At 36.6% G+C, this 60,948-nt stretch overlaps 3 protein-coding genes across 4 annotated transcripts in view; 1 reads left to right on the forward strand and 2 right to left on the reverse strand.

The window, feature by feature from the left end:
* The window catches only part of tnfaip2b (tumor necrosis factor, alpha-induced protein 2b), a 6,494-nt gene extending 4,985 nt beyond the window's left edge, over nt 1-1,509 (reverse strand). Inside the window, exons 1-3 of the mRNA XM_081350884.1 lie at nt 1,423-1,509; nt 1,245-1,313; nt 1-385 (exon numbers count right to left, since the gene is read on the reverse strand). The exon at nt 1-385 is cut by the window's left edge and continues 276 nt beyond it. Of these exons, the coding sequence (XP_081207010.1) occupies nt 1-385; nt 1,245-1,308 (449 nt within the window). The 5' untranslated portion in view covers nt 1,309-1,313; nt 1,423-1,509. The remainder of the gene's footprint in view (nt 386-1,244; nt 1,314-1,422) is intronic.
* Nucleotides 1,510-29,008: 27,499 nt separating this feature from the next.
* exoc3l4 (exocyst complex component 3-like 4) lies at nt 29,009-44,477 on the reverse strand. 2 transcript variants are annotated; one of them, XM_081350686.1, is made up of 14 exons: nt 44,180-44,477; nt 42,449-42,741; nt 42,092-42,172; nt 41,417-41,635; nt 38,554-39,172; nt 37,045-37,162; nt 36,835-36,960; nt 35,802-35,902; nt 33,823-33,921; nt 32,146-32,269; nt 31,709-31,831; nt 31,355-31,507; nt 30,427-30,545; nt 29,009-30,336 (listed from the first exon to the last, which is right to left on the reverse strand). In XM_081350686.1, the coding sequence occupies exons 2-14, from the start codon at nt 42,714-42,716 to the stop codon at nt 30,120-30,122; spliced, it is 2,367 nt and encodes a 788-aa protein (XP_081206812.1). In that variant the 5' UTR covers nt 42,717-42,741; nt 44,180-44,477; the 3' UTR covers nt 29,009-30,119. The 2 variants fall into 2 exon arrangements, with proteins under 2 accessions (XP_081206812.1, XP_081206811.1); XM_081350685.1 differs by having other exon boundaries at nt 43,990-44,287.
* A 365-nt stretch (nt 44,478-44,842) lies between these two features.
* Nucleotides 44,843-52,484, forward strand: LOC308682133 (exocyst complex component 3; the record flags this gene model as incomplete). The annotated part of the gene is made up of 13 exons (XM_081351623.1): nt 44,843-44,921; nt 46,456-46,551; nt 46,668-47,286; nt 47,380-47,464; nt 47,903-48,028; nt 48,150-48,250; nt 48,329-48,442; nt 50,495-50,618; nt 50,760-50,882; nt 50,962-51,114; nt 51,195-51,316; nt 51,438-51,579; nt 51,700-52,484. The coding sequence occupies 13 exons, from the start codon at nt 44,843-44,845 to the stop codon at nt 51,700-51,702; spliced, it is 1,887 nt and encodes a 628-aa protein (XP_081207749.1). The 3' UTR covers nt 51,703-52,484.
* Between the last annotated feature and the right edge of the window lie 8,464 nt (nt 52,485-60,948).

Genomic DNA, 60,948 nt, shown 5'->3' on the forward strand with positions numbered 1-60,948 from the left:
TGAACAAGTCGCTCAAGCAGAGCCTCGTGGTTCTGTTTACACTGCCTCGGCCTCCATGGTGGGCGTTCATTTTTTTGAAACCCTTCCCAGCGTGTGTCTTGCTCCTCCTCCTGCAGAACAGCTCGGACTGCATCTCTCAGTGCCTCCTGCTCCTCAGCACTCTGGAGGTCGAGGGAGTTTTCCAGTGTCCGCATCACCAACTCAAGCAGGTCCTCATAGTCTTTTGCTAGTCTAGCCTCTGAATCTTCCTCTTCCTCCACCAGCTTCCTCTTGGATCCGATCCCATCCTGCTTCAACGCAAACAGACGGTCTTCTCGGATGATCAGTTGTTTCCCTGCGTCCACAAAGCGACGTGCTTGTAGATTCTGCTTAAAAGTCGGGACCTCTGTAGAGCACAGAAAAAAGGATGCTTAAAAAGGACTGTTCTTTCAAGCAAGGTTGCGTTTTATCCTTTTAAAAAGCGTTCAAATGCATGATGCATAGAAAAAAATGCAAGATTTCTGTAAATATATTAAAGCAGAACACCATGTATAGCCTAGTACTGAGATATGATCTTATTTGTGATGCACATTAATACTGTAAAAAACTTAATTGTTATATATAATCTTTGTTTCCATCTTTTGAACTTCACACAATCATTTCATCACAATAAATGATATCACAAGTGTGATTTTCTTAATTAATAATTTAGGTAACACTTTATTTTGCAATGTCCTTGTTACATGTTACATGTACAGTAATTACTATAAATTGTGCTTTTCATGCAACTATCCTAAACCACACCCTAACCCTATAGTAAATATATTATTAATACTCATTATTACTCATTATCATTATTATTAAATGTATAATTACACTGTAACACGGACACCTCAAAATAAAGTGTAAACAATTTAATTAAACTAGTAACCTAACTATAACAGCACATTGATTTTACTTGAATATAAATATTTTTACCAATAACATACATTTAAAATATCCTATAATTACACTTAAGTTTTTCCTTTTAGTGGTTTTAAATGATTCCCTACTGCTGAATCCATAATAAAATATCGGAAAAAAATTCATAACAAAATCTTTAATGTTATTTTTATTTCTTTCTGTAAAATGTAGAATGTCAATGCAGATCTTTATAAACAAAATGACTCTGAGAATAGCTATATCCAATTACAAAATGCTAAAATATGATTGTTAACTGAACATAGTTTACAGGAGACCTAATGAGCATCTAGAACTCTTCCTACCTGGAGTATCTTTCTTTTTGTTATTCCGTTTAAAAAAAGGTAGCTTTACGAGACTTTTTGCCATCTCTTCTGATGAAGAAAAAACAAATATCGTGATATCAGTTGTGCAAGAAAAAAAAACTGAATTTCAATTCTATCTTTTTTCATTCATCTAGAACGGTTTGTGGATATAACGGACCCAGTTTTAGGCTATATAGTCTTCATCCGCGGGTGGGCGGAGCATCTTACAACATCACAGTTATTCCCAATGGAGCGCTTCACTGATCTGTAGCGGGCAAGACAAGCCTATTATAGTAGGCTACAGTGGGAAAAATAAACAGATACAATCAGCAAGATAGAAATAAACAAAGACATTAGGGAACTCGGTGGAAAAATCCCAATATTTGTATAGTCTACCTTAATTCCTGAGTGATGTCCGTTTTTCTTCTTGATTTAGGTTAAATCGTGATTTCAAATAGTTAATAATTATTTATAACTATAACATGGACATTCGGGACTAGCCTATACACGATATCACGCTGTAAAAATATAGGCTACTGTTGTATTTACGTCAAAAATCCATCAGTTTTTTTTTTTTTTTTCAGAGAATCACCGTAAAAATACTGTAACATTGTTTCAGGTTGGCAACGGAATGTTATATTGGTACCTGATTATTATACAACTTATAACTTTATATTTAATTTAACTGAAGTTAGGCTATAGGCTATCCCTGGCTACTCGAACTAAAATGTAGGCTACTGATAATCACCATAATAATATGATAAATCAGAGTTCACGCTAATAACAGCACGCGTGTATAAACGGTGAACAGGATCATCAACAGGGACAAAACATCATCATGTGAGATTTTAACCATAGAATGTTTCATATTTCACCAATTAGACTGTGTCAAAGTTTAAGTATGGAATGTTTCTTTACTGATATTTACTGAGATGAATGAATGAAAATAAAAAGTCTCTTGACACTCTTATTGATAAATAATTAAAATACTGGCACCTACAACCATTTTTTTTTTTTACAGTCTATGCCTCAACCACATTTCCATAGCTAAATTCAAATACTTCTTGTACTTTTCTCTTCTAATTTTAGTTTATGATATTGCAGTACTGAAAGTATTGTTGCTTCATTTGTAAGGATAAAAGTGCCTGCTAATGTAAATGTGAAACCCTTCTTCTTTTATAAATGTAACAGTGTTTTGATGGTGGGCAGGTTTCCTGTCATCTGTCTTATAGCCCAAAACATTATGATATTAGTATATTCTTGCAAGACCTTTTAGGATCAGCGAGCCTCATTACTGAACACATCCACACATTTCCCTTTCAATAACTAACCCTGCCCTTTCCTTTTGGTAATCGGGAATATCTGGAATTGGTAGGCTACTGGAAGTCTGGAGCACTGCTTTATAGGAAAATCCCAGTGAAGGGAAAGTACACTCCCCTTCTGACACTGTTCGCTTACCTAAGTCAAAACAATGAGTAATTTTTGACTGGAAAAAGTATTAATTAAATTCTTGACCCAGTGTTATCTCTTATGGCATGACTTTGACCCGGCTCGGACAGCTAAAAACAACAACAATTTATCAACCAGAATTGTGAAATGGTGTTAGGGAGGACATACTGTATAGTGGGCTGATATTGAGTAAAGAGATTTGCCATTATATTTCATTATTGACGTTTTTGTGCTAGGCTACTAGAGATGAGATTTTCATTCTCACATGCATCAGACAATATATGTGTCGCAAAACCCGTTAGTATGTTTTAGGAATGATTTTTATGCATTGCATGAAACATATCTTTTCTTAACTATTAGTGAAAGCTACGGTGGCCGAGAGTGCTCAATGCACTGCAACTGAAGAAAACACAGAAAAACAACAAACAGAAAAAAACACCTGCAAATTAAGAAAAAATCTTCATCAGTTTTACAACACACGTGTGCTCCAAATACTCACAACTCAACCAAATACAGAAAGGCGCTGCATAGCACAGACCACAACGGAAATGTTTCCAGGACACCCTAATAAGTGACGAACCCGGCTGTGACATGCTTATTGCTTAGTCTACTTTTTTTTTTTCTTACAAAATATACTGAGATGACATGTTTATGACATACAACGTTATATACAAAAATTATTCTTTTTTTTTTTTTAAGATACAGAAAAAGAACATGAGGGTAAATTTATCTATACATCAGTTACTGTATAATTTTTGTCATGTTATGTTTAAATAAGTTTCATAGGTAAGAAATGTTAAGTAATGCAGGGTCCAAAGATGAGACGGCAAGTTCTAAAGTTGAGACACTCACACATAGACATATAACGCATATTCAAAAATTTTTTTTTATAAAATGTATATTTATTTGCAACAGTTCTGTTAACAGCAATAATAAGACATTTCTGGTAATAACAGCTAGTCTGGCAGCATACCTGCCCTGGCAGCATACCTGTAACACACTAATGTGTTACGACTCAACGCCTGTGAAGAGACGACTCAACGCTGGCGATATGTTATGCCCTAAATTAATACATGATTAACTAACTGTATTTTTCTATGTACATTTCTAAAATGCACTTTCTGTAAAGCTGCTTTAAAAAAATATGTATTGTGAAAAGCGCTATACAAATTAATTTGAATTGAATTGAATTGAACTAATGTGAACTACTAAACCCACTAGCATTTACTTGAGGTTATGGTTGTCTTCAGAAGTGGGAAAGTCCTAATTCCTATATCAGTAGGAAATTTTAACTGGAATACCCCCTCAAGTCAGAGTTATGCAACACCCCACGACAGAATCCAATATGGCTGCTCAGTGCATTCCCTATAGTGAAACAGTAGTACTGGTAACATAATGTTTTTTATTACTTCTGTTAGTCTGTCTCTCAATAAACTCAGTGCTGCACTCAGAAGGCTACTATCCAACCTCTATTTGTGGACATGATACTTCGGCATTATCTGTGCAAAATACCGCTTTTAAATGTGTTTGTATTGTGAAAGAGAGAGCAAAACAAAGGTTTGCCTGGATGTTGTCATTTCTAGATATCAGTTTTCTAAATGTGTACTGGAATGTGGTCCCCAACCACAACTGACCAACTGACAATATTGATGAACACACAAAAAAAGCACTCATGTATGAATCATATGCAATCATAATAAAAACATAAACACTAATAGGGAATATACTTTATTTATTTGCACTTCATTATTTGCATTTTAATTTTTCCAGTGTCAATTTAGTGTAAATGTGTAATTTATTTTGCCACTATGGCCTATTTAATGTCCTATTTTCTTAATTATATTGTATTTTGCACTACACTTGCACTTTGTATATGGATTGGTTTATTGATTGTATGTTTATGTATTTCCATGTGTAACTCTGTGTTGTTGTTTTTGTCGCACTGTTTTGCTTTGTCTTGGCCAGGTCGCAGTTGTAAATGAGAACTTGTTCTCATCTGATTTACCTGGTTAAACAAAGGTGAAATAAATAAATAAACGTGTATATGTATGCCTTTTTTATGAAATATGAAAAATGTAGTTATTAATAGTGTATATACTTTTTACAAATAAATGTGTTGTTTGCATGCATTCAGTATTGCACATCTGGAGATGATGTAGAAAAAAGGGAAGTGAAATAAGGAACATGATATCTCAAAATTTAGTAAAGCCACAACATTTTAAGACAGACATGTGAAACATGTCTTGTGAAAGCTGTCGTTTGACATTAGTGTTACTTTAGCTGTTACTATAAACACAAACCTGACCAGAAACAATGACTTGTTAAAAGAAGAATTCATTTAAATTCATTCAATATTTTACCATTTACTCGCCTTTGTGTTGTTTCAAACCGATATTACATCCTTTCTTCTGTGGAGACATTTGACGATTCTCGAAGCTGTTTTTCTGTACAATGAAAGTGGATGGGGATCAGTTACAGATTTGGTCTTCATTCAATTTCACTGTACGAAAAAAAAAAATTTTGGTATTCTGTATGATTTATGACAGCTTGACGCATATTTCAAAACAAGTCAAGTAAAAGTCATCTTTATTTATACAGCGCTTTTAACAATGTAGATTGTTCCAAAGCGGCTTTACAGTGATAATAGGAAATTAAAGTAACAGAGATTGTTTTGGCTTTACAGCAGCTCTAGAATAAAGTAATTGTCCAGCTAAAGTTAGTTTTGATTGATTCACTTCCATCACAACGATCATTAGTTATTAACATAGACACGACACCGTTTTAACCGAAAACTCTGAAGTTCTCTCTGCGCAAACTAGTCCTTCCCTACAAACCAACCCTCAACAAACTACCTGTTTGGCCTTAAAAATTATAATACAGAATTTTTATCGCTTCCGAACCGGAATTATCCTGACAACGCTTTATCTGTAGAGAGGTAAAGGGAGGGGAGGAAGGCCTTCACAGGGGAGAGACTAGTTGACACTTCAGGACTGCGTTGTCGTCATGTCCAGGCGCAGGTCCTTCATCAGATCTGGATACGGCCTGGATCCGGCGGACTGTGGAAAAACTCGGGATAAACAGAGAGACTAATATTAGCATAGACACCATTCTTCTTATGATGTAACAAGTACATCAGGATCTATTGGGTGTGTTCCCGGTTCCGGCTGACTTAATCTATGGAGCAACATTGAATTATAGAAGTCTATAATGTGTTATGTGTATGCTAGGTCAAAGAGATGTGTTTTTAGTCTATTTTTGAACTGTCATGAACGCATGAACTAATTTTTCAACATTTGTCAAAGAGAGCATATTTTTAAGATGGAAAAATGTGGTTTTACAGATACTAGACACGTGACTGTCAAATGAAAGATTGGTATCAAAGAGCACACCCAGGTTCCTAACCAACGACGAGGACAGGACAGAGCAGCCATCAAGTGTTAGACAGTATTCTAGGTTATTACGTGAGGAAGTTTTTTGTCCAATAATTAGAATCTCTGTTTTTTCAGAATTTAGAAGTAGGAAATGACAAGTCATCCAATTTTTTAAATCAGCTATGCATTCCGTTCATTTTGTGAATTGGTAAGTTTCATCAGGACGTGAAGAAATATAGAGCTGAGTATCATCAGCATAACAGTGAAAACTAATGCCATGCTTCCTAATGATATCTCCTAAATGATACGGCCTGTATAAAAACACTCTCTCTCTTTTTCTTTGGGGGTGGAAAAAATACAATGTCATGGTCTATTAAAATCGGATGGTTATGAAACTGCCTGGAAAAAATTTATGAGTCAAGCTTCAATATTCAAATGTTTGTAGTTGTCATGGTTTCACCATGCTCTTCCTCACCATCTTCTTTCTACTCGCTCTTCCTGGATTCAAATCACCAGCACCTACTCCCACTTACATGCCAATCTTATCTGGACTGTGTAAAAACCCACCACACTCACTCGAGGTCTTATATATTGCGTACGAGTGGCAACCTCCCTGTCTTTCTCTTGAAACTAACACGGACAGGCCGCTTGAGGCTGGATGCAAAAGGGAGTCAAATCTGAATCTCCCCTATGTTAAAATGTCCAACTTTACAGCAGAAAAAAATATGTTTACAGCCTGGTGCAAAAAGTGGTTTTGGTCTATATAGCTAATTTTGCCCTTCATGACAACTGTGAGGGGGATGGATTTTTATAACTCATCCGTTTAAATTATATTAAGCCTTAAAGTTCTGCATAATTAAGGGCATGGCCATTTGAGTGACAGGTGGATGACTGCTGCTGTCAGCTGTTTGCTGTCTGTTAGTCACCTGAAGGCTAATTCCAGCTGCTGAACTTGCCACCTCTGCCATGTTTGTGTTTTTTTTGGGGATTATTTCACACAATTTAATACACGCATCGGCATTATACCTTCACCCACACCACTGGATTCTGTTGTTGTCGAAGAGAACAACCAGCACTGTTTTTCAGTTGTTTTCCTCTGTGAACATGCACTCATGGGTGTCTGAAAATTTTGTTAGTTTTAAATCTGAGCTTCAAAAAGTATCTATAGATACAGAGGCTACACTCGTTCTGCGGTACCGTTGCTCTCACGGAACAGATAGACTATATATGTTTATTAAACTTTTTAGTGTTAAATCAAAAGTAGGCTACCATCAGATGAATTCCTGCAGGTGTCAATGCTTTCTCTCCGTCCATGCAATAAATGAATGAGCGTGGATTTCTAGCGCATTTACTTGAACTCCTGAGGTAATATCTTTGGTTTGACCCATTAGAGAGGCGGCCAAAATCAGGGGCGCACTGTCTGACATGTATGCACATGAATCACTGTCACAAGCACACGGTCGGAGCAATATTACGGCATAATACATTTTTAACTAGCAGAATAGTACAACATCACGATACTCACTTTTAGCTATTTCTTTTAACTTATTATAGTATTTCGAAGGGCAAAAACATGCCCTTCGGCTATTGGCTTTACATCATCAAGTCAGCTGTCACTTTAGCGCAAGGCCCTGTTCGGTCGCACACTTGGCACAGCCCTTGAGACGGTACTGAGTAGTATATAGCATTAGCTCCTTAGCCTCAGCTAACTTGATCACGTCAAGCTAGGCAGGCATGGTTTCAGCAACCAGAAACCATGCCTGAATCTACTTCAATCTACTTACCTGTTTACTGTCACCTTTTGCTTGCTTAGTTGGGGTTTAAAGGACACTTAATCTGCTGTAATATTATTAATTTGACTGGATTGACACCACTGAATGAGAACAAAACTGGAATGAATTGAGCTAGATCAGGAATGTGTAACTTTGGTCCTGTAGGGCCACTGTCCTGCAAAGTTTAGCTCCATCCCTAATTTAACACATCATTCTGAACAAGCTAAATTAGGTCTTCAGGATCACTAGAAAGCTACAGGGCAGGTGAGTTTTTATCAGGGTTGAGGCTAAACTCTCCAGGACAGCGGCTTTCCAGGACCGAAGTTGCCTGTCACTGAGCTAGATGATGATTCTCTGTTTTCTGCAGAGCTGTTTTATAGTATCATTTAATAATTGATTAATTTAGCAAAATCAACAATGTTATTGAACTGAACTGAATCAACATTGAATTGACTTATTATTGACTTACAGGTATGTGTGTTGGAGCAGGGTTGAAACTTAACTCTGCAGGGTTGTGGCCCTACAGGAACTGATTTTTGCACCCCTGCCATCAGGTGTCCCAGAATAGACACGTTTAGTGAATGATTCTCTGTACCTTTTCCTAGCTGCAAGAAGGGACAGCACCACATTAGCCCAATACATCAACAATATTCTCTGGCTGGGTGGTTCCATTTTCTTTCTGGAGATGGAAGGGAACCACTCCACAGCTCCAAGATGGGCTCCACCATGGCTTGTTGTTCTCTATGCTCCACCGTGGGTTTGTCATCCCTCAAGCTCCACTTTGGTCTGTCGTCATCTTGGGTCCACCACAGACTTCTAGGCCTTTGGTAGCGCCTGGTCTCTCCACTCCATCAGCTCTCTATAGGCTTCCACATCCCTCAGGCTCCACCACTGTCCTCGCTCTTACTGGCTCCGGATCAGAGGATCAGCTCCACCTCGGATCGTTCGGATCAACCTTGGTCCTTTGGTCCAGTGTTGCACCGTTTCTTCATCCCTCCTGCTTTGCCTTGGTCTCCACCTTTCCAAGCTCCACCTAGGTCTGCAGCGATCCTCCAGCTTCACCATAGTCCACCATCTGGGACTGTATAAAAACCCAGCATACTCACTCACTCATGATTTGATCTCGTCTATGTTGCCTTGTTGTTTTCCTTCAGTGTTTTCCATGGCTCTCCTTAATCTCCTCGTTATTCTCCTTGATGCATATTCCTGGTTACCTCCTTTGTACTTCTGAAAGAACAAAGAACTTTTAAGTATCTTCAATTAGGGTCTGAATTAGTGATGGGTCTGTCATGAATGATTTGTTCATTTTGAACAAATCTTATATATGACTCAGGAATACCGAGTTGTCTCAGAGAGGGATTCGTTCATTTTGTGTTGACCGCACATGTGCAACATCCTATAGATTATGTACAGGAAACAGAAATGATTAGTTCACCTCTCGAGTCTTCGGGCTCAGGTCCGAGTCGTTCGTTCATCCCGAGGCTATGCTGTCTGTACCGGAAAGAGAAATTATTAGTACACCTCTCGAGTCTTCGGGTCTGACTCTTCTGAGTCTTTCGTTCTTTTGTCACGTTACATTACAGCGTATTGGACAATAATTTCCAAACTTTCTTACAAACAAGCACATAGTCCGTTTTTAACTCTTACACAATTTATCATTTTTTGAATGATGGTTCTTTTCCATAACATTGAATGTGGTAATAGAGAGTTGGTAATGCTCTAAACTTTATATCACTTTGATAAAGCAAAGATACCTACATATAACAACAACATACAGTTACGTGACAAAAGACCGAACAGCTCGAACCCGAAGACTCGAGAGGTGAACTAATCAATTCTGTATCCGGTACAAACTGCATAGCCTTATAGCCTATGGTGCTGTCGCGTGAAGAACGAACGACTTGAACCCCGAAGACTCCAGAGATGAACTAATCAATTCTGTATCCGGTACCGACTGCATACAGTAGGTTCAGCTTATGTGGCTGTCACGTGATGAATAAACGACTCAAACCCCAAGACTCGAGACGTGAACTAATCAAAACTAAACTTCTGTTTCCGGTAGGCTACTACAGACTGCAAAGCTCAGTTTATGAGAATGTCACAGGGTGAACTAACAGCTTAGATCGGGAGGTGAGGTAAACTAACAAAGTGTATAGCCTGAAGACCCAGATAAGCAACAAATTAATCGTTTCTGTATCTCATAATTTGGCCTTGTCCTTGCAATTATTTTCTTATTCTAAATGTGATCAACATTTGATGTGTTAATTTGGCTATTAACATGTAACATTTTAATTACATTCTGCTGAAATGAACGAAATACCCAAGGCGTCACTTTCAACCATGCTTCAATATCTGACGCTCAAAGCACCCTTTAGCGTCCATATGAGACGCATAACCCTACCACAGACCTAAACCTACCCAACCGAAGCGTCACATATTGACGCTAAAGGGTGCTTTGAGCGTCAGATATTGACGCTTCCGAAAGCGTCAGTTACATGACGCCTAAACCTACCCATAACCGAAGCGTCACATATGGACGCTAAAGGGTGCTTTGAGCGTCAGATATTGAAGCATGGTTGAAAGTGACAAAAAGTGACGCCTTAGGTATGAGAATGTGTTGCGAAATGACTTGAAAAAGATTAGTTAATTTTGATGAACGAGATTCAAAGATCGAGTCAGTAAAATGATCCGAACTTCCCATTACTAGTCTGTCTCTCTCACATTGTTGTTCACTTAGCTGCATTATCTGTGATTCACCCATTACCTCAACTATGAGGTCATCCCTATCTGCATCTGCTTTCTCCATCGACCAATTTTGTTTTGTTACATGCTTTTACATGATTTTTCATTTGGTTTCTCTAACAAACCAAAGCTTTTACTGATGAAACCCACATGTGGTTTACTTCTTCATTTGTTGGTATACTGCCACAAGAAGTGCATGCCAAGCTCTCTGGATCTGTGTTGCTCAAGAGATGCTACATCAAATCACAGTTCCATTTAGATTCCTCTCATGTGACCTATTCAGGGGCTTTCCATGTCATACATGGTAGTCCTTATGGTATTCCTTTAAATCACATGATTTTTTCTGTTGTAGTGTCCATAGAGAGAATTAAATACAATTAAACTTTAAGCTAAATAATCTTAAAATCCATCAAATAATTTTAGTCCATGCATCTGTGAGCTGCTGGGTTTAATTTGCACATCAATGGGCACATGAGTGCACTGTCAATTATTGTACTCACTCCAAACTCACATAAAACAGCACTAAGGAGAGCATGGTGTTACACAATGACTGGTGTTTTATGTTAATGGGTGTTAATAAATCGGAGAGCACTTCTCTATTGGAAAAAACTAAGGAAGAGAAAGTTAAAAATGAATAATTCCTCAAATATGACTTCTGTTGGTTAGGTTTTGGTATATATTAAAAAGCATAAGCATTTCGAAATTTCAGTGAAATTAAAATAAAACTTGGTCATTGAATTGAAAGGCCTCTTGATTCATTAGCCATTCTGCAAGACTTTGCCAAGGGCAAGTAAAGTTTCTAAACAGATTTTTTTTTTTTTTTTTTTTAAATGTCTGTGAAACTTATCTACAGATAAGTAGACAATAAACAGAAAGCTAATTTGCTGAAAATAGAACTACTCAGAAGTGCCTCATTATCTTCTGTCCATTATATTTATGGGACTCAGTTGGCAGACAGAAGCCTTTAGAGACCGAAGCCACAAGAAAAAGGGAGACTTCCCTTTTCAAATAAAAAGGGTTTAGAATATTACTGCCTGGAGAAACTGATATCTCTGTCCAGTGGTTTATGTCCGTATGTGAACTCTAGATTCCCTGACGTCTGGTTATTTTCCTTTCTATTAACATTTCCTCATTTTTTTATTTTTTTTTTAACTGTCATGATTCATACATTAACCGACGTTGTTAGATTACTGGTTTAAAGCCATAGTCCATCTCATCTGGATAGCTTACACTCTAAGAACACTCTCACATCACATCTCATATCACATTAAATTGAGCATACAGTTTCAGAACGGGCTGTCCATAATGGTAGATACCTCATAGTTTCTAGGTTATTGTTTAACACCCCAGTGGTATTGGTCAATATCTATGCATCAAAGAAATTTGATGACGATAAAGTTTCTCTGCTTTACCAAACCTCCATTCTAGCTATTGAATTATCGAAGGGGATTTGAACCTCTGCCAAAAGGGGCCTCGCACTACACTTTTTGTTCCAATGACTTCCATTCATACGCATGCGAATACATCAGACTGGAAACGCAATCTCATGCAAAGAGTTCCGTATTTCGCGGTGTTCCAAGTTTGGTGATCTCTGACCTGCGAATTCGCATCACGTGAAGACGTGTGACCTGTACAAGATCGATACGTGCACGGCATGACCTCTTGGCTGAATTAACATTTACATTTGTTATATGTTGAACTCATGTTTATAAAAGTAAACCCCGTAGAGTGTGACATCATATCATGATCAAATTAAATGAATCATATCGAAGTTTTGTGAGCTCAAAGTCTAGTGTAAACATGGCATGTTTCAGAGAAAAAAGTATGAGAGACTGCTCATTGCAAAGCCAATGGGTGGAGCTTGATGTCTAAAATAACGTCCCCTTCCTCTTGCAGCTGATGGCATGTTTACTGGCACGAGGGCGGGGCAACCTGTCACTCACATAACATCACAGCAATATCAACAACCATCCAGTCAATTCCGATGGACAAAATCAAGTTCCGCACTACATTTTTTCTTGTTTGAGAAGCTGCAAATGCTGCAATAAAAGTGATGCATTTAAAAATACTACTGTAAAAATCACATATCTTTTTTAAAAAACGTATCTTTTTAATCCTTCAGAAGAACGATTAGGTCCAAGTAATTTACAAATAATCTCTTCAAACACTAGATACAATCAATTTCAAAACACTTGAAATCTATCCAGGCCAGATTCTCTGTAAAGATCCAGCCCTAGAATACATTCCAGGAAAATATCTATGGATTACAGGAAAACCTTGCCTCAGTCACCAAATCATGCAGTCAGCTATCTAGGAAAAAAGGCAGTATGTCAAAGACAGGAAGGAAGATCAAGCCCATGCGGTGTTTCAGTGAATGTGTTTAGACTGTATGGATATTTTTTGCCCAAAAAACCTTGTATTGGTCACTTGCTTCTGGGTAAACTCTGATCTCTGTTCTTCTGCCAGTAAGTGACTCCAGGATGTGCTCTGATTGTAATATGATATAGGAAATCCTCTTCAGGAGGAAGAGCTCTCTGATCTTATCTTCATCGAGAGGTTTCCTGCTATCTTTCTATCTTTTAAATATAAATGTCTCAAGAGTTATCATAACCCTAATTTCAACTACGGTCATACAAAACGTTTCAACAATATATATATATATATATATATATAAAAACTTTTTTCAAAAAAGGATTAATTTCATTTTTCAAGCTTTCATTTTTTACATTTTCTCAGTAAGCAAAAACCATAGCAAAACTCTGTAGCTCCCATTGCATAAGACTTACGGGAAACTGAAATAATGTTAATAACTCCAGAGAGCCACAATGAAACAGTATTTCTAATGTACAGTATTCCCAAGGCATTTATAATGTTCTAATTACCAGGTGCCTCAGGCTCTTGATTATTGTGCATTTTTTTCAATTCTGAAACCTCAAACAGTAAAAAAAAAAAAACTTGTGAAATGAACAACTCAATAAGAGAGCTATGTATTTTACCTGAAGTTTTTGGAAAATTCAACCAGAATCTTTCTGACACGTAGTTTTGAAAGCAGAAGTATATACACACACACATATGTTGTTTGTTAAATCATAAGCACATTTTACAATGAAAAAAATGTCATGATCCATTAATAACCTAATTTAGGATTTCCTATAAGCAAAGCTCTCAAAAATGAATTCATTTAAAGAAAATAAAGCAGAAAAGTAGTGAAGGTATAGTGAAGCTCTTACCTGAAATATATTCTGAGTCTCTTCAAAGCCTTGATCAATCATCCTGCTTCTTTCACCCAAGCCAGGTACAAGTTTCACTTTCATTTGCTTTGTAGTGTAGGCTATTTCAATTTTCTACCATAAACCACCTATACTTTCAGCAAAAAGTAAATATTAAAAAACACAAAACCCTTCAAAATTAAAATTAAAATTAGAAATTAAAACCGGTAGTCTGTGATATAACCACACAGGTTTCTTTTTCTCAAGGTCATGCTTGTGAGACAAACGTCTCAAGTTACGACGGTAACCATAGTTCCCTAAGATCAATGACGCTTTGGGAACGCCCCTGCGTGATTGCGAATAGCACGAGCGGTCTCTTTAGTGGCCTGGAGAGACAAATCTGTTGCCCGACACAGTTCTCGAACCGCATCAGGCCCCACCTCCTCACTATCATCCAGGTGCCTCAGCAGGTCGGCTTGGTAAGCCTGTAATATAGACATGGCTGACCTGCTGCCATTCCCACTAACACAGATGATGCCTTTAGGGGTAACATCGGGGCCTTCAGGGACGATGCCAAGGATGGATGAATAACTCGCAAGCGTCGGTTCCACCTTCGCCATCGCCCCATAACCATACTCTTTTAATCCTTTTATATCAGCGTAGACATGAACTTGAGAACTAAACACACGTGATGAGTGTGGTTTATTCCACGACCTAGATAATACTTTGTGGAGGTCGGGAAAAAACGGAAGGCCCCGGGGTGGAGGTACTGTGTTTGGTGTCAGAAAGCGCTCATCCAGTTTGCTTTTAGGATGAGCGCCTTGTTTCTTGGCTGGCCACTTGATGTTCAACTTTGACACAGCCCGAGAAACTACCTCCACCAGTTCTTCATATGCAGGGGAAAGAGATGACGAATCCTCTTCCCGTCTCATTGCTCAGCACATCCACTTCCTCAGAACTACATAGCTGAAGCACCGGGCTCTTCTCCGGGGCGGAAGAAGCTGCAACGGCTTCTGATCCTGGAGAGAGAGCGCTGGATCCCCTGGGTAAAGGCTGAGAAAGGGCGGGAAACTCACTCATCAGTTGTGTTAAACAGAAGCTCAAGCATGTTCGCTTGACGTACAAGAACCAATGAGGTTAATTCTCACGCATCAAGCAGGTTTGGTTGAGCTTCTGTTTATGTTCTCTGATCAATGTTTAAGTGTGAATAAAAGCCTAAACTCAATCTGTTCATCATATAAAGCAATCGTGTCTCTTCAGAAAAATTGACTAAACCGCTCAATTTTTTGAAGCATCAAAGTGGTAGTTGCGTAGCTGTCAATGGAGGGACAGAAATCTCTCAGATTTCATCAGAAAGATCTTCATGTTCTGAAGATGAACAAAAGTCCTATGGGTTTTGTACAACATGAGGGTGAGTAATTAATTAATGGATTTTCTTTTTTGGGTGAACTATCCCTTTAAGAAAGAACCGTGTAATATAAGGTAACTACATTTAGGTTTAGGGGTAGGTTCAGGATTAGAACCAAATTGGGCTAGTTTTGATTGGCCATTGGGCTAGAGTTGCTGCACAGACCTGGCAAGTGGCAACCCTGGTAATGACAGTCAAACTGGTGTGGCATCGAAAAGGTGAGTTTCGTTATTCTGGACTCAATTATAATTACAACACCGACTACGCCACCCTGGGAATTTCACCCAGGGAAATTATGGTCCAATAAGGACACACAGGTTCGTTCCCACAAAGACACAGCAGAGACGTGAATACAGAAAATAACAATAATACTTTATTATAATAACTAGACTAAAAGCTCGACACACACACACTTCCATACACCAGGGGTTAATGTGGCTTCAGAATCAAAACTAAAGAAAAATAACAAATCAAAAATAACATGTCGGATGGCAAGGAGAAATAACAAACCTACCCAATTCCATTTCACTACAAGCACTTCACACGTACAGTAATGTACTCACTTCACCACAAGCACACGTGCATTCAAGTGACAGGGAATTCAAAAGACTCAAATCACTCAGTGAACAAGGGTACCCATTAACTTGGACCTAGAGTGGTCAGCACTCCTTCTCAGCCGATCCAACAAAGTTAACAAAATCAATGTCAAATTGTCACAAATCAATAAACAAGAAAAAAAGTACAATAATCAAAATGATCAAATCAACAAACAAGAAAAGAAAAATACAAGTTGATCAACAAAATACAAAACAAAAACAACAAAATAACAGATGCAAATCACATTACAACTTGTCCATTAACAACACACACACACACACACACACACAGGATGCATTTAAAATCACGCAAACTCACAACCATTAATACTTATTTCTCACGCTCGCACACTCGTACATATACACGCTCACACACACTTCCAACAATAAACAGCACACTCAAACACTCACATCAACTTTGAATTCATCCACACAACCATACAAACCCCACAGACACAATATTCCAGTTGAAACAGTGCGGAGGTGGCCAAACGGCCACACGGATTAATACTCGGGTCTCACAATCTCCCGATGTCAAGTTCACTTGATGTGGACAGGTCAAGCAGGCGCAGTTGAGTTGAGGCAAGACGGAACGTCACGGCAACGCACAACGACAGTAGTCTATTCAAGACAACGAAGGCAAAGACCAAACAGGAAGGAAGGGGAAGCCCGGTCACAGTCCCAATCAGCTGTCATCACACGGACATATTACCGGCTCTTGGCCCCTTTAGCTACAACAGAGGGGAACACGATATAACAAATCCTTTCGCGGATATCCACCCATTAAATCAAATCATTTACCCACCTGATTATTAACAAATCAGCCCTTCCAACGTCAGACCACGATAGATAAACAGCCCAGGATGCATACTAAAACAACAGAATGCATATAGCCAACAGCTCGCCCAACACAAAAATATTTATTTCTTCATGGTAACATACCCAAATACTGCGTGGCACAGCTCGAAGATCCCCATAAAGGAATAACTCGAAAGAACAGCGTCCAAGTTTGCAGCAGTCAACGCACGCCAACAACGCAATAGCTTCCTTTAATACACACTCACGCACCTAAAGCGCACCTGTATCTAATTAGGTGATTACCATTCATTTGTACTAGGGTTGTACCAAAATTAACGAGGCAGCTATGACTACTACACTGGCATAGATTGTAGGTGGATAAAGACAACAGCCCTGCTGCTGCACATTAAAAAAGGAGACATAACCAGACATCATTTGAAGCACTAGAGGTTATGGCTTTTCCAGCAAAGAAGATACAGTATTAGATTGCAGTCAGGGTGTTGGATGTCAAGTACCCTGCCAGAGATTCCTTCAGTGTTTTTGTTGGGTTAGAGAGGATAAGCTACTCACCTAAATGCCATGTGGAAAATCCCTTCATTCAAGGTGACAGACGGGGAAAAACATTTCCTTTTCATTGTAAGCCTTCAAAAACAATTAGGCATGAGTAAAAAAAAGTTAACTATAATATAATGCAATAATACCAATACATACGTATATAACAACATATAACGTGTACAATACATAAGTGTACAATATGTACAATACATATAACTTTTCTTTTGATAGGCTGTAATGGAGAAAGATGTTTTGTAGATCCAGATTGTGTAGATACCAGCAGGGTACGGTGGCCCAGTAGTGCAAAACACAACGAGTTTTAAAAAGCAAACAAAAGTTCACAACACAACGGAAATGAATACGGTGGCCGAGAGTGCTCAACGCGCTGCAACTGAAGAAAACACATGAAAATAGAAAAAAAACACCTGCAAAATATGAAAACATCTTCATCGGTTTTACAACACACGTGTGCTCCAAATACTCACAACACAAGCAAATACAGAAACGCGCTGCAAAAGGTCACAACAAAACCAAATACAGAGAAACGCGCTGCATATAGAACAGAACACAACGGAAATGTTTCTAGGGGACCCCAATAAGTGACGAACCCGGCTGTGACATGTTTACAGCTCAAAGTCTACTCTTTTTATTTTATTTTTTTTTTTTACTTTTTTGTGTGCAAAATGTACAGAGATGGCATGTTTATGACATATAACTTTGTACAAAATGTATTAACAGTAATATTGTCAATACATTTTGTACAAAGTTATATGTCATAAACATGCCATCTCTGTACATTTTGCACACAAAAACATATGTTCAATGTTGTCAGAATACAAATGAGAAAATAAGAGTTAACAATGAGCTGAAAACTACAAAAAAAAAAAAAAACTTGAGAGTGAGATATTAATCTATACATCAGTTACATTGTACACATTGTCATGCTATGTTTAAATAAGTTTCATAAGAAATGTTAGGTAATGCAGGGTCCAAAGATGAAAAGGCCAGTTTTAAAGTTGAGACACTCACACAGATATATAACGCAACTTTTAACAACTTTTTCGTATAAAATGTATATTTGCAACAGTTATATTAACAGCAATAATAAGACATTTCTGGTAATAACAGCTATTCAGCTGATGAACACTGTGCTGTTTTGTCATGGGAACATCCCAGGTGAAAATAATGAGGAAATTACCTTTTCTCTCTCCCTTTAGCAAGTGTTGGGATGCAAACAAACCGTTTGGAATGCACTTGCTGAAGGGAGAAAGAAAACATTCTCCCTTCCGATAAGCTTCAAGGGCTCTGCTGTCTGCCCTTCGAAGGGAGTAGGGCATAGGGATGCGGGATGCTCACATTCACAAGCAATAAGCATGTCCCAGCCGGGTTCGTCACTTATTGGGGTCCCCTGGAAACATTTCCGTTGCGGTCTGTGTTATTTGCGGTGCGTTTCTGTATTTGGTTGTGTTGTGAGTATTTGGAGCGCACATGTGTTGTGAAACTGATGACGTTTTCTTAATTTGCTGGTGTTTTTCTATTTGCATGTGTTTTCTTCAGTTGCTGCGTGTTGAGCTCTCTCGGCCACCATAAATGAGCCACAACACCATAGACATCATGATGTCTATGCACAACACAATGGAAAATGTACAACAACGAAATAAAGCCGCAGCACAACGGAAATATAAAAAATATAGCAACACCACGATCAGTTTTAACAGTATGTAGCTAACCACTGTATATCGACATTTATTAATTCAAAATCAAAATCGCATCCCGGACGATCACTAAGGGAATGTCTGCCAATTCCTCCAAGTTATTAAAACGTATAATTTGTATTAATTCAAATTACTTTTAACATTCAAAAACAGATAAGTTCAAAATCCAAAGCTTGATTGTATTGGTAGTAGACTGGCTTACTACAGGTGACTTTTTTCCAAAACCTCCCCTCATGCATTTACAGTGAACAATTACGTTTTAGGAAATTTCGGTAATATAAAAGTTCTTTTTTATTTTTTATCATGTTTCAAAGGTTGAAATTCCTATTAACCAGACTGACTTACAACAGGTGAAATTTTGCCAATAGCCCCCTGTATGCACAGTACACAATTTATTTTTTATAAAAACATTAGGCCTGCTGTAATTCACCTAAAGGTTTTTTTTTTATGTCCCAAAGCTTGTGGTAGGTTCTCTAAGACTTGAGAAATTAGAAAATGCCAGACAGTCTGGTTAAAAAGCGACCAGACCCTGAAAAAACAGGATCTTGCTGGAAATTACCATTTGAACTCACCATGTGAGACAAAAGTCTCACCTCCGAGTCATCCAAATCTAAATTTCATTCCCTCATCCCTCACCCCCTGTCTCTCATACTCAGATCACCTGAATTCACCCAAGAAAATACATAGTTTTAATGTGAATGATTATCATCGAGTATTGTACATTTTTGGTATCATTTGTCTCAGTACGACTGGTACAACCGTACAAATGTCTCATTTCCAAATAAGTAAAACATAAGGTAATTAGGTTTTTAGGAGTTTAGAGATAGCTGGCACACAAAGGAAGGTGATCTCTAGACAAATCTCCTATCCCCAAAAGGTGTCAGCTCTGAATGTAAATTCCCATTGTTAGCAGATGTTTCCATGTGAAAGAAGTTTCTGTCTATATAAGGAAATGCGACGAGAAGATCGGGGCCTTTCAGTATTTCAGATTAGCCCGTGAGGCTGAGAGTAAGACTATCTTTGAATTGATTATGAAATTGGCATGATCCATTTACCTGACATAATAAATTGTTACATTTGATTATTCTAACTGACATTGACATTATTTTTTATTAAAGAGTTAAAAAGAATAGTCAAACATTCGCTCACATTTAATGATGCACAGATATCATTAAAACCTTTTCATTTATGGAGTCATATGAAATAACGAGAGAATACCGGTACATATGAAAAAATGTATTGCATTTAATTAAAAAATACTTTGCCACGAGAAAAGACAGTAACACGTAAAGACCTTCCGCGCTGGTCGGATGCCAGACTTTGGGCCAATCAAGCGCAAGCTTACAGTTCTGACCAGACTGACTTATTACGGGTGAAATTGTGCCAATACCTTCCTGTAATTCTGCAGTTCACCAAATGGTTTTTATTTTTATTTATCAAATTATATTATAATAAATGATACATTTTAACCTCTTGTTGGAATTGCCAGATGTTCCCTTAGGGATCATGCACTGCGGTAGCCATAGGTGGTAGCGCATCAAAGCATTCTAGAGTTTAAATACGCAGCTATAATTCATGTAGGTGATTTGGAAGTAATATTTGATGTCGATATACAGTGGTTACAGTCTGTTAAAACTAATCGTGGTATTGATATATTAAGACTGCCGACTGTCAAACTCAGTTCCTGTAGGGCCACAGCCCTGCAGAGTTTAGCTTCAACCGTAATTAAACACACCTGATCAGCTAATCAAGTCCTTCAGGCTTATTTGAAAACTGCAGGTGTGTGTCGTGTTTTGAACCAGGGTTGGAACTAGGGCTGTGGCCCTCTAGTGCTGCGTTCCAGTCCACTTTTAGACACGCACTTGCGAACTTCCCTAAGCACTTCCCCTCGGGGGAATCCCTGCCGCCATTTTGAAGTGCGTTCCACTTCCTGAAGTGGACGAGGGAAGTTTATATGGACAGACCCTCGTTCCCTCGATTTTGACCGAGGTACACTTCAGGCACCTGTATGTCCCACAATGCAACACGATTGTGACGTCACCGCATATCTCGTCTAATCACACAGCTTATTCCAAGTGACCAAGGGCTTAGGACGTTCCAATTCAGCCCATTGCAGTTTCCGCCAGTAGTGGGCACTCGCAATGACGTACATCCGAGTGAATGAGACGAAGATAAGTTAGCGAGTGAAGGGCATAACAATTTTGGACTGGTGCTGCGTTCCAGTCCACTTTTAGACACGCACTTGCGAACTTCCCTAAGCACTTCCCCTCGGGGGAATCCCTGCCGCCATTTTGAAGTGCGTTCCACTTCGTGAAGTGGACGAGGGAAGTTTATATGGACAGACCCTCGTTCCCTCGATTTTGACCGAGGGAGCGAGTCTGCTTCAAATGTACACTTCAGGCACCTATATGTCCCACAATGCAACACGATTGTGACGTCACCGCATATCTCGTCTAATCACCACCACACAGACAACTATATGATATATTAATTATAATTTTTTTTAAATTTAAAACAACCCAAACACACCTATAAACATTTGGATGCTGCATTAAACAAATTCTTAAAGGGAAAAAAATGTAAATAATAAATCAACTCCACAGCTGATTCCAAGTGATCAAGTGCTTTAGGACGTTCCAGTTCAGCCCATTGCAGTTTCCGCCAGTAGTGGGCACTCGCAATGACGTACATCCGAGTGAACGAGACGAAGGGAAGTTAGCAAGTGAAGGGCATGACAATTTTGGACTGGAACGCAGCCTGGAACGCAGCACAGGAACTGAGTTTGTGCAATGGCAAGGAAAACTAACTTTACCGCGCTCCAAGAGCCCTCTAGTGGTCGGGAGCATTTCCATTGTGTTGCGGCTTTATTTCGTTGTGTTGTACATTGTCCGTTGTGTTGTACATTTTCTGTTGTGTTGTGCATTTCCTGTTGTGTTGTGAACACAACAGGAAATGCACAACGGTTTTGGTTGTTAAAGGTTGATGTTTGTTTGCTGGTATCCTATAGCGTAATCGGGATTTATCTGTGTTTATCTTGAAGGTTATATAATATGTTAATGACTTAAAGAAAAAAAAATATATATAGTATACTGTATATATGTATTTTATTTATTTTTTATTCCTTTTTTTTTTCAGGACCAGAACATTGAGATTTTTTTTTTCTCTTTGACGCTACAAAACGAAACCCAGAATCTAAAAATATTAGGCCTAACGTTACTTGTTTCTTGTCTATGCATTTTCATTTATTTTTATTTTTTTAGGCCTATTATGAGCTTTCTTTTTTATTTTTCTATGGATATTTAATTTCATAATGAGGTCTATACACTGGGAAATGTGTGTATAAAGCATTCACATCTAATAATTTGCGGTCTTAGCCTGCACTCTTTTTCAATCTTTTTTATTTCCTATTTCTTTTTTTCTTTCTTTTTTCTTCTCCTGTTTTTGTGTGTTTATGGAGGTATGCGTGTGTAGGCCTATATGTTTGTGTATGTGGGTAAATGTTTGTAAATATTTGTGTGATAAGCTCTCTCATGAACATCGCCCTTTTCTCCCCGTTCTCCGCCTATTTATTTTGAAGGCTAGGTAAAGGTTTATTTGTTATTCATTTAAATATTAGGAGTTTGGTACATAAAATTGATTTGTTAAGAGCTTGGCTTTCCTACAATAAGTCATCACACTTTCTGAAACATGGCTGAATAGTGATATATCCGATGCAGATGTTAAACTTGATGGGTATACGTTGTATAGAGCAGACAGGACTAGCCTACTCGTGGTGGGGGAGTGGCCACGTAGGATATCTCGTCACATCTATTTTCAAAACTCATTATGCCAAATGAGAGAGCTGTACACTTTGAATGCTTATTTGTTAATATTGCTTTTCATGAAAACAAGCAGATAACTATAGGTAACATTTATAGACCTCCGAATTCTCCTGTTGACTCTACTAATTGTATTCTTGCTACTATTAATTCTTTAGACCATGCAAATGAGCTGATTTTACTTGGTGATTTCAATCGCAATTGGCTGGATCGTTCATCCACTCACGAGAAAAATGTATTTAATGGTTTAAATCTTACTCAATTGATTACTGATCCGACTAGTGTAGTTAATAAATCCAAGTCTCTTCTGGACTGGATTTTGGTTACTCATCCTAATAGAATCTCTAAATCTGGTGTATTGTCGGATTGTTTTAGTGATCACTCAATTGTTTTTTGTGTATGGAAAATAAAATTGCCCAGTCTTCCGCCAAAAGTAATTAGAATAAGGCAATGTAAAAAACTGAATACAGAGGCTTTTATTCAAGACTTATTAAGCATTAACTGGTCCAGATTTCAAATGATCCCTAATGTTGAAGACGCCTGGAACTTCTTTCTCTCCGAGGTACTTATAGTCATTGATAAATATGCACCCTGGACATCTATAAAGGTAAAAGGTAATCATTTACCTTGGATTGATGGTGAATACATCTATTTAAACAGCGTGATAAAGCCTGCAGATATCGCAAGACAAAGGAAGCTGCTGATTGGTCTGAATATAAGAAATTAAGAAATGCTTGTACAACTAAAACAAGAAATGCTAAATCAAATTATTATAAGCACTCTTTATCATATGACATCAAAAACCCTAAGCAGTTTTGGAAGAGACTTAACTCTTTAATCAACAAAACCAATACAAGTTCTCCTAAACTTAGAGTGAATAATAACATTATCACTGACCCTATTTCAATTGCTAATGCCCTCAACGAACACTTTGCTTCTATTGGTTGTTCACAACCTTCTGAGTTCTTTTATTCTATAACAAATCCTGTGAACAATATATCTTTCTCATTTTCTACAATTTATCCCTCTGAAGTCCAACAGGCCATCTCAGAAATAAAGTCTTCTAATGGTGTTGGTCCTGATGGTCTGGACATGAAGTTTATTAAGCTTTCTTCTCATGTCTTATTTCCACTTTGTGATTTATTTAATTTATCACTTTCCACCTGTGTAATTCCATTAATGTGGAAATTTGCGAAAGTAATACCACTACACAAAGGGGGTGATTCACTTGATGTCAATAATTATAGGCCAATTTCTATAATCAATAATGTAGCTAAGATATTTGAAAAGCTGATTTTTAGGCAATTGTTTAAATATATTAATGACTTTTCTCTATTAACACCAAATCAATCTGGATTTAGACCTCACCACTCTACAACAACAGCCCTTACATTATTTACCAATGATATTTTTTCGGCACAAGATAATAATAGGTCCACTGGTGCAATCTTTATTGACCTCACTAAGGCATTTGACTTGGTCAATCATTATATTCTTCTCGACAAACTATATGCTATTGGTCTTTCCAAATCAGCTGTTCTCTGGTTTAATTCTTATCTGCATTACAGACGTCAAAGTGTGTCTTTTAATGATGCTCTCTCCCAGGCTAGAATAATGGAAACAGGTGTCCCTCAGGGTTCTTCCCTAGGGCCTCTCTTATTTTCCATTTTTATAAATGATCTTCCACAAATATGCTTAGACTGTCAGATTCATCTATATGCAGATGATACAGTTATGTATACATCTAACAACGATATATCTAAGATTCAAACCTCACTTCAATCTGACTTTAATTTAATTCAAACATGGTTCTCTTCTAATTTACTTTTGTTGAATAAAAATAAGTCTTATAGCATGCTTCTTATAGCATGCAACCAGATCTGCATTTCATAAGCAAAAAAAATCTCTTCAGGTTAAATTCCTGGATGGTTCACCTTTGAAGAATGTTGAGGAGATTAAATATCTGGGTCTTTGGCTCGACTCCCGACTTACTTTTAAAACTCATATTGATTCTATTGTAAAAAACATAAATTGTAGCTTAAGAATGTAATATCGTTCAATTAATTGTTTTACAAAACATATTAGATTAAAAATTATTACTCAACTATTATTGCCCATAATTGATTATGCGGATGTTGTTTATCAGAATACAGCTGATACTAATCTTAGGCCTTTGAATGTGATTTATAATAGTATCTGCAGATTTGTTCTGAAATGTCCATTTGGAACACATCACTGCCAAATATATCAGTCATTGAATCTTCTTTCACTAAATTCAAGACGGCAGTTTCACTGGCTGCAGTTTGTACACAAATGCATTTTTTTAAACTATCCATCTTACTTGAAACAATACTTGATTCCATACCAAACATCTTATAGCCTAAGAGACACAGGCCATTTTTTCTTTTTTGTACCAAAGATATCCAAAGAAAGTGGGAGGAGAGCCTTTAAATTTAAAGCTCCTTCTGAATGGAATGCTTTACCTAGATCTTTTAGATCTATATCCTCCTTTTACCAGTTTAAGATGTCTCTCCTTAATCATTTGCATAGCAGTTGTAACTGTTTTTCTCAAGTTTGACATTTATATCATTGTTTATATGAATGACTCTAATAGTTTGTCTAATTTCTAATGGTTGGACTGGGGAAGACATGGGTGGTTTTGTTGTGATGGAGAGCTTTTGTCTTTGTTTTGTTAGTATGTAGGCTATGTATGTATGTGAATGTTTTTCTTGTTGAGGTCCCCTCGAAAACGAGATGTCACATCTCAAGGGGTTTTCCTCTTTACAATAAATTTCAAATAAAATAAACTTATGTTTGCTTTTTAAATTTCGTTGTGCACTAGTAGTATGGGGAACCATGTTACCATAAAGCCACATCCTGACCTCCTGGTGTTTTTATATGTTTCATAATTTGGTTATTTCCATTATTTCAGCCTAGCAGAATAGTTACACATATTTTATGCTGTATACTGTTCTTGGAGTCATGTCTCTCTTGAGTTTAAAAAGTTGATCATGTTATTATTATTTTTTTGTACTCAAAAAAATTATTTTAGCTCTTTGTCAATTTCATTAATTAAAATGAGCATATACAACACAACCCTTCATAGAAATGATTCCAGCTTAATTTCATTAAACGTAATCAATGTAATTTGTAAAAAATGTGGTTTACCAAATTTTTTTTAATTGAGTCAACATGAATATTTTTCGTTCGTCTTAACCGGGTGTCACTCAAAAAAAGAATTTTGGCCTCTTGTTAAAATAATTAATTACAATAAGCAAAAGTAACACGATTGTTTAATATTGTCACAACTTAATTTAATTGTGTTCAATCAACCTAATTCATTTGTGTGAAAACTACATGAATCATTGTTGCTGACAACTGACTGGGCAGTGGATCTGTAGTTCCCAGCATGCTTTGCAAGGGACTGCATTAAGAGGGTCAATTTAGGGAAAAAGTGTTATTTTATGTGTTTTTCAGTAAATGGAAAGATGTTGTTAGTTAATGTTAGTGTTTAATGTTCAGTTATGTTAGAAACTTAGAGGACTTTCTGTAATGTTTTTGAATTTTGTGGTTACCATTATGCAGAAGAGTGGCGACTGTGTTTAGGCTGTGGGCTCAGTATTATATGAAGGTAAAACAGTAGCAAAACTCGAGAGCTTGCTAATTTGAATGTGAGAACTTGTAAAATTAATATTTGTATTTGTAAGTTGAAATTTATACTTGCAGCTCTGATGTGAAAAGCTGCATCTGTCGATTAGCACACACAGACAATACTCAGAACACCTGTGTTTTGAATTCGAAGTTGCAGATTAATAGTTACAAATGTGTAAAGTGTCATTTACATAAACAAAATGACAGGCACAATTGTGTACTACACATTTATCTTTGTGCTTTAGTTCAGTTTCGTTGTACAACCACAAGTCGGCACTCACAACCTCTCATATCTGGCAGTACAACTTCAAATCCTAGCGCTTTGACTTTTGCTACTCTTTTTGCGATATGCCTGTAGCAAAACTCACTCGTGCACTTGTAAATGCAGACTTGAGAGAGCAGAGTCGGGGGCGGGGCTGGGGTCGGAATGAAGTCATTTTATTGGTCGATGCCTCACCAATGAACAACGCCAGCCACAATGAAAACATTTATGCTTATGTATCAGCTATTTTTTAAAACGCTTGGAAAATATTTTTATGAAATATCATTAGTTTTACTGGAATAGTTTTACAGAATATAAACGCAACGCGTTTAATTGAGACAGTGGTATTAAAAGACCAAACTCAGGAAACACCATAAAGCATACAGAAAAAAAAAATGAGCACGGAATATGAACGCAACGCGTTTAATTGTAGCCTACGTTTTCCTCGAACCCAATAAAACACTTAATGAGGCTTAATGGACCAACAGTTATAAAATAAAAATTAAAAACAATAAAAAACACATAATTTGTTACTTTATTAATAAAACACAGGCAGCGAGTTTATTTGCACTGAACACACATTTGCTTATATATATATGCCAATTCCATTGCAATATGAAAATGCTCCTAAATTATCTGATAAGAATGTAAAATGTATACCTTGAAATGCAATGTAAGTCGCTTTGGAAAAATGTAAATGTTTTAAATATTCACCCTAGCCTAACTGTTGGACACACAAAAACAAACAAAACATAAATAAATTATATATATACGTGTGTGTGTGTGTTTGTCTTTTACAGTCTATGGTGGTATATATATACCAGATATGGCATATATGGCATACGTCATATGTTTTACATAATATTCTGTGCTCATCTGCTTTTCTGTAGTATGCATTAGCATTGTGTCGACTGAGTTTGATAATATCGTTTATTTATTTTAATATCAGTCTAATGCATTAAGCCATGTTAGTGTTTCAGTGCACGCGGGTTTCGTGACATCATCGAACTCCCATTTCATTGGCTAGGTACCAACCAATAAAACGGCTCCTTTGACCCCCCCCCCCCCCCTCCTCCTCCCGCCCCCCTTTCTCTCTCACCGCTTCTGAGTTTCAAGTGCACAAGTTAGTTTTGCACCTGATATATCGCGAAAAGAGTAGCAAAAGTCAAGGCGCGAAATTTGAAATTGCAGTGACAGATTTGAGAAGCTGCAAGTGCCTAATTGAGGAAGTACTGGAATGTGAACGTAAGATTAAACGCAAAATATATATTACAAGTTTGTGTCTGTCGTTGTATTTCTGTGAATGGCATTTTACACATTTGTGTCTACTTGTCTGCAGCTTCAGATTCAGAATACAGGTTTGTGACTATTATCTGCGAGTGCAAATTTCAACATTCAACTTCAGATTTTTATTTTACAGGTTTTCACATTGGAGCTGTGAGTGTAAATGTTCATGTACAAGTACGAATATTTATTGTACAAGTTCTCAAATTCACATTTACATGCTCTCGAGTTTTGCTACTGTTTTACCTTCATAGTATTATGCTATATGTGCATTAAACCTCGTGTTCAGACTGTGGGCACTCAGTATACACTGTGTAAACCTCGCTTACAGACCTGCACAAGTAATAATTCAATTGAATACTAGTAGTGTCTATCATTAGAAGTGACCATAGAGTCAAATTAACAAAAATTATAATGTTGGTTATTTAAGGCAGGACAAAAACTAAATGTAGTTAACCTGACAAAACTTTATCTAGCAGGAATGACTAAATTAATTTAAATTCATACAACAAGATTACAACAAATTATTTCAAACTATTTCGATTTTGTTGGAAAAATGTAATTCAATTTCGTGGAAAACCTTTCCTTAATTTAATTAAGTTCGTTCAACAGATTATTTTTTTGAGTGCAGCATTAGCATGTGGGTTACCATTATTTTCTTTGAGTTGACATGATATCCGACTTTGGTCTGGTTATTCTAAGTGCAGACTGCAGAGAGTGCAGAGAGACTGTGGGTGAGCAGCTGAAGAAACAGCTGAAACAGATGATAAAACTGAAATAATATGCCCTGCTAGATTTCAGTCACCAATGGATGGGGTGTGGAGCTGCTTTAATAAATGAGAAAAACATATCAATCAACAGATAATTTAAAAGGAAATTGTCTTCAATATTTGATGGTGTAAACACATGACCGTCTACTTGTGAGGATTCGATAAACAACCTTCAGTTTGCCAGCCATGAGCATACATCATAGCATAGGGGAATTTATGCTTTAGCAGCCTAGTGACATTTTAGATAGACGTTACCAATTAAGGAGCGAGTGATCTTCCAAAACTTTTTTTTTCCTTACCCTTAATCACTACGGTAATCAGTGCAGTTAGGCAAATTTATATTCTAGAGCTGTCTGGATTTAGTAGCTTTTCATAAATACGTTTATTTAGCACAACATCACATTTACTGCACATTGATTCGTTTCACAAAATAATGTTTATATTGGTAACAATACCAATCGCTGTAAACCAGTCACCACTTTGCTATATTTGCCATAAAGGCCTAAATAGCCCACTAACCAAGTTATAATAGTGTTCTGTTTGTTTACCTTATCTTATACAAAGAGCAATCGTTGTCAGTATTGCCACACTTTTGTAATGTTATTTAAAGCGACTTTTCAACAAATCAACAAAAGTGATATTAGAGATTTGGGAGTTTGATGTCGTTAGTGTCATTCCAATTCACACTGAAATGATGATCATCATCATCATCACCTGTGCTCTTCAAGACATCAGATTCATCCGCGCAGAACAACGGAGTCGAAGCACCACTCACTACATAATAACAAAACAATTTTCCTTCGCTTGAGTGCAAAGTCAGTAGACGAGGCGAGAGGCTCGGGATCGCGCATGCAGGTCTCAGTCACGTCACTGGATTTCGCGGTAAATCCGACCTGGAGCCTTCACATAGAAATAGGAATACTTGCTTTCAGAGGTAATAGCAAAACCCACCAAGTGGATAATTTTAATGTGAGATTACAACCCCTTCCCACACAGACAATAAAAAAAGGATTCATTTTAGTAGAAAAACTACACATAGCCCCTTTAAAAATGGAGATGCGTGTTTAAGAAGAAATACAAAAAAACAGTTTAACCTGATCTGAGTTTGAGCTTTTAATTGTTTGTGTAGGACTATTAAAAACACTACCGCCATGCACTTATGAGAAAGTTTCTCAACTAAGATGTGGAATATACAAATATCACATTATCATCGCCAATGCCTTTTTTTTTTTTTTTTACAATGCATATAATATGGTCTGATTAGATTTAAAGCGTCAACCACAATAATTCCACAAAATTCTACATAATAATAGTGAAACACATTTACCAAATCATCTTGTTAGAATACAAGACTATAAATTATTCACAAAGGCAGGAAAACATTCCTTATCGCTCATATTTTAAGGCATACTGTCGCTATCAAACAGTGCAATCATCATTCCCACTTCAAATCAAATGAAGTGTGTTTCTTTGGATTAGCTGTTTGGCATGATGAAGGACAGACAGGAGAAGGTTGTACCAGGCAGGCAGTTTGTGTTAACTGCTGCTTCAATCTGATTAAAGAGAGCATGCTCTTTATTCCCAGCATTCCCAATGCTCTCTTTCAGCTCTGCCAGTCGCTGTAGTATAATATGCCTTTCCCTGCCTCTTATAATTCCTCGGAAGTACAGCACAGCTGAGAGATGGCTTCTTCTGGAATGGGCGAAACATTCGTTGAATCAAAGAAAAATTATTGTTTGTTAAATTGCAAACGTTATCAGCAGCACATAATATGACTCGCACCTAATGTCTGGATAGTTTTCAACCAGTGGCTGTAGGTTATGTTTTACATCACTTTTTCTGCACCCAATGATCTTGCTCAGCTGGTCCCCGACTGGATGGAGCCATTCTGAGGTCGAATTCTATACAGAGAATGATGCAGGAAGGAATATGTTAGCATGTTTTAAAAACCCTTTGTAGAGAAAACCAAGTTTTTAATGTTGTTTTTATATGTCTATGTGGTGTTTTTATTTATTTTTTAAGACAAACCATGTGCAAATTTATCAGTCAAAACCATTGCTGAGTATATTTTTCAGATGATATGAAAAATCGGGTACATTTATAGCGGGTGAATTATGTATATGATGTATATTACGATGTTATGATGAACTATATGCCTTTTCCCACTGACGTTCTGAGTTATTCAAAGCGTTTCTAATGATACTGATGTTTAGAAGCCAGCTGTCTGAAACATGGTTTGTGTAACATTAGCAACACATTATTAGCTGTCTGAAAACGTAGTCAAGCCAAAAGCTAATCATATCAATTACCGTTATGTCCGACGAAGAGAGGAATACATAAAATGCATTACCATTCTGATACATCGACTTTAGACAACCCTGTATAATTCACCCTTCCACTTCTTCTGAATCAGTTTCTGGTTCAAACATACAGTATATGGCTGAATTAAACCAGTATTTACACTTGCCACCATAAAGCGTTTACTACAGTAAAGTTGACTGAGTGGTTCAGGTAGTCAACGAGCTGGGATTGAGTGGAGGCGGGTATAATTAGCATATTCATGGGTCCGCATACATTAAATGAAGCAAGGGTGTAGTTATATTCTAGCTATTTTAAAGCATGAAGAAATTATTTTAAGGGATACAATTATTGAATGTATATCGGACATTAAAAAGCACTGGTTTTTCAAGTTGCATTATGGGGATTGTACCATTTCTTGGAAAATCTCCTTCAGTTCCTCCCACTGATTTGCGATCTTAATGGCAGCCGTCTCATTCTTCCTGTTTTTGCACGAGTAGTTATTCTTCATCAGCTGAGAAACATATTCTTTCACCACAAAAATGTGAGCTTCATTCACAAAGACCTTAAGTTGTATAAAAAGATGCAGGAGAAAGCCCAGAAAAGAGAGATTTTACAATAAATACAAATGGACGGGCAGTGTAAACAGTTCACTAATGTGACATGAGAGCTGTGCCACAGTGGTTAGGATACTTGCACGCTGCTCTACGCGGTCAAGTGTGTATTGTTTGTGTATATACTTGAACAAAACTGGTCGAAGTCTCACCTGTTTAGGGTTTGGGCTCATGTATTTGGTCTGTTCAGAAAGATTCTTGGTTCTTTCGATCAGCTGTGAAAAGTCTTCATCAAATGAAAACCATTTTCCTGTCATTTGTCTCCTGAGGAAAGGCTACAAACAGAAGCTCTTAATATTCACTCACTCAACTATCAAAAATAGACATTCAACTAATATTAAATTCCAGATGCATATTCACAGACACTATGACTGAATTCAGGGATTTATTTACCTACTTTTAGAATTCTGCACAATATAGTGTTTTATATTATTTTTTGTATTAAAATAAACAAGTAGTTCATAGAAGGTCAACATCAAGTCAGTTTGCCTGTTGTCTGAATGGTTCTTAAATTTATCTGGTGTGTATCTCAAACTATTGCCATTGTTTAACAAGTATTGTTAACGATGTGTGGTTCAGAAGCTCACACCTTGACATCCGTTTTGAAGCGCTCCAGCACAGATTGACTCAATTTGGTGGTCAGTCCATCTATTTCCCTTCGAACCAGCTCTAGCGGAATCGGGCAGCTGTCCTTAAAGCTCTCCATGTGCTCTCTGGAGAAAAAATATTGAAATTATAATTGCTTTTCAGCACTTGTAATGTCAGCTGTCCAAAAGAGAACAATCTAAAAAGTTTATAAAAACACCCACATAAGAACATTTATCTATCTTGCTACATTAGCTATGTTTCCATCCAAAGTTGTGAATTTATCTTGTGCAATTTATCCTGAGGAATTGGCGCAAAACATCTGTAATAAAAATAGAAGCTGCTGAAATCGGGGAAGCCACTGTGGCTCTTTTATCCTGCGTAAACCAAATCATTCTGATGGCAGACTTTGGCTCAGGCATTTATTTATTCACTTCTTGGAGTTTACATGTTGTGTGTTTACATGATATCCCATAATGCGCAACCTTTTTAGTGCATAAAAAGAGATAATTTAATTCACATACACTAAAAACATACAAATACATCTGATCAGAAATAAATTATTGACAACTCATTGGTGTATGCTGACTATTGCTCAAAGTTTGGGGTCTGAGATTTTGTAGTTTTTGAAGTCTCTTATGCTCATAAAGGCTACATTTAAAATACAGTAATATTGTGATTTTTTATTAGAACTTCAAATAATAACTGTTTTCTATATTAATATATTTTAAATTTTAATTTATTCCAGTGATGGCAATGCTGAATTTTCAGCATCATTACTCCAGTTACATGATGTCACATGACCCTTCAGAAATCATTCTATTATGCTTTTTTTTCAGGATTCTCTGCTGGATACAAAGTTCAATAGAACAACATGTATTTTTTGGTAATAATTTTAAAAAGTGGTCAAATACATTTAAAGTCTTTACTGTCACTTTTGATCAACTTCATGCATCCTTGCTAAATACAAGTATCTATTTATAAAAAAAAAAAACTTACTGACCCCAAACTTTTGAACATTTGACAAACGGATTGGGTTACAGCTTATAAACTTAAGGGATTCTGGTTGCCTTTTCAGCTAACAACAAAGCACACAAGAGGATGAATTTAGGTCATAATAATGAACACCTCGATACAGTATTTTCTGCTTTATAATATTTAAGAAATCATCAATAACTCATTTCTATCTAAAATCTCTTAATTTTATATATTTTTTAGTTAGAACTAAAATGACTTTTAGTGGTTTAAGTTTTAGCCACACACATCTAGGGGTTTCCAGTGCAATTTAACATTCCCCAGTGACAGGGACTTCCCCTGCCAGCTCCCTGACTGGCTCTATGCAACATGAATTCCTGGAAATCACGTGATTCTGTTATGTGTTATTATTATTTTTTTGCATGGCTTAATGGCATTTAAGGCTTCTTCTTTGGCTTAAAATGATGACAGGATCAAAAAGCTGGAATGAACATTCTGCCATTGAGATGAATGTGAAAGTAAACGAATAGCTTTCTCCAACCCTTGGCTTTGTATTCACATAATCTTTCTGAAGAGATAATATTAAATTTGAAACTAGACTTATAAAGTCATATATTATTTCTACTCCTCTCAAACACGTGTGTAAAAATTGATTCAATGAAAATTACAATTTACTTTTGGGTTGAATGTTGTGTAAATGACCTACTTTAGGGCACTAAAACTGTTGATGTAGCTGATGTGATACTCTGCCCAGAGAGATGAGTTAGACAGAGGACTGCTCCACTCAACAAACGCTGACTCAAACCTTCAGAGACAAATAACGAAAGTCAGTGATCCCGAGAAATAAAAATAAAAATGTTTATCAAAGATAACATGATTTGTCAGATATCATTGAGGGAATGTGTTAAATATGGGAATGCATTAAATGGGATGTGGTTTTAATCAAGTCTATGAGAAAGCCACATGAATAGAAAGTGAATCTGGAGATTTGGAGCCAGATTACAGGGGGGTAAAAATGACTATGCAATGGTGACAGCATCATTATTTTTATTTTTACACAGAGATTGGTAGGTTTATTAGTTAAATATGTTGACTTTAGCAATCTTTGTTTCTTTATATGCCAGACAGTTCAAAAATAGGAAAAAGCACTTTCTGTGATTTTTGCCCAAAGTTGTATTTTTTGTATTATAAAAAATACAACACAACACAAAAAGTGCTGTTTCCCACTTTACCTAAATAGACCTACTGATGCTGCCATCTTTCTATTGTCATTTTAACCCCCTGCATTCTGGCTCAATTTTTTTTTAAATCTACATTTCAGTCAGGGACTTCTGGATGAGTTGACACAGAATGACACTATGGTAACATTTTTTAATCCAATAATAACTGATATAAGATATAACAATATTAAGTGAAATTTTTGAAAAATCAGTTTCTCAGCACATAAAATATATACAACAGAGGCTTTAAAGGTCCCATTCCATGGATTATTTTATTATTTTATGTTTCCTGGGGTGCCCTTATAATGTTAGTATGTTTTTTAGATCAAATTTTTTTATAATTTAGAAATAAAAGGCATTTTTCCTAGCCTGATTTCATCCCCTGATTTGAACGCTCTGTTTGAAGGGGCGTGTCTGCTGAGAGACTTCAATGTAAACGCCCTCTGCTGTGATTGGCTGACATGCTTGCATATGAAATATCTGGCATTACATGTGGAACTATCTGGAAAACTTTTACTATTGCAGCTATTATATGTTTTTACTATTACAGCTATCGGGATTAACGAATCGTGAGAAGTTTTTTAAGTATTTAGATCTATTTCAATCACATAAAAGGTTGCAGTGATGAGCATTGAGCAGATGACAGCCTGTTGATCGTGTGAATGAAGATCTTATCATTGCAACGCAGTTTCTGCACTCACTAATGATTTCACCAATGCAAACATGAGGTATATAAATACAGTAAGAGATTCGTTGTGCAGTGTAACAGCGTCATTGATTTCATAACGAGTTTTGGCAAGTGTCCAGATAAACTCGCGCTGTGTGATTGACAGCTTGGGCGATTGGAAAGGGATTGTTCTTTGATCGCTTTCTGTATATTAATCAGTTTAAGTAAGATTATTTTCATCCTACTAAGAGAAACGATGTGAAGTTGATCGCTACTTCCATAGTAAATCACTACTTACCGCTTGCTGGAATATAGTTGAAATTGTCCCCTTCGTCAGTATGAAACGCTGAGAGAAGCCTGCTTAATATTATCCCAGGTTAGAAAAACAGTCCGTGGTGAAATGGACAGAGCAAACTAACAACTTCGAATTAAGCTTTTGCGGTATCCGTTTATAGATAAACATCAAACACGTCTGTTGACATTTCGCCATCAATACGCCTGTATTCCTGTGGGCGGAGGTTAGTCAAAACACGGTTTTAATGACGTCAATTTTTAATGAGAAGGAAGTCGAGGGGTGTAGTCCAATCCAGCCGTTTTTTGTAGGCGACTTCTGTTAAATAAAATATCTCGCTTGGCATTGAACTTTGAGCTTTATAATTTTACAGATATTATTTATACTCTAACAACAACATTACACACTAACTAAAGTTTGAAACATGGGATCACGAAGAACGGGACCTTTAAGAGCTTACTTTCAAAACATACTTTCAGTTAGCATGTTAGTTCTTTATCACAAACCTTTTCGGAAAGGTCTTCAGTTCCTCCAAACAGGATCGGACAACCTTCTGCTCAAGGTTCACATCAATTCTTCTGGATCCTTGTACATGCCCTTTAATATTCTGGGAAAGAAAACATAAATGTGTTTTTTTTTTTCCTTGTGTTGTTTTATAATTACAGTGAGCCCAAAAACATTTGGACACTTAAACCACTTAAAATGTCTGAATGTCACCGAACTAGGAAAAGTTTTTTTAAACCAAGTGGCATTTGCAAACAAATGATACTAGAATGTATAATTATATAATTATAGAACAATATATATTATAACATATAATATGTAGCATAGTTTAGCACATTACTCAAAATGCAAAATGCTGACATTATTGACTCACCCTCATGTTGTTCAAAACATACAAGACATTATAAGTTTAATGTTTTTCTGTCCCTCCACTGAAAGTACAGTTAACCAAAACTTAGAAGATCCAAAAAGGTTAAAAAGGCACCGTAAAACGAACCCATATGAATTGAGCAGTTTAATCCAAGACATGTAAAGAGATTTGCTTGCTCAATACAGTAACAGATTTTATTTAAATTAACAGAATTTTCATTTTTGGATGAAAATTTGGATTTATCCCTTTAACTATGAACTTGTTTCACTAACTTTTAATATGTAAGTGTCAAAATGTTTTTTTTTTTTGTTTTTTTTCATAACTATACCTATTTTTTATCACTTAAAACTGAACAAAGTTCTTTGTGTGAAATGATTTACTAGCAAAGTGTGATTGTGTTATCTTTCTTTAAAATAAATGTCACTTGGTGTGTAATATCGCTAATACATTTTTAAGCGTAGCTCAACTGTTTGAATTAGTTTTGGGGCCACTATAAGTTAAGAAAAAGGCCCTATACTGCCCTCTTTTGGTAAACACATTCCACTGTGACTGTGGCCATTTAAATGGGAAATCAAAGGACTTCCTATTAATAAATATTACTGCCATAATTTGACTTCCATTTAAATCTGAGGGAAGGCGAGCTACTTATGAAAGTGCAGGCTCACCGTCCAGATGTCCATGTCAATGTGTGAGCTGTAGATTCCCTCTTCAATGTTTGGTTTCCTCTTTTCTGTCCACATTTCCTCATTCTCCAACTGAATAATTCTGTCAAGTGATGTTCTTAAGTCAGCCTGTTAAAAGCACAGAAGTGGACACTGAATTCAGACTGTTAGCTACTAGCGTTATCTCAGATGACAGATGTGCTTGTATGCTACCTGTAAGCGACTGCAGTATTTAACTTTAATCAGGTTAAGGGAGTCTTTGTCCAGCGGAAGCACTCTCTGATCTTCCTTCAGCTCTGGCTGCAGAGAGCAGCTTCCCATTATCTTCTCACTATGGAAAAATCAGTTAAATACAGTTTTAGTTACAGTTATATCATAACCCTTGAAGTAACAGAACAGTCACATCTATAATCACAACTCTCATAATCTATCATAGTACACGTGACTCAACTCTTAACGGCGCATCCTTTAAATGTATGGTTGTGAAACCAACTTTACAATGAATCTCAGCAACTGGTACACACATAAGTATCCATATAAGGTCTGAAGAGGACTGGAATAAATCACGATGTGCTATTTATCAAACTGAAGTTTTGGGTCATTAAAATCACATTGAGACCACTAGACCTTTAGCGATTTGAGAAGTGGATGTTTGGAACATTGAAAGATCATATGAAGAGCCTCTGGTTGACGCAGTACATCAGTCTTTTACATTTACATTTACATTTAGTCATTTAGCAGACGCTTTTATCCAAAGCAACTTACAGATTAGGACTAAGTTAAGCGAGTCATCATGAAGAGGCAAAAACAACGCAAGAAGTGCTCAAAATACGAAGTTCAGGCATTATTCAGAGTAGCATAAGCCCGGTAAGCGAGGTTTTTAAAGGGAAAGGGAAGGGGTTTTTTTTATTATTATTTTTTTTTTTATTGGCTTATGTGAATCCACATCAGGTTTGACATCAATGACATCATGATTCTTTGATTAAATACCACTGATGCCAATTCAGATATGGTGTTCCAGTGAACAATGACTAAAGATTGTCATAAAAAATGTATTGCAAAGCTTCAGAATTTGAATATACACTACTGTTCAAAGGTTTTATTATCAGTAAGAATTTTTTTTTTTTGTGAAAGAAATTAATCTTCAGCAAGGTCCCATCAGCAATGTGACAGTAAAGGCATTTATAATGTTACAAAAGATATCCATTTCAAATAAATGCCATTCTTTTGAACAGCACATCATTCATGATAATAAGAAATGTTTTTAAGCAGCAAATCAGCATGACACTGTGACACTGAAGACTGGAGTAAGGATGATTAAAAATCATCTTTTTCATCACAAGGAAAAATTACATTTTAAAATATATTAGAATAAAAAAACAGTTCTTTTAAATTGTAATATTTCAAAATATTACATAAATGCAGCCTTGTTGAGCTTAAGAGACTTCTTTCAAAAACATAAATAAATGCTACTGAACCCAAAGTTTTGAATGGTAGTGTACTTTTATGATACATTGTATGATAATGTATGATACATTATGGTGCATTTTTGTTCTTTCCAGACTTGAGTTCCCCATTCACTTTCATTATATGGAACAAACGGCCAGGATATTCTTTAAAAAAAAATTAACTTTTGTGTATCAAAAGAGTAATTAATACAGGATTGGAACAGCATGACTTAAATAACAATAACAACAGCAAGAAAATGGTAGAAATACCTACCTTGGGTAGCGATGAATAATGAAATCTAGAAGAGCATAGTAATCTTTCAGCTCTGTCACCTTTTCCAGAAGTCTCTTTAAATGCTCTCCTACAGCCTCATGATGGCAGGACACATAGGTTTCAAACACTTTAAATTCTGCTGGATATGAACACAGAAGTTCAGTCTTCACTCTCTCCAAATCCTCCACCACAGCTTTACCCAGAAGCCCCAGATGCACTGCCAACCAGGAAGCGTTCTGCTCGCGGCTGTCCAGGTGAACTTTCTTCAGAGCGTCTCGAACCCCGTCTCGTACCGCATCCCTCCATGCTTCCCTCCATCCCGGCATCGCTCCTGGTTCTCCCTGTCTCTTCTCTTCCTCCAGGATAATTTGTGCAACATACACCAGCTGCTCTTTATCGCGCAAGGGCAGAGTACTGGAGTTGCGTACAATGATTGACATTTTTTTTCTTAGTGTGCCATAGAGCAAACTGAGGTCTTTCTCTTTATGGACTAGTTCGATGGGACAGTCTTCTTGATCTAGAGCTTGATGCTCGCGCTGTAGCTCCAAACTTAGAGACAGTAGATTCACATAGGCATCCTCTAAAGCTTCCGTCTCTATCAGTTTGTTAATCTCCATTACTGCAGCAAATAACACAGTACAGAGGGAGAATAGAGGAGGGAAAAAGCAAAACATTAGTAAACGGACGACTGCATGAGTTGTGTCATAATACAGGAGCTAACACACTTGAATGAACAGCTATTATATTTCAATCAGGAATGATCCTCTGTCTAGATCTAAACATGATTAGCTCATGCTTTCCAAAATGTCCCAATCATGTTCTGTTTACCATAGATTAGCAATTGAAGGGATTCTGATTATAATCTTATGATGTGGTCAGGGGAATGTTGCCATATGTGAAGTACTTTACAGATAAATATATATATATATATACACACTACCGTTCAAAAGTTTGGGGTCAGTAAGATTTTTATGTTTTTAAAAGAAGTATCTTCTGCTCACCAAGACTGCATTTATTTGATTAAAAATACAAACAAAAACAGTAATATTGTGAAATATTATTCCAATTTAAAACAACTGTTTTCTATGTGAATATTCCTGTGATCAAAGCTGAATGTTCAGCATCATTACTCCAGTCTTCAGCGTCACATGATCCTTCAGAAATCATTCTAATATGATGATTTGATGCTGAACATTTATGATTATTATCAATGTTGAAAACAGTTATTTACATTTTTATTTCATGATGCTATGATGAATAGAAAGTTCAAAAGAACAGCATTTATCTGAAATCTAAAGCTTTTGTAACATTAAACACTACCGTTCAAAAGTTTGGGGTCAGTAAGAATTTTAATTGTATTTTTGGGGGAAATAAATAAAATAAATCAATACTTTTATTCATCAAGGATGAGTTAAACTGATCAAAAGTTACAGTAAAGACATTTATAATGTTGGAAAATATTCTATTTTAAATAAATGCTGTTCTTTTGAACTTTCTATTCATCAAAGAATTTTGAAAGAAATTTGTACACAACTGTTTTCAACATTGATAATAATAATGAATGTTTCTTGAGCATCATATTAGAATGATTTCTGAAGGATCATGTGACACTGAAGACTGGAGTAATGATGCTGAAAATGTAGCTTTGATCACAGGAGTAAATGATAGTTTAAAATATATTAAAAATAGAAAACAGTCCTTTTAAATTGTCATAATATTTCACAATATTACTGTTTTTTTATAGTTTTTTTATCAAATAAATGCAGCCTTGGTGAGCAGAAGATACTTCTTTTAAAAACATTAAAAAATCTTACTGACCCCAAACTTTTGAACGGTAGTGTATATATATATGTATATATATATATATATATATATATATATATATATATATATATATATATATATATATATATATATATATAATAACATTCATTGAGTCCTCTTTAAGCCAGGTTTACAAAAGAACAGATGTGCTAAAAACCAGGAATAAAACATCTAGTCACAGTACTCACCTGTGCCATATATTATTGTTTTTCTTTTCCATTAAAATGACAAACAAGTATACACTACAATTCGAAAGTCTGTGGTGAGTAAGATTTTTTAATGTCTTTGAAATAAGTCTCTTATGCTTAGGCTGCATTTATTTGAACAAAAATACATAAAAAAATGTAATTTATTCCTATGAAGATCCTGACTCCAGTCTTCAGTGTCACATGATCCTTCAGAAAGCATTCTAATATGCTGATTTGCTGCTCAAGAAACATTTTTTATTGTTATCAATGTTGAAAACAGTTGTGCTGCTTTATATGTTTGTGGAAACCATGATAAAAAAAATTTGTTTAAAAGAACAGCTTTTATTTTAAATAAAAAACTTATGTAACATTATAAATGTCGTTATGGTCACTTTTGATCAATTTAATGTGTCCATATTGAGTATTTTTTCAAAAAAGTATCTCAAACTTTTCAGCAGTAGTGTACAGTGTGGGTAGGTGTTGTGCAGTGTGACAGGCTAGTATTCACCATATAAGATATGGTGAATATCTTTTTTGTTGTTGTTTTTGACCTCTTATCAGTTCAAGACTCATGACTGAACATGAACCGAACTCTTATCAATGAAGATTCATTGCTTGAATTCACAGGAACCCAGACAACATAAGGGTAGCCCCCAGCCCCCATACAGTGCAAATAACAACTTGTTTTGACCTACTATATTTTAGCAAATGAAATATACATTTAGTAAAACAAGACCTAAAAGTAAATGGTATAAAAAACATGCTAACCAGTCACAATGTCATGATATTGAAAAATTCTTTGTCAACTACCTAGAGATGGTACACACAATACTTGTGTGATAAACACTCACCTGACAGAGGCACATGTGGTATCTCAGGCAGAGTATAGGTGTCTCTGAGCTCCAACACTCTGTCTATGCTCTTCACACTATCCGACCTCTGCTCTTCAGATAAAATGGCCTCTGTGACAGGTTGAAGTGGTTCCTGTTTCTGTTTTTTAGAACTCAGACCCAAACTCTGCCTGATCGATGCGCCCCTCTTTGCCAATGTACCCATTCCAACTGCAGAATCTGAGAATAAAATGAACAGTTACTGGAGATGATTCATGTTATTATGTGTAACATTCAATTGAGCAAATGTTCTCAAACAAACAAAAAAAACATGACCATGTAATATGAAAGATGATTTTACCCTAAATTTGCCCCTTTTAATGAATAAAAATGTATAGTTCAAAGAAAACATCTGATCATCGAACATCTCAAATGTACACTTACAATGTCTTTGTGTACCTTATGTATCTTAAAAAAACGTAATGATAGAACAAACAGGATATAAAGATCAGGAGGACATATTTTTTGTTCTTGTGACTGTTCTATTAATTGTAGGAATAAGGAAGGCTAGATCTCCCAAAAGGTATAACGTAATAATCTTTCTGCATTGTTTGCTACATTTACTATCAACACATCCTGTAATGACATATTTAACTTGTCTAGAGGTGAATCTAGTGACATGCAAAGACAAGTCACCTGACTTAGTTCTGGAAAGAGGAGCTTTTTCTGCCTTGGGACTCTGAAATGAAGATTGTGAAGTAGATCCTCTGCTCAAGCCTGAAAAAGAGAAACATGCAAGGAGCAAATCCAAAGTAAATAAAAAAGCCTTATATGCAACTATCTGTTATACAAGTTAACAGGCTAACATGGTTCCTTATGATTAGGATCTTCTATAGACAATGCTGCTTTTGCCTACCAGAAGTTAAGTTAAACCAGCACTGTTTACTCTATAAGTACTATATATTCTGCTTTTCCCCTTATAACTTTGACCTTGGGAAGACATTGTCACTAAAAAACAACAACACTTTTTCATCACATTATGGATACACTTACTTGGCGAGGACGGCGGTCGTAACAGAGAATTTGAGATTTGGCTTTGGTCGCTGTCTGTGTTCTCTGACCTTTTGTTTTTCAATGTCATAGGACTGACTGCTTTCAAACTCGCTCTGAACGTCTTCATAAGTCCAAGACTCTTCTCCTTGACCGGACTTTCCATCTGTTTTCCATCATTTTTCATACCCTTTGTTGCGTCCTCACCCCATTCTGGTGGGTCATTAACCTCATTTCCCCCATCTACTTCTTCTTTTCCAGTTTCTGCCATTTTACCATGCGTCAGTCGGATCAAGCTTGAAGAAAATATGTCAAGAACTTTAAAGAAATGTTGAAATATTGTGCCAAAAAACAATACAAGGTTTGATAGTGTTAACCACTGGAGCCGAGTGTGAGAATGAACAGTTGAATCTATCAGCAGGTACATCATGATTTTTTTTTTTTTTTTTTTTGTTTACTGACAACATGACTTTTTTTTCTCACTGGATTGGAATCATGTAGAAGGCGTACATGTTGTCAAAACAACAGAAAGACATGAGCTCATATTCAGATCATTCACATAGGGTGAATAATAGGACACTCTTAACCTGACATTACACTTTTATGGAAAGCTTAGGATGTCTCTTATACCTTAGTTAAAAGCAAAAACAAGCAATACACAAATATTGGGAAGAACATTCAAAGGCCAGATTTTTTTAAGGCAATGCTGGTTAAGTGCGTAACATGTATTGTCTAATTTTCCTGTCCATGCTCATTTTTTAAAACATAAAATTGTGACTAAGTTACCTTTTTTTTTTTATAGCCCTAAACAACATTTAAAATGTCTTTCATCTTCATTCCTGCCTTCATTTTCGACATTAGATTCTGAAGTAGGCTAAATTTAATTTCACTGCACTAGCCTACTGTAAACACTGTATTATATAATGCACTCCATTGACATTTAAAGAATTTTATTGGTGTAGAAGTTAATAATAAACTGATAACTTTAAATTATTTGATATGCTCCCCAATTTAACAGTATCACCCTGTCCAACTTTAAATTATTAGGTAGTAGGCTAACCATTCTCAATGTAGCTTAGGCTAATGGACGCATGTCGTATGTTTCTTACACCAAAAGATGACAGGTTCTTAGAAACCATCTCTGAGTTAGGAAGAAATGTCTCCTTTATAATACCAAAAGCAACACCATTGTCAGTGATTGGTGCTTTAGAGAGCGAAATACAGACCGCGCATTCTTTCTAAACGTATCGACCCTTTCAGTTTGTTTCACTGACCACAGCTCGGCATTATCTCAATGGAATCTCGTTAAAATTATTCATTACATTAATGTAACATCAGTTGTAATCTTTGATGACACTTATGTCTGTTATTGGCACAGCTATAGAGATATCAGCGATTAAAGGTCGCGGAAGATAGATGTATTTTAAAGATCAGTAGCCTACTAAAAACACGCTTAAATACAAACGTGACCGTTAGGCTATCATTTTATATTAATGTATAAGGCTGACTATGTTCGTAAACATCGCACTGTGAAACGAACTCACCTTAGATCCGAGTTTCTTATCAAAGTGTGCAACTGCCACTTCCAATGATCTTTTCTGTTAAATAGTGTTGCCTAAAACAAACAAACAGCTGGCAAACGCACTGCACCGACAGGTTCAACAACAAGACTTAACTAATAAATTTCCCGTAAATAGGACACGATTAGAGCAGCGAAAAAACCCTGGTACTCACAACAGATTTCTAGCTGGGATTCACCTTGAAACGTCACTGAATAGGTGCATTGTTAATAATTGAGAGCCCATGAGCTGATACAGGAACTAGCGTCAGATTCAAAAGAGCTCAGATAAAACGATTTTGCCAGAGCAATCACTGTATTCACTGACTTGAGAGTTTTTGAAAAATGATTACACATCACTCTCAGATTCCCATAATCTATGGAAATACAATTGTGCCTAATACTGAGGAAAATAATACAGTGGTTATGCAAAGCATCGTCTGTTTCCTTTATGAGCAAAATATACACAATCACAATACAGCAAGGCATTAGTAGCCTATATATTCAAGTTGCTATATCTGCTTCATCTTGAGTTTTAGCAAACTGGGAAGTAGCATTGACCAATCAGAAGCGAATATATTGCATCTACATGGAAACTATGTTTATGTCTCTTTCTGTTAATTTGTAACTAAATGGATGTGTAAACATTAATGTTAGATTTATTTTTGGCTGCATGTTTTTGCTTGATCCGTTGCATTTTCTCCCTCTCAATGAGATCAAATGCAGATGTTCATGTTGTGTAGAGACATTTGTTATCACTCCAAAGAACATTCTTTCACTGATAAAAGCTGTAGGCAATACTGGTTTTCATAGGTGTATGCGTGTCCTTTCAAGTATACATGAAAGTGAAAGTAAGTTCCCTGGCTTGTAAAGCTCCTCTGAGAAGAAAGGGACGGATATTCCCTGAAAAGGTTTCAGGTAAGAGCTACACATTATTTACTTGACATGTTTTGTGCTTTCTTTAGAGACGACACTAAAATGATTTTGATCATTTGTCGGTGTGATTAAGAGATAGCATTTGTGATTTCTGTTACCATTTAAAAGAACTGACAACCCTTATTTTTCATTCATGGTTTTCATGTTTACTGGCTATCATAATTCTTCTATTCACTATGTAGCCTACCATATTTTTCATAATTCGTCTTTTGACAGTTTTGTTAATCACTGGGTTAGTAACTAGGAAGAGTGTTTGTTTTTTTTGCAGGTGGAAAATTTCATGTTGAGTGAATGACATTATAAAATCTCTGATAATCTTGTAAGATAAAGCACCATATTAAAATGCCTTGAACGGCTGATGTTGCATAATATATTACTTTCATGAGATATTCTAACTTTTCTTTGGTCATGTATTATACAGGATTGTTTAATAGCCATTTGGATAAACAATGGCAAAATCTCCCACTTCTGGTAAGTATAGCATTGTCAGTTGCGTGAAATTAAATAGAATTGAAAAAATAATCAAGTAGCAAATGTTTTATTGCCATACGGCTGGGCCACTGGAAATTATGTATTATGCAAAATACAAGGAACAATTTGTAAAAGTGCAGGTGACTGTACAATATTGTACATATTGCAATTTACGAATAATTGATAGTCGTCTTGATGGGTTAACGAAAAAAAAAAAAAAGAAAAGAAAGCTGAATCCATACGCAAATAGTAACAAAATACAATAACAAAACCACAACAGAGACCTGAGAACAAGGGAACAGAATGAGCAGCACTAAACGTACATCCGGGTAGGTAGGACAAGACTCAACAAGGAACATAAGAAACACTGGGGTTTAAATACTAGAGGGGGTAATACGCAAACAAGACACACCTGGGAATGATCACAGAATCAGCCAGAAAAACTACAAAGGACTACAAAAATGGCACACAAGACAGGAAACAGGAACAGAAACAGTGAAAATGCAAACTAAAAATCCAATTAACAAAACACACAAAACACAAAACCAGGGATAAAGACAACAGACACTGCACAATTGTGGTCTGCTTTCCAGTTTTTCTCCCCATATCCTCACATAATGCTTTAAAACATTAACATTAACTTTTTGTTTTATCTAGTTTTTCATTTCTAATCCCTATCAGCTGTGTTTACTGGAATACGTCTAAAGCTGAGAAATACAACATTCATGTCAAAATAAGGGAAAGCACTTTGAAATATCAATCACCATCAATGATGTTACATATTATACAGTAGCCTTTTAACACATCCATAATATTGCTGATAAATGATTCATCTGAGCTTTTGGGGTTATTTATTGTTTGCTGATAGCAATTTGTTACACTTTTAAGTTTCCTTTTGATATTCAATGGTTGAGAAGGGAGGAGAATAATGCTGTGTAATTGTAATATTGTGTATTGTTTTAATACATCTCTCATTTTTAGAAGAAAAAAATTATTGTTGATTTTGTGCAGTATAGATTTTATAATATTTTCTATGTTTGCACAGTGAAAGAAATCTTTCGCAGGTTTTCCACGATCAGAAAAAGCAAAAAGAAGAAATTTGAAATCAACGACACAAAGATCCCTCAAAAGCCATGCACAGGTGAAGATCTAGTCCATTTGTTGTGGTGGTAATGAAGGCACAAGTAATGCATAATGCTCTATATGATATTATTCATAGCAACACTCTTATTCATTGCCGCTTTGTTTTCACAACAGTTTTGCAGATCACAGATTATATACAAACAGATATGCTGAAGGAGGCCTATCTGAACCTGCTCTCCATGTGCCAGGAGCTCCAGAAAGATTTGAAAGCTGTGGGCGAAGGAGCTCCTACCACAAATCAAGTTAATAAAGAGAGAGATGTCAATAATCTATTTGTGACTCTAAGGAACAAAATGTCTGTCATTGTACGCAACTCCAGTGCTCTGCCCTCATGCAATAAAGAGCTGCTGATGTATGTTGCACAAATTATCCTGAAGGAAGAGAAGAGACAGGGAGAACCAGGAGCGATGCCGGGATGGAGGGAAGCATGGAGGGATGCGGTACGAGACGGGGTTCGAGACGCTCTGAAGAAAGTTCACCTGGACAGCCGCGAGCAGAACGCTTCCTGGTTGGCAGTGCATCTGGGGCTTCTGGGTAAAGCTGTGGTGGAGGATTTGGAGAGAGTGAAGACTGAACTTCTGAGCTCATATCCAGCAGAATTTAAAGTGTTTGAAACCTATGTGTCCTGCCATCATGAGGCTGTAGGAGAGCATTTAAAGAGACTTTTGGAAATGGTGACAGAGCTGAAAGATTACAACACTCTTCTAGATTTCATTATTCATCGCTACCCCAGGTGAGCTTTTTAAAACACATCACACAAATGTCTAAATGCACTTCATTGCATAATACAGTTCAAATTAAATGGTATCTCATTGGTGTTCCACAGTGATCTGAGAGACAAGCAGATAATTCTTATAGCGGAAGAAGACTTGCTAAATAATATAAAGACCTCTTACTGTCATTGCCAAAAGGTGAGCTACTGCAAGGAAAGAGTTTTGGCATTGTAGGTTAAAGGTACACTATGTAACCTTTGGGCCAGTTAAAAAAAATGCAAGCATGGACTAATGCAAGTAGCGGAACAACATTGTGCTTTGGCTCTGTGTGACTGTGCGGATGAATATGTTTCTTTCTCATAACAAAAAAAAGAAGGAGATTATCCTACTGCTCATAAAACATTCACTATTAGGTTTAAGAGAACCAGTTTAGATGGAAAGGATCTCACTAGCTGAGGACATGACTGTAGCTTTACCCATTAGCACACACGTCACCCTCAGTTCTCGCCACCTCCAAAAGCCAAGCCAATGTTGATTCTGTTGATTCTAGTGTACCTTTTAGCAAATACACCACATAGCCTATTTACAATTTGTTTACATCAGTTTGTTTTATCGTGGTACCATATTTGATATCAGGATGACTTTAAATCTGCACTGGCGAATATTATCATAACTGAAAAAGAAGTGTGGACAAAGAAGAAATCTCCCGATAGAACAGATGATGGATTCCTCACTTCAAAAACCTACATGGCCATCTGCCAGGTCAGGACTTAAACTTGTCACTATAGAGGGAGATCCAAAACTTTTATTATTATTATTATTATTATTATAATTTATTTAATGTTTATTTATTTAATTTTCACCTTTGGATTTGTCTTGTTAGCTGATAGCGAGTTATGCTGAGAATCTCGAGAAGATCGATGAGAATCTGGGGAAGTCAGTGGTACGCTTTTGCTTAGAGGAGCTAAATCCATTTCATACAAGGTTTGAGTCACAGTATTATAGATTAACTTGAGGTCATTTCTGCAACTTTCCTTCTCTGACAGTTTCCTTCTCTTTTAGATTTGAAGAAGAGTTTTTGCAACACACCCGCTCTCTGTTGACCTCTGACCTGCTGGACTGCTGTCTATGGATAGAATATCACATCAGCTACATTAACTGCTTCAATTCACTCAAGTAAGTCCATCATGAAAGGAACACTGCCCTTGTGAAAAAGAGTACTTATTATGGAAATAATATATTTTAAAAGAATATACTTAAGTGTGAACTGAATGTAATGTTTTCAGACACTTCATTGTATGTTAATGGCAATTAAATACAAATGTATCATAGTTTAAATAGATATTACACTTTAGAACTTTAGAGTGTTTTTGACCCACTTAAGTGTATGACTTAAGTACATCTTAATGTGCAATTTCAGAATTATTACTTTAATATTGAATAACACACTAGCCTTAAAATTATAATCAAGTATTTTAAATGTGCTTTAGTATGTTAGTCAACATATAAAAGTAAGTGTACTTAGCATTACAAAATTAAAACATGATTATTAAACATAATGAAATAAGTGTCATTATTTCAAAGTGCACTTTTAAAAGTGCACATAAGTGTGTTAAGAAACAATCATGAAAGTGTATGCATGCTTAACCTTCAGAGACTTTGGCCCTATAACAATCTAAGCACATGGTCTAAAGCTCGGGGTGCAAATGCACTTAAGGCGTGTCCGAATCCACTTTTGCTAGTTTAACGACGAGAAAAATGGTCGGTGCGTGATGCATGGTGGTCTAAAGGGGTTGTCCCTATTCTCTTAAAGGGATAGTTCGACCAAAAATTATATTTAACCCATGATTTACTCACCCTTAAGCCGTTCGAGATGCATATGTCAATCATTTTTCAGACGAACACATTTTCAGTTATTTTAGAAAATGTCTTAGATCTTTCAGTGGTTATAATGTGAAGTTATGGGGTCCACCTCCTTCAAGTCCCAAAATGTGCATGCATCCTTCACAAAAGTAATCCATCCGGCTCCAGGGGGATAAACAAAGGCCTTCTAAGGGTAATCCGTGCGGTTATGTCGTAAAAATATACATATTTAAAACTTTATAAATGAAAATATCTTGCTTCCGGCAACGGGAAGCAAGATATTTTCATTTATGCATCAAGGATGCATGCACATTTTGGGACTTGAAGAAGGTGGACCCCATAACTTCACATTATAACCACTGAAAGATCTAAGACATTTTCTAAAATAACTGAAAATGTGTTCGTCTGAAAAAAGATTGACATATGCATCTTGAACGGCTTGAGGGTGAGTAAATCATGGGTTTAATATCATTTTTGGCCGAACTATCCCTTTAATGAGTAATGGGTTTGTTTTGGGCGTCACGTGAAATAAACCAACCAGAGGCATTCCCTTTAAAAGCCAGTTGCACATAGAATAATCTCAGCCACATAGAATAATACATCAGGTTTTATAGGATAAAGACTTGACACATAGAAACCAAATCACCTGCCTAACCCATGACTTTAATATTGTCACCTTCTATTAATATGAAGCAAGCCCCCTCCTTTTCACCCTCTGTTAGTGGCCTATGCAAAAATATCTTGGAACATAGAAAAAACACAAGTAAAGGGTCAAGAGTTCTGTTGATTACTCAATATGTCATGGGACAAGAGAGACAGTATTGATTTTGTTATAGTCAGCACTAGACAATTTTCCATAACTCAAATAGGCAAAAACAGAACGTTTTAGTACAATGTGTTTCCAAGTATTAGAATGTTAGCCCTGGAAAGAGGAAATAAAGTTTATGTTTTATTACTGTTAGAATCATGGTTAGTTTAAAATACAGTTTTATTATTTTATTCATTAATTTTCTACCACACCGCGCACTTTCAGAAACCCTCCACCTTCCCCAGCTCCACCTGGAGCTGCTACGGGTATTTCTCATATGCCATATTGTACAGCAGCAGCATGTCTAAGTTGCTCACAGCAGTGTGTTGTGTATGTATTGGCAGTAGAAAGTCTCGTATTTGCTCTGTAGCAGCAGCAGCGTATAGCAGATCTATTCCGCTTAGACCAAACATATCAACACTGTCATATCCATTACCAGTGCAAACACTCCGAGAGTTGTCATGACAGAAATCTATTTAATCTCAATCTTCTGTGAGTTCCTGTCCCTGTGTCAGTCCTTTGAGACATGCATGTCAACATTTTTTCTTTTCTTACAGAGAGAATCTGCAGTTTTATAGGGAGAACTTTTCAGCTCAGGTGGAGCAGCTGGAGAAAGACGTAGATGGACTGATTCAAAGACTTAGCCAGACCCTGATAAAACATTTCAAAACTGATATCAAGGTGGGCCTTACCACAGATATATACATATAAAATATATTTATATATAAATCTAAAATTCTACCTAGTCAAGAGCATATTACACATCATTTTTTATAGTTGAAGATTACAATATTATTAACTACAATGCAATTTTCCCCAAAGCCTTACATGGATGGTATGATGACAAAAAAATGGCTGAAAACAAATGGAGATTTTAAAGAAGTTACTTATAGAATAGATAATTATCGTGGGCTCTGTAAATCTATGAGAGCTCCATCTGCTCAAGTGAGTCCATGTCATCTACTCAGAGATTCTCTCTAGTGGCTACAGAGCGCCACTTTTAACACAGTGTCTGTATTTGCAGGTTTTCGTGAATGATGTGCACTATTATGTAGCCAAAGAATATGTATCCCAGCTGATGAAGAAAAAGTATTCATGCAAAAAAACCAAGAGCGAAGATGCTGCTGCAAAACTGAGAGAACAATGGAATGAACTCAAGAAACTATTTGAGGACATGGTAAGATCCAGTCTAGCGTTAAATAATGTGGAATAAACAAATGGATTTTTTATGCACTGACAATATTATTCTGTACACAGGGATCATCCTTAAACTGGCTTTATCCGTTGGGAGATTACCTTAGTGACATTATTGGAATGGAAAATGAGAGAAAGATAAAAGATCTGTTAATTCCATTAGTTACTAATTACCCAGACATCAGGTAAGTGTTATAATAACTTTGCATATGCTATATTTTTAAACAATACATGGTTTTGTTCACTTGTCTGATTACATGGAACCAGTTCACTTAATTCTCCCTTACTGTCTCTCCTCGTCTTTAGCAAGAAGCAGTTGTCAGCTGTTCTGTACTTCCGAGACAACAGTTTTAGCTTGGAGAGGCACAATGCTATTAATCAGTTTACTGTGCTTAAACAGGATGCTGGGAACACAAATCAAGATCGCTCCTTCTTCACTGACATCGAGGTACTTTCCTGAAATACAATATTTGTAGATGTGCAATACATTATAATTAATAAAGCAAAACAATTGATAAAGATGACATGAGTGTATTTTCACTAAGTAACACACTTTTATCTTTTACAGTGAGATTACTTTTGGCCATTCTGGACCTTCAGCTGCATTACTTTTGATAATTTTGTTCAAAACCTGTACAGTACATTTTATTGTTAGAATACAGCAGGTATTGTTAGTTTATCTGGTGTAAGGTTGCATGATTAATCACATCTTATCTCTTTGAACTGCTAAAAAAGCACTGATCTGAAAATACAGACAAACCAATATGTTAGAGTTTATTCATCTCCATTACCATATTCTGCTGAAATGAAAGTGAAATACATCCAGTCTGTGTTCCTTCAAAAGGCTGCATGTGCTGTTTGCTGCAATGCTAAATCTGCATGCTAACTTTATCGGGAATGAATTGTAATAAATCCAAATATGAATTTCAACTATGTGGTTTGCGATAGCTGAATAAATGTACAATCTCTGTGCGTTTTTGTTTAATGTTTAAAAACTGGAATCTGGAATTACTGTATTATTACCATTTTTAGCTTCTGAGAGAAGCTTTTTAATGGTTTTACCAGTTTTCATAATGCTGAGAGTGTGTTCATGTAAATTATAAATATATAATAAATCAGGAATGAGGTAAAATAAACTTTGCGTATGAGTTGACATTCTCTTGATTTGTACTTACAGGAAAGTGCAATAATTCTGCTGAAATGTATAAAGTCATTTCTCAAATTATACCATTAATTTTGTAAATGGATTTGAGCAAAATTATTGTGATTAGCAGTTTTTTGTGCAGCCCGAATTTGGTGTATGTTTTGGTTGTTTGTCCTTATACTTGCCAATAGAGGGAGACATTAAACTATAAACAAACAATTTGCATTATCTCATATTGTGTAATTGTTCAAAAAGAGACTTGATGGACTGTTTATCTACTGTGATATCAATCATGAAAATGTGATGTGTAAAACATAATGTCGGACAAAACAGATTGTGTGCCGCACAATATTTACTCCAGGTGGACCCAGCTCTTGGGGGAAAAAATGCTATTGGTTGGTTAGTCATTTTTAGTTATTCTCCCTTCTCGTTTAATGCAAATTTTAAACCTATTTTTAGCCTAAGCTTAATATATTTTCTGTTCAGTGAACAAAACATGAAGATAAAAATAATTTTCCTCTGCAACTACAGTGTGTTATTGAAAGGATTTTTTCAATTGCTGTCTGTACTTTTATAATGACCAGGTAAAAGTATAATATATCTTTCCACATGCAAATAGTGTATAGTTTTGTGCCTGCATGAGAGAGTGTGTTATTTCAGGACAGACTGGCTTGTGTCCAGATGTCCTGAGGATTACAATCTTATCTACAGTCTGTAGAGTTAGATGTGATGAAATGGGAGGGGATTTTTGAAGATATTTGTAGTTCAGAGATTGAATGCCATAGGTCTCTGGCTTATCCATAAGTCCTTTTCATCATACATGACACTTTGCTCACATTCTCTCACCTCCACATAAGCATCTCTTCACTTCCTACAAATCCATAATCCCTCTTTTTCTTCAACTTGCCCTATTAACGTGTTCACAGGTTTGAATATTTTCTTTTTTTCTCCTCTCTTTAAAGAGGATACTGCTTATTCAAATATCTTCTGGCTGATTTGTATACAGAAACCAGAGGCAGCAGATGACTCCCTGGGTGTCATGTCATTGTGAAAATGTGTGTTAGACTCAAGTGTGTGTGTGTGTGTGTGTGTGTGTGTGCGTGTGTGTGTGTGTGTGTGTGTGTGTGTGTGTGTGTGTGTGTGTGTGTGTGTGTGTGTGTGTGTGTGTGTGTGTGTGTGTGTGTGTGTGTGTGTGTGTGTGTGTGTGTGTGTGTGTGTGTGTGTGTGTGTGAAAATACATGTCAGTGTTGCATGGTCTCTGGTGCTCAATAAGTATTATATTTAGCTCATTACAGCATTTCCAGTGTCAGAAGTTTTCTAGCACTCTCTCTTACCCTGCCTTACCTTATCGTTCGGAGCAGTTGTTATGCTAAGATACATCGCAAACATGCATGTAATCAACACATCAGTCATGATAAATGCTATCAGGTTTAATGAAAGCCTGATGAGGTTGCCCAGACCCACTTTACATCTTGGTCTTGGTCATTGGAGGGTTAACGAGGCTAACATTAAAGTTGCAGGATATTGAGGACATTGAGTGGATGGGGAAAAAGACGGTGACACTTTATTTTAAAGGCCCACTGAAGTGCCTTGGAACATGCAGCATTATTCAATGTGTTGACATAATTTCCAACGAAACAGGAAGACGGGACGGGACATTTCGAACAGCTCCTCCCCTTTTTAAAATAGCCAATAGCGGTAAAGCCACAGTTTCCTCCTAATCTCTAACCGTTTCTCCTCCTAATGTCCCCCATTATTACTTTATAATACAGCATTCTGTGCAGAATTCAAATGGGTTAGAAATGTTTTGTGGTTTACCCTATATCGTGCTATCGTGTGTGCGCTGTGGTGGTTCGCGTGATACTAACGTGAAACCAGACTTCATTCGCTCTAATGGAAAGCATATTTACACTGTCTGAATCATTCACTATGCCCTATATAGTGCACTATGTGCCATTCACCATGAAGAAAATAGTAAATGTGTGAACAAAGTGACCGATTTTAGCAGCAACTTAAGCTTCTATTTATAATACAGAGGGCAGACGCTTTAGATTCTAGAGAGCATTTGATTGGACAGAAAATCTGATCTGAAAGCTGAAGCGCAGCGTGATGTCATACTGTACATATATAGCTTAACAACTTTAAGGTGATGTAGTTACATAGTACTTATTCAAATAAGTAATATTAATGAACTACGTGTACTTACTATAGAGTTACGATTAGGTTTTGGTTTAGGGTTAGTTGCAATTATGCATAATTTACTGTTATTACTATAGTACATGTAGTAATGTGTAACTATGTCACCTTAAAATAAAGTGTTACCAAAAAGACACATGCAAACCTAAAGCCAGAAAAGTGTCGAGAAAGGTGGACATATATTTGGAAAGAGATGTAAAGTTCTCTCCTTCTCTTACTTACTCTTTATACATATTTCTCACACATATGTTTCTTCTCAGACAAAGAGTTTGGATTATTAAACTGCAAAGAATCAGGGATTTTTCAGGGATCTCTAACCATCTCCTAAACTTTTCTGCATAACTTGCACAATGCATAACATTCAGCATAGCAACCACCCCAGAACACCATAGCAACCACTTTTACACAGGTAAGCACCACTCAGATTTTCTCCAAATACATGTAAAAATCTATTTTGTCTTACATTTTTTTATAATTCAACATTTAATGGGTGACGATGAGGGCTGAGTACTGGTCCAAATGCTGATTATAGGACTGCCCTAGTTTTCTATTCTCGCTTCTAGAAACAGCAACATTACACTTCAAAAGAAATCTGTATTCTGCTGTCTCACTGCCAATCATCTGTTCATCAGTTCGTAGTTTCAGAAACTTTTGGAACTAGAGTGTGCTTTGTATCCTGAACATATCACGTAAAATAACATGAATTTCAGATTGCCTAGAGGTTTTTTTTTTTAAATATCTTTTGCTCAGGGATGTCTATACACACATAGGTTCTATTTTCTTGCCTTACACTATTACACTTCTTCATTTCAGCAAACAACCTTCTGCTTTAACCTGTTTCCCAAACCAGACAGCAACATATTGTCGGCCCAGATTCGGCCCACATCTGGTTCATGTGGATTCCACATGGCCCAGATGCTGGCCCAATCTGGGCCGACACTATGTTGCTGTCCGGGTTATTTTTTGCACAATATTTATGCAGTATCTAGACACTAATTGAGTATATACAGTCTGTATTTATTATCTCTGTAAAAAGGTAGGGTAGGCAATTTTTGGTCTGAATGCAATGATATGTCTACCTGTCAACTTATGTATTTCCATACCTCTGCACACCCTGCTTGTGCAGACATCACACGTCATCAGTGTGTTCCATGAGGCGTAGACCATAGATATGTATACGTAGATGTCACGTTCAACTACTCCAGACACGTCGGAGCGCCCGCCATCTTGCAACGTTCAGCGTTCACTCAAAGTAAGAATCAATGTTGTGAAACTACCGAGGTTTAAATTCCCGAAGAAATGGGATAACTTTTCACAGGTGAGAATGTGTTGGTAAAAACACAGGTGTTTTTATATGTAGGCTATTAACTCTATTACACATTTTTACAATGGTACTTTTAATGTTTTTACTTTTACTATGGAAACTAATTAATGTTGTGTTAGCTGACGGCTTCGTCTTGTTGTATTCAAAATCATCTGCTGAAGTCTATTGCAGATATAGATATTCATACATGCGTCTAACTCCGGTTGCAGACGCTCAGCCAACTTGCTCTCGAATGTTCACGAACCAACTTTGACCGTTCCAATATGGCGGACAGTAGTATAGTGGCTTATTGAAACTGCCAATAATGAGGCATCTATGTATACTGTATATGCCTATGGCGTAGACAGCCAGTCTCGACCGCCGCAAACAAACAGCAGCTACCTTTTACAGTTCCTCCTGAACCAAAACAACAAGCTTATGCTGTGTTCACGCCATGTCATAACCGTATTTATGAGATGGCAACCCGTGATGTTCTACCCGAAAGCTGTTCACATCCTCACACAAATTTTTTTGCGTTTCTAAATAAACACTACAGTCAGGTGGTACAAGTAGGAAGCTCTGAAAGTTGTTTACGCTAATTTTTATTGTAATGTTATGTGCTTTGAGACATGAGTTAATTAACGCCGCCTCTCGTGCCTCCTAGTCTTTATAGCGTCTACTTGTTTTGTTCGTTAATTGTTGACCTTGTAAAGACCTGTCAAACAAAAACATTGTAGAGACACTGTATTTTGCTTCTTTTCTGCCAAGCTAAAGAGAAATGTCATGACTAACTTAACCAACAAACTTCTGCCTCAGACACACATGGAAACTTGCGAGAAGCTAATTTTGTTGATGCAAATGCACAGCTTTGCATACATAATAGGTCGACAGCCAGACGCAAAACAAAGGACTGAAGGGAAATGAGCACAATTTCACAAACAACCATGGCTGACATGAACAGGGATGAATGAAATTATTTTCTTGCATGAAATCCTGCATTTGTTGACCATGAAACAACCTTTTTCTCTTTCTTTCTCCTTCCATTACAGGCGTGCTGTCTCGCTCAAATGTGCTCTTGTCTAGGGATGAAATCAAAAACGAACTTGTTTCACTCAATGTGCTGTCAGTTTCTGAGAGAGAAAGAGCGTGACTGAGAGTCACCACTGAGAGCTGAACAGCATTATGGGTAAGAACAAACAGAATCGGCAACAAAGGCAAAAGTGTAGCCCTCAAATCCCAGTGCGACTCATTTAATTCTGTTTTATCTTGGTGTAGTTTTAAAAATCAATAATAACCAGATAAGATGTGTTGATCCAAACCAGGCAGATTCACACTTCATGATATTGAGATACCCAGGGGCGGTATATACTAAGTTGAGTTTTTATGTGCTGTCTGGCTGGATCCCTTTCATGTAGAAGTATAAATTACTTAGAGAATGTTGTTTGGATGTTGAATATGCCTAAATGCTCCCTAAATGAAAATAAATTGAAAAGGGGAGGCACCAAATGGACGAACACTGCTGATCTTTTTTACATTGTGTAAGCTGACCTAAGCCTCACCCTCAGTTCACTGAAGGGCTTATAATAGAGTTCTCATGAAAGCTGTCTTCACAAACAAGCACTGACAGACAAGTGACAAGCTCTTCATGATCCATCTGTCACCTGAACCAAACCTGCCTGAGTAGGTGTAACAGACTACACAAATAAGCATAAGCAGACACACACTGTCACACGGAAATAGAGCTGCAGTGAGGTCAAGAGATCATCAAAAAGGATGACGTATAGGAAATTTTATACAGTGATCTACAGAAAAGAGAAAGACCGAACAGAGTTCTGTTAGATCAATTCTTAGATTAATTGTGGCGTTATAGGAACGCCAGCTGAAGGGCAAAACAAGGCTTCCCTCCTTTCCCCACTATAGCTATAAACAGGTTTGTACTACTAAGTACTAAGACAGTAATATTAAAACACCAAATTCAGTATACATGTTATAAATATTACATGAGATGCACAGGCAAGCAGCTGAACCCAGAATATTTAGATATTCTAGATATCACCTAAGCGGTGATCTAAATATTCATGGCTTGAAACATATTTTTAACTGAAAGGCCTGTGCTGCAGTTCTATGGATGTTTTGGTCTCCAGGTCTCCACGCCAGTCATGTGACAATAAACTGTGAATATAGAGGAAGGAAAACTCCTCTATTTTCTCCTGGTAGAAACAACTATTTCCTTTTCAATGCATAAATAAATCTATTCAATGCTTTATGTATGAGTCTAATAAAGTAGATTTAGACACATTTACTTATTAAACATACTGCTGTACATGCACACACATACTTGAATGAAAATCACTGTTAATGCTAGAAAGGAAAAAAAATATGCACACACATGAATACACACACAAGTACAAACACGCACAATCATCTTTAATAGCATGCGTCCACAATTAATGGATGACTTTAGTGGGAATTTGATTGAGATGACATTTAGCAGGTCTGCCAAGTTTGGGTTAACTGTACAATAAGTAAAAACACACATAGGCCTACTATTCATCTCTCATAACAGGGTATTAAATGAAAACTAATCAAAGAGATAATAAGAATGCTCATTACTAAGTGTTATTTTTAGCAATATAAATGTGACACATTGGCCTATTAAAAGTGTATTTAAAGGGATGGTTCACCCAAAAATGAAAATATTGATGTCTGCTCTAGATTTCTTCCATGAGTATTTGTGAACAAATGAGTCAGATCTTTTTACTTCAACTCAATCACTCGATGATCCAATGACAGTGTTTTCAGGCTAGAGAGTACTAGTGAATAACCAATTACATTTTAACCTGCTCCTAAATTCACCATAAAACATGGCATATTGGTGCCTGTATGTTTTACTTAACTTACAGCCATATATTTTATTAAGTGATGCTAAAACAATGCAATAAACATTAACTAAACAGAAAATGAAACACAAACATGGTGTGTGTGTGTGTGTGTGTGTGTGTGTGTGTGTGTGTGTGTGTGTGTGTGTGTGTGTGTGTGTGTGTGTGTGTGTGTGTGGTGTGTGTGTGTGTGTATGTGTGTGTGTGTGTGTGTGTGTGTGTACTCTAGTATTCCCTAGGTTATGGGGACAAAATATCCCCAAAAGGAGAGTAATATACCAGTTCATTTTGAAATCTTGTTGGTAAAAACAGCTTATAAATCATACAAAATTAAGTTTTTTGAACATCTAAAAAGGCAGAAAGCGTGATGGGTAGGTTTAGGGGGGACAGAATATACAGTTTACACAGTATAAAAATCCTTACGTCTATGGAGAGTCCCCATAAAACATGGAAATCAGTGTGTGTGTTTGTGCATGTGTGTAGATGGAGATATTTCATTCTTTGCCATCTCACCTGGCTGTATTTGAAATCAGCAGTTTGGAGCCAGCAGAGACAAAGTGAGGGGAAGATAAAAGCAATGACTTTTTTTAACTAGAAAGAGAAACTTTACTAGAGTACCGTTCACTACGGCAGACTGTTCAATGAGCGGCACACCTCTGAGCAGAGATTTGATGCATTTATATCCTTGAAATAATATCAAAGAGTAGAAAAGGCTATATCTCACCAAATGGCATAAACAAACAAAGATGTCAGATTGGGACTGCTGCTATAATAATAATGATGATGATGAGAAGCATGCCGCCGATAGCTGTGTTGCTAATCAGGCTCCTGCTGAACTAGGTCAAGTGCCACTATCCATGTCTGATGTAACCAAACCCCTACATTGAACCATCTCCATAGTTACCCAGCGCAAGCACAGAGGGGTTTTGACTGAAGTGGAAAAGAGATAAAAAGGAAAACAATGACATTAACAAAGGACAGGCAATGCAAATCTAGAAATGGTGTACTCTTGTGTCAGTAAGGGTCACTTTATTCAGGACTTAAATTCATAAAATAAACAGGTCGAGTTTCCATTCAGATACTTAGCATGGCAAGTGAAATGTTTTGGTTTGGACAGTGACATTAATACTGACATGCACGACAAAATCCGTGAAAGTAGAGTGCATGTCATGGTTGTTAGGGGATTTTTGGATCAGTGGGCAAGCGATGCCCGTCACATGCTGTAGAGTGAACTCGAGTCATCAGGGTCACGTTAATCACAGAAAGGTCATTGAGCTCTGTGGACAACTTAATCTCTTTGTGCACTCTTTCTGTTTAGATCCCAATGCTGTTAAAAACAAGGACACTTTAATCAGTCTCATTCTGAACTCACTCATTCATAGTCATCTTATTTCTGGAATGATTGGGATTTCAATTAAAATACCAATGCCTTCTAAAGTGCTCTCCTGCATATGCCTTGTTTGTCTGTATTTGCACTATGTTGTAATTTGACCCATGTTTTATTAAATCTGTTTTACTTATAAATCTGTTTAAACCATTTTATCTGCAGTTCACATAGCAACAAAAAGCTCCACATGAAGCTCAGGTGTAGGCCTACTTAACTTTTTTCCTCCACAGAGGACTTTTTAAAAATCTGAGACCATATATGCCCCAATATTACACAAGACATGCCATGATATTCTTGCATTATTATTGCAATGTGTTGTCCCAAACTAGTTATAAATTTTTATTCATTTATAAGGTAATATATAATTTTTACCCATGTTTAACATTTGCATCAAAATATTATTAAAGGAGAACTCCGGTCAATTTTAACATTGAGGTCATTTTTTTGTACATTTGGAGTGCTGTCAATACAGAGAACAACGACAAAAATCGGTGTTGCCTACACCGTGTTATCCTTTTTTTAAAATTTGCACCCTGTTGACTTCAATGGGGCAAGTTTTAAACCAGCTTTTAGCCTCTTAACATCCTTGGTGTGTCATTACAAGTGCACAGGTCATGTGAGTGATTCCTTCAGAGTGAACACGAGTGAATCTGACTGCAGTAGATGTGAAAGATATGTATAAAAATGATGTTATTTAAGAGAGCGCAAATACCTGTATTTACATCCTGTTTTCGGTTGAAGTCCAAAGTAGTCGATTGCCGAGTTCACGCGCGTGATCATAGGTAACTAAACCTATGCGCGTGAACTCGGCAATCGACTACTTTGGACTTCAACCGAAAACAGGATGTAAATACAGGTATTTGCGCTCGCTTAAATAACATCATTTTTATGGTGTTTTTAAACTTGCC

This window comes from Scardinius erythrophthalmus (assembly GCF_964197995.2).
Source record: "Scardinius erythrophthalmus genome assembly, chromosome: 21".
NCBI lineage: Eukaryota > Metazoa > Chordata > Actinopteri > Cypriniformes > Leuciscidae > Scardinius > Scardinius erythrophthalmus.

Excerpts from the sequence above, each read along its gene's own strand:
- exoc3l4 (XM_081350686.1), bottom strand. The coding sequence starts at position 42,716 with ATGGCAGAAACTGGAAAAGAAGAAGTAGATGGGGGAAATGAGGTTAAT. Across the intron at positions 39,173-41,416 it reads ACCACATGTGCCTCTGTCAG|TAATGGAGATTAACAAACTG; the intron begins GTGAGTGTTTAT and ends TATTTGCTGCAG. Across the intron at positions 37,163-38,553 it reads ATTATTCATCGCTACCCAAG|TGAGAAGATAATGGGAAGCT; the intron begins GTAGGTATTTCT and ends ATTTTTCCATAG.